At 39.4% G+C, this 72,089-nt stretch overlaps 1 non-coding gene across 1 annotated transcript; it reads right to left on the reverse strand.

The window, feature by feature from the left end:
• Positions 1-29,831: 29,831 nt before the first annotated feature.
• LOC112310284 (U6 spliceosomal RNA) lies at positions 29,832-29,935 on the reverse strand. Its single transcript, XR_002975370.1, has one exon. It is a non-coding gene; the product is annotated as a U6 spliceosomal RNA (small nuclear RNA).
• Positions 29,936-72,089: the final 42,154 nt, after the last annotated feature.

A 72,089-nucleotide genomic window follows, 5' to 3' on the forward strand; every position in this document is an offset into this window, starting at 1 on the left:
CTTAATTGGCAAAAGTCTGACTGTAATGAACAATAATTTTTTCCACCAGGGCTGGCTTGATGAGCAGCATATTATCAGTGCAGCTGTACAGGTTTTTACGCTCAGAAAGATGTGGGGGTCAAAGCTCTAAGGTGATAATGTTGAAATTCTTAATAATTTTAGTCTTCAAATTGTGTTTTGTATATTAATGCAGATTGGAGAGTGGAGCCTCAACTTACATATGGTCTCACCATTCCACCTGGCTGAGATGATTTCTTAGCCACAGGATCAGGGTCCAGAGTAATGATGTAACCAGCACTAGATATATTGTATTAGGATGCAGAGGAAAGGAGATATGAGGCCCGTCCAGGAGTTGTACAGCCATGTAATATGAAAAATAGAGACATTTATTCAAGAAGATACAAGATACACAAAATATTTTACACAGGACAATGACACCTCAGTCCCCTTCAAAGTAGGCACCTTGGGATCTCACACAGTTCTCCCAATGGCCATCACCTGCCCCATTGTGTTTTCCTGAATCTTATAAAGTGTCTGAAATCTCTTCCCTTTCAGTTTTGGGAAAAGCCAGAAGTCTCAGGGTGCCATATCTGAGCTGTACAGGTCTGAGCCACCTGGGGGATTTGATGTTTCATCAAAAAACTCTTCATGAGACGTGATGTGTGAGTGAACGCATTCTCATGATGAAGCTGCCATTCACCAGTTGTCCATAGCTGCAGCCTTCTGAATCATCTGAATAGTTTCCATGGAGGAACATTTAATCTTCATGCAAAATTTGATGCAGATTCGTTGTTCTACTCACTCTGTCATTTTGAATATGACAGCTACACAGTACATATGCTCACTCAAGAGTGTCTACCACCCCCACTGACTAGTGCAGTGAAGTCATCATTGTTCACAAATGCACATTTCCAGTCCACTCTCCTTGGCTGCCAGGTTACATCAGTGTTGCGAAAACTATTCTTGTTATGTTTACAATGGCTGGACTTTTTTTGGACAGACCTCATATATATTGTTTCAGTTCAAACAGAAAAGCCCTGGAATTGTGCAAAATAACTGTTGCTACCTTTTGCTTGTGATGGGAGAAATGAAATTAGCCTAAGATGGCACATTTGACAATGAAGAATATAAAGAAATGCCTCCTGGGTATGACACTAGCTTTTGCTGGCTGTTTGTCTATTTTTATTTGCCCCCTGCAAAGAATCATCAGCTTTTGCTTTTATTAATATTCCCTATATTTTTTTGTGTTAGTTTATTCATTTTTGCTATAGTCCTTCTATAAATTTTTTTCTGTCATTTTATTTTATTTTGTTTTTTTCCATACTATTTGGATCAAATTTTTGATCTGTATAAAATCAGGTGCCTTATTAACAAGAACAGTTCTCTAAGTTGCCTAGCCTGACACTACACTTAACCAATTTTCTGGGAAAGGTAGAAAGAGTTCCACAACTATACAACTATAGCTGAACTTTAATTTAAAAACAGATTTATGTAGAGTAAAACAGTTAAATCCAAAATATGGAGTTCCTGTTTACACCAATCACATGCTGTTACAAGGCAACATGTGAATCCATGAAAACCGTGCTTTGCGGGTAGGTCTTGTTATATCTTTGTTGTTTTCAAACACACCATGTTCCTGCTCACTGTCAGAAAGTAAAGCAGTGCTGGTGGTTAGGTGTCATGGACAGAACACATATAAACCTAAACAATCAGCTAAGGGAAACTCACAGATACCTGCTGCTCAATCTGGTGCTCAGTACAGGGTAGTATTTGAGAGTATAGGATATAGTATTGCACAGACCTGTTATGATTATCTTCTGATTACTAGCTGAATCATCTGCTGGCACTTTCCTTACTCACTATAAGTCTCCCTTCTCTTGTTTATAAAATAAGGATAATAATAACACCTTCCCCTTGCAGTTATTTTGAATCTTACATGAAATTAGTCACTTTTGCTGAGCAGCTTTCTCTAACACAAAATCAGCTGTAAGTTTCCCTCTTATTTTCCCTTATTACATGTAATTATTTTCCTTTGGAGCACTTATCTCAATTTGTATGTATTTATTCATATATTTATAGATTAGTTTGTTTAATATTTGCCCATCATAGTAGGCTGTTAAATGGATGAGTATAGGGGCCATATCTATTTTGTTCATCACTTTATATGTGCACTGAACAAAATATTTGCTGCATAATAGTTGCTCAATAAATATTTGTAGAATGAACAAGTAAAATGCTTATTACAATGCTATGTGTTTAAAATAATCACGCAGCCAACTCAAGAACCAAAAGAAATACAAAAAAGCAATGGTCATTTATTTTTTAACTTACTTAATGTAGGCAGCCTTGAACTTCTCCCTCAGGCAATTCTTGGTCAGTTTAAGCACTCTAAGTCTCAGTAGGGTTTAGTGTCGTGCTTACTTTATTTCATTGCTCATTCATTTACTGAGAGCCTCCTTTTGCTCTTATTTCCCCTGACACTTTCCTATTATTGGGAGAAGCACAACTTTAGGTCTCTGGGGGTAGTCTCTCTTGAGGTAGAGGATTAGCCCTTGCACAGACCCAATATTATTCCATTTTTTCCTGGCTCTTGCCACTTTTATATATTGCAGGGCTGTCTGTCGTAAAGGGTGTCTGACTCATTCATTTCTGAGTGTAGAATTCTTTTTTTGAAGAAAAGTCAGGATATATTGAAATATGTCCAAACCATTTAATCCATACCACAAGTTAAACATAGAACACTGAGTTTTATTTTTTATCACTCACCTTCACCTCCCACGCCTCCACCCAAAACAAACCTCTGTGTCACAAAAGTTATCAAGCACAGATTCTGGCTCATGCATTTTAAGCAATATCAAGTGCATTCAAATTTTTGTACAAGAAAGGTTGTGGCCAATTTCCTAGAGGGCATTGTATCAGCACCGACCAGAACCAGCTTAATATTAACCAATGGTCCAGAGACCAATAGACCCTTTATATAAGTAGCATTTCCTGTAGAATGAATAGATGTCTCATTTATATTTATTTTGCCCCAACATCTCAGAGTCAAATTAATATCAGTATCTTTCTCATGCTTTCTAAATCTAGTACCTGATTGAGGAAAACAAATCAGTAAAAATGACTCTAAATTTCTCTCCACATATTTGATGTTCTTTAAATGTCATTTCATTGCATTTTATCATTTTGTGAGTCAGACTAGACTTTGTAAATGTTATATGACTATGTTGTCTCTGTCTAATGACATAGTGTATAAAACTTTCTAAAGGAAAATAGAATTGATTGGTATAGCTATTATGCATAGCAAAATATATGCTTGTTAATATGGATTATTATATTTAGTAAATTCATACTTGTAACATTTTAATTTTTATTTTCCTCAAACTCCTCACATATAAAATTTCACATATTCATACCTTATAAAATGGAGGTAAACAAGTAGTTCAACATATAAATCTTAGTATCTGCTTGTCGACTCACTCCCTCAATGGGCCTGTGAAAGTGTTAAGGCACAATGACTGAAATATGAGCAGAAAACCATACCATTATTTTGCACTTACTGAAAATCACATTTTTTCAAATTTCTCAGCAAGGACATCTGTGTTTGGTTCATATATTTCAAGTAAGTTCTTTCTTTAGTGTTTCAGCTATAGAAAGAATTCTCAAGCTCTGAGTAGTGAATCACTGTGTGGTTTGTCAGACAATGTCACTTTAGAAACTATGATTTCTACATGACAATATGTAGCTCATACCTGGATTCCTGACAGTCATGTCCTTTTGGAATTATTTTGTGGTAAAATGTAACCTTTACAGGGAAGGGTTACTGCAAAACCTGATGTATACATGAAGATAAGTTCAAACAGTAAATGCCCCAAAGCCTAGTTGTAATACTGATCACAGGGTTAGCACCATCTCATGTGTACTATTATAATGGCTGCCAAAGTGGTACCCTTGACTTTAACCCCACACCAATATGTCTTTCTTAAATATTTTATTGTTTTTCTTATATTACCATTGTTCTCAAAAACTTTCAGAAGTAATAAGAGTTACCATGCTTTAGGGCTTTGGCTTTGTTATGTTTTATATATCATTGCTAATCATTATGGTAACACTGCAAAGGGACAATGAGGACATCTGTTTTATTTTTATTCAAATAATGGCATTAATTAACAGTGATTATGTTAAAATGTCAGATCATATTCACTCATCTGCTCCTTCTCACTCACTTAGAGAAAAAACCGAAGTCCATTTTATAAGGCTTTTTATGATCCAACCCTAATCACTTTTCAGACCTTGTCTTCTATACCTTCACTTTTTGGTGAGAGCTGCCCTGCCACCCAACCTCCACAACATGTCATAACTTCTTCCCTGATTTATGTTTTATACTTATCACTATCATTCTCTAAAATACAATTTTATACACTAATCTTATGTATTGTTTATCATTCCTCACTAGAATGTAAGCACCAATAGAAAAGAGATTTTTGTCCTTTTGATCAACTGTATCCTCAACACCTAGAATATGGCAGGCATTTATTAATATTTGGTACTCTGTGACTTCCGGCTTTTCCAAAAACTAAAATCACCTTTGAAAGGGAAGAGATTTCAGATAGTTGATAAAATTCAGGAAAATATGACAGGGCAGCTGATGGAGATTCCAAAAAAACATGTTACAGAGTGTTTTGAACAGTGGAAGAGACGCTGGGAGATCTGTATGAGGTCCCAAGGTGCCTACTTTGAAGGGGGCTGAGGCATCATTGTTCTATGTACAATGTTTCTTGTATCTTCTTGAATAAATGTCTCTATTTTTCATATTGCATGGATGGATACTTTTAGGACATACCACATATATATTCTTGTGTAATTTGATTTTTCACTCAACAGATTTCATCCATTGATGGACATTTAGGATGTTTCCATGTCTTGGCTATTGAAAATAATGCTTCAGTGAACATAAGTGTACAAAACCTCCTCAAGATAATGATTTCATATCCTTTGGATATATACACACAAGTGGAATTGCTTTATCATATAGTAGTTTTATTTTTAATTTTGTGAGAAATCTCTGTACTGTTTTCCATAGTGTATGTACCATTTCACATTCTTACCAACAGTACATCAGGGTTCACTTTTTTCAACATCCTCACCAGCACTTGTTGTTGATTGAATTATTGATGATAGCCATTCTAATACATGTGAGGTGATATTTCATTGTGGTTTTGATTTGCATTTCTATGATATTAGTGACATTAAGCATATTTTTATATGTCTATTGGCCATCCGTATGTTCTCTTTGGATAAGTGTCTATTCAGGTCCTCTGCCCATTTTTAAAAATCTACTTTTTGCTTTTAAGCTATATGAAGAACACACACTTTTAATCTCTTTACTTCCTGAAGCATCATTTAACCCAGAATCACAAAGATAACTAGAAGAGGCTACTAGCAAAAATAGATTTCATCAAATTCCTAGAAGATGTTCTAGAGTGCATGGGAGAGTAGTGAATGATGAATGAAACGGAGGAAGCTATAGTCTACAACTGTGGAGAAGATGAATTTGACTTGTACAATCATTGACAAACTCTTTTTGTACTAAGGAGTCAGTAAAGAGAGATGTGATCCCCCAAACTGAAGCTTATATACATTTCCACCACCATCCAGCATATATTTATCACCTAGGGAACCAAATAAGCACATAAAATCATAAAGGCACTTCCCAAAGAAGTTAATGATGTGTATTTGGGTTACTAGGGCAGATAGTGTAGCAGTTAGCACCTCTAGGATGATTTTGGCTTCTGTGAGTAACTTTATAAAAGTTACTCCTTAAAGCAAAAGTTTCTCCTTAAAGCAAAATCTGTGAGGGAACAAGTTTCTTGCATATACAAAGATTCTGGCCATTTTTTCTATTGCTGTATCTCCAAATATAAATGGCAAATAATAAGTGCATATTTGAGGACAGTCAGGAACATGAAAAAGCATGTCCAGGAAAAGCAAAAATAATCAAAGGACTAAAAAAGACCTCTTATGGAACAGTCCGGTCCAGGGCTTTTCTGTGCTGGTATTTTTTTTGATTACTGCTTCAGTTTTGTCAGCTATTATTGGCCTGTTCAGGCTTTCTGCTTCTTCATTCAGTTTTGGCAGATTGTATGTATCTAGAAATTTCATCTAAGTTTTCAAATTTCTCGGCATACAGTTGTTCATAGTAATTTCTTACATTACTTTGTATTTCTGTGGTATTGATTGTAATCTCTCCTCTTTCATTTCTGATTGATTATTTAGGTCCTCTCTTTTTTTCTTGATGAGTCTGCTTAAAGGGTTGTTCATTTTGTTTATCTTTTTCAAAGAACAAGCTCCTGGATTTATTGATCCTTTGGATTGTTCTTTTAGTCTCTATGTCATTTAATTCTCCTGTGATCTTGGTTATTTCCTTCCTTCTACTTGATCTGGGCTTCTTTGTTGTTGTTCCTCCAGTTCTTGTAAGTATAAGGTTAGGTTGTTTATTTGAAATATTTCTATCTTTTTTAGGTAGGCTTGTATTGCTATGAACTTCCCTCTCAGGAGTGCCTTTGCTGTGTCCCATAGGTTTTGGGTTGTTGTGAGTTCATTTTCATTCTTTTCCAGAAATTTTTTGATTTCTTCCTTGATCTCATTCTTAACCCATTCATTTTTAATAGCATGCTATGCAATCTCCATGAGTTTAGGTGTTTTTGAGTTTTTTCCTTGAGATTGCTTTCCAGTTTTAGTCCCTTGTGGTCAGAGAAAATGCTTGATATGATTTAAATTTTCTTGAATTTGTTGAGGCTTCTTTTGTGTCCTATTTGATCTCCAAAATATATAAATAACTCACATGACTCTTCTCTAAGGACACAAGCAACCCAATTAAAAAATGAACAAAGCACTTGAACAGACACTTCTCCAAGGAGGACATACAGAGGGCCACAGACACATATGAAAAGATGATCAGCATCACTAGCCATCAGAGAGATATACATTAAAACCACAATGAGATACCACTTCACACTGGTGAGAATGACCATCATAACGAAATCAACAAACAAGTGTTGGAAATGATGTGGAGCAAAGGGAACCCTAGTGCACTCTTGGTGGGAATGCAGACTGGTGCAGCCACTGTGGAAAACAGTATGGAATTTCCTCAGAAAACTAAAAATGGAACTGCTTTTTGACCCATCAATTCCACTGCTGGGATTATATCCTAAGAGCCCTGAAACACCAATCCAAAAGAACCTATGCAGCCCAATGTTGATAGCAGCACAATTTACAATAGCCAAGTGCTGGAAGCAACCTAAGTGCCCATCAGTAAATGAGTGGATCAAAAATCCATGGTACATTTACATAATGGAATTCTATGCAGCAGAGAGAAAGAAGGAGCTCCTACCCTTTGTGACAGCATGGATAGAACTGGAGAGTATTATGCTAAGTGAAATAAACCAGGCAGTGAAAGACAAATACCATACGATCTCACCTATAAGTGGAACCTAATCAACAAAACAAAGAAGCAAGCAAAATGTAACCAGAGACATTGAAATTAAGAACAAACTGACAGTAACCAGAGGGGAGGTGGGAGGGGCAGTGGGGAGAAAAGAGGGAAGGGTTTTCAGAAACAACTATAAAGGACACAAAACCGAGAGTGGATGGGATGGGGAGGGAGGTGAGGATGGCTGGGGTGGAGGGGAGTGGGGAGGGGGAAATGGAGATAACTGTACTCAATTGAACAATGAAAAAAAAGAAAAAATAAAATAATATAAAAGACCTCTTAGGAGATGATAGAAGTAAAAGTTGTAGAGATTTCATACAATTTAGGGGAAGCAGAGAAATAAACAAATATATGAGAGAAATAACATGAAGAATTGATTCAAGATAGCTATTATTTGACTATTTGGAATTTTAAAAAGATTTTGAGAAATTATAGAGAAAAAACCCTGGAAAATTCAATAACGCAATACCTTCAAAACTCTAAGGGAAAAATAATTTTCATCCTAGAATTGTATACACAAATTAACAATCATATCTGAGGACAGAACAAAAACCATTTCAAATATCCATGTTCTTGAATATTCTCTCACTCACTCTTCCTTAAGAAATTATTTGTGTGATCCAGCAAAATAAGGTAGTACCCTAAGAAGGAAGAATATAGAGTCTAGATCATAGTGAAAGGGCATTCATTCAATGATGATATATATTCATCATTCAGTGCTCATTATGTTCAGTTACAGGATGGATGTGCAATGCTGAGCAATAGATGCATATAGACAAAAATACTGGTGAAAAGTCTGATACTTAATTTGATTCCTGTTTCTTGGTAATATAATTTTTTTCTTGCTTTTTCTTTTGGAAGTTCTGGATATTTTATTTTTGTGCTCTCATATTTTACTATTATGCATCTGGATGAGTTTTGTTGTTATTGTTATGGTGATGGTTGTTCATTGCTGGGCATCTGATAAATCATGTCCTTTAGTTCTTGGACTCTCCTTTTGGAGTCAGTTTGGAGGCCTTCAGGAAGCCAGCATTTTCTGCTCCTCCATGCTGTAAGGTTTACAGGGGCTGATCTGATTAAGCAGAAGCCTATGGCCTTCTAGTAGTACCTGGGGTTGGAGGCATAAATTCACTTTAGGGATGCAGTATTAACATGTCTATTTGACTAACTTGACTAACATGCTCTCCAACATAAAGCTGATCATTTTATTTGCATTTCTTTGACTCCTGTTTTTTCTCTCAGTTGGTTCTGATTTCAGGTGAGTTAGAGAGGTATTCTTTATTGACTTTGTTCAACTAACTCCAATATCTCTCAGAATTCCGATCACACATAATTTGAAAACCACAGGAATATGTTAATAAAATGTATAAAGCTCTAAGCTACAGCCTTGTCTCTTGATAATCTTCCTAACTTCTCACCTAAATCTTCTAGCCACAGTGAACTATTTGCCCTTCTTCAAATATCCCATGCCTTCATGCCTTATCTCAATGCTGAGTTTTGCACATTCTATTATCTCTGTCTGGAACACTCTTCCAATCTATCCTATCTGATACTCCTCTATCCTATCCAATCTATTCCTCACCTGTATGAAAACTTGCCCTCCAGGATGTCTTTCCTGATCTCTCTTAGATCCCTGTATGTTTCCCAACACAGTACTTACCGTATTGTAATGCAATTTGATGTCTGCTGTTTCGTTAAATAGTAAGCCTCTTTATATTGATAGTGCCATCAGCTACAGGGTGTAACTATGAATCTATCTTAAAGTGATTTCGTTATTAAACAGCATCTTTCCCCCTTCAATTTGTGAACCTACAGCTTATCAAAAATTTCCAATTATTTTTACATTCACAGCAACAGTTGGGATAACTGTGGCAAACTGCATATATGAATCATTTATGATTCAGATGCTGCTAAGTTAGGAATTGCTTATCTTTTTATTCAAGATTAACTTTTCTCTTTGAATATTGATTTAGAAGTGTTTGTTAGGAACGAAACTTCGATATTAAAATGTACATACTACACAAAGCAACCTATGGATTCAATGCAATCTCTATCAAAATAACAATGGCATTTTTCACAGAACTAGAACAAATAACCCAATAATTAATATAGAGACACAAAAGACCTCAAATAGCCACAGCAATCTTGAGAAAGAAGAACAAATTCAGAGGTTTCATGCTACCTGATATCAAACTATACTACAAGGCTAGAGTAGTCAAAACAGAATGGTACTGGCATAAAAACAGACACACAAATAAATCGAACAGAATAGAGAGCCTGGAAATAAACCCATGCCTATATGGCCAATTAATATATGACCAAAAAGGCAAGAATATACAATGTGGTGAAGACAGTCTATTCCATAAATGTTGTTGGAAAAAATGGTCAGCTACATGCAAACAATGATACTAGACCATCTTCTTATACCATATAGTATAAGATTAAACTCAAATTGGATTAAAGACTAAGTGTAGGTGGGAGAACCAAGATGGCGGCGTAGGTAGACAAACTGCGCCTCCTCGCACAACCAGAACTGACAGAAAATCGAACGGCAAGTAAGTCCAACATCAAAGAAATAAAAAATAAACATTCATCCAGACCGGTAGGAGGAGCGGAGATGGGCAGCCTGCGAGGAGAGGACTCGCGTTGCCGTGGCGGGACCTAGACTGGCGGAGTGTGGGATGAACGGGGCAGGCAGTCTGACCACTAGCAGACCCTGTGGCCCCACATTCGCGCACAGATAAACCGAGAGGGCCGGACTTAGAGTGGCGGAGAACAGGGCAGGCAGAGTGGTGGGTAGCACCGTGTGGCCCCACATTTGCGCACAGATAAACCGGACAAACAGCGGGGAGTGAAGCAGACCGCACAACCCAGGCAAACCTCTGATTGAAAACGCCCGTGGGGGTTGGGGCAGCAGCAGGAGAGACTCCCAGCCTCACAGGAGAGGTCATTGGACAGACTCACAGGGGCCTAGGGCGTGCACAAGCCCACCCACTCGGGAACCAGCACCAGAGGGGCCCAGTTTGATTGTGGGTAGTGGAGTGAAAGATTGAAATCTGGTGGAGTGGAGCAGGCACCATTGCTCCCTCTCGGCCCCTCCCCCACGTACAGCGTCACAGAGCAGCAACCAGCGTTACCATGCCCCAGGGAACACCTAAGGCTCTACCCCTTTAAGTAACAGACACGCCAAGACAAAAAAAAAAAAAAAAAAAAGGTCCAAATGACAGAACACATCAAAGCTCCAGAAAAAACAAGTAAGCGAGGAAGAGATAGCCAACCTATCGGATGCACAGTTCAAAACATTGGTTATCAAGGCGCTCACAGAATTGGTTGAATTTGTTCAAAAAGTAGATGAAAAAATGAAGCCTATGCTAAGAGAAACAAAGGAAAATGTACAGGGAACCAATAGTGATGCGAAGGAAACTGGGACTCAAATCAATGGTGTGGACCAGAAGGAAGAAAGAAACATCCAACCAGAAAAGAATGAAGAAACAAGAATTTGGAAAAATGAGGAGAGGCTTAGGAACCTCCAGGACATCTTGAAATGTTCCAACGTCTGAGTTATAGGGGTGCCAGAAGGAGAAGTGGAAGAACAAAAACTTGAAAACTTATTTGAACAAATAATGACGGAGAACTTCCCTAATCTGGCAAAGGAAATAGACTTCCAGGAAGTCCAGGAAGCTCAGAGAGTCCCAAAGAAGCTGGACCCAAGGAGGAACACCCCAAGGCACATCATGATTACATTCCCCAAGATTAAGCAGAAGGAGAGAATCTTAGAAGCAGCAAGAAAAAAGGAGACATTTACCTACAAAGGAGTTCCCATAAGACTGTCAGCTGATTTCTCCAAAGAGACCTTACAGACAAGAAGGGGCTGGCAAGAAGTATTCCAAGTCATGAAAGGCAAGGACCTACATCCAAGATTACTGTATCCAGCAAAGCTATCATTTAGAATGGAAGGGAAGATAACATGCTTCTCAGATAAGGTCAAGTTAAGGAAGTTCATCATCACCAAGCCCTTAGTATATGAAATGTTAAAGGGACTTACCTAAGAAAAAGAAGATAAAAAATATGAACAGTAACAATGACAGCAAACTCACAGTTATTAACGACCACACCTAAAACAAAAACAAGAGCAAACTAGGCAAACAACTAGAACAGGAACAGAACCATAGAGATGGAGATCACATGGAGGGTTATCAACAGGGGAGTGGGAGGGGGAGAGAGGGGGGAAAGGTACAGAGAATAAGTAGCATAAATGGTAGGTGGAAAATAGACAGGGGGAGGGTAAGAATAGTGTAGGAAATATAGAAGCCAAAGAACTTATAAGTATGACCCATGGACATGAACCATAGGGGGGGAATGTGGGAGGGAGGGGGTGGGCAGGATGGAGTGGAGTGAGGTGGGGGAATGGGACAACTGTAATAGCATAATCAATAATTATATTAAAAAAAAAGACTAAGTGTAACACTGAAAACCATAAAACTCTTAGAAGAAAACATAGAAAATAAACTTTCTGACATTTATCTTAGTAATATTTTTTTCTGATACATCTCTTCAGGTAAGGGAAATAAAAAAAATTAAACAAGTGGCACTATATCAAAGTAAAAAATTGTTGCACAGGAAAGGAAACCATCAACAAAATGAAAAGACAACCTACTGAATGGAAGAAAATATTCACCAATTTTACATCCATAAGGGTTTAATACCCACATTTTATTTTAAAATATTTTATTTATTTATTTATTTTTAGACAGAAGGAAAGGGAAAGAGAAAGAGAGGGAGAGAAACATGAGTGTGTGGTTGCCTCTTTCATGCCCCCTACTGGGGACTTGGTCCACAACCCAGGCATGTGCCCTGAGTAGGAATCGAACCAGCAACCCTTTGGTTCGCAGGCAGGTGCTCAATCCACTGAGCCATGCCAGCCAGGGGTAATATCCAAAGTTTTTAAAGAACTCATACAACCGAATACCACAAAAGCAAACAATCCAATTTAGAAATGGGCAGAAGCCCTGCCTGGGTGACTCAGCTGGTTGGAGCATCATCCCTTACACCAAAAAGTTGTGGGTTTTATCTCTGCTCAGGGCACATACCTAGGTTGTGGGCACATACAGGAGGCAACCGACCAGTGTTTCTCTCACATCAATGTTTCTCTCTCTCTCTAAATCAAGTCTAAAAAAGAATATGTCTTTGGGTAAGGATTTAAAAAAATTATAAATGGACAGAGGACCTTAATAGACACATCTCCAAAGAAGACATATGGATGGCTAATGCACACGTGAAAAGATGCTCAACATCACTAATTGTCAAAGAAATGCAAATCAAAACCACAGTGCGATATAACCTAAAACCTGTAACAGTGGCCATCATCAATAAATCAATAAACAAAGTCAAATCTCCTTCCATCACCACTTATTCCCCCTTTACCCTCTTCTACCTTCCCCCCACCCTCCTTTCCTTCTGGTACTCACCATACTGTTGTCTGTGTCTGTGAGGGTTTTTTTCCTTTGCTTATTCCCCTTACCTTTTCACCCAGCCCTCCAACACTCCTCCCCTCTGACAGCTGTCTGTCTGTTTTCCATGTCTATGAGTCTGTTTCTATTTTGTTTCTTTGTTTATATTGTTCATTAGATTTCACATATAAGTGAAATCATTGTATTTGTCTTTCTCTGACTGGCTTATATCACTTAGCATAATTAACTTTACAGGTCCATCCATGCTGCTGTAAAAGGTAAGATTTCCTTATTTAAAGCTGAGTAATATTCCATTGTGTAAATGTACCACAGGTTTTTTATCCACTCATTTACTGATGGGTGCTTGGAATGATTCCAACACCTGGCTATTGTAAATAACACTGCTATGAACATAGGTGTGTATATATACTTTCAAATTAGTGTTTCAGGTTTCTTCAGATATATTCCAAGAAGTGGAATGGCTGGGTCAAAAGGCATTTCCATTTTTATTTTTTTGAGGAAACTCCATATGCTTTCCGCAGTGGCTGCACCAGTCTGCATTCCCACCAACAGTGCATGAGGGTTCCCTTTACTCCACATCCTCACCAGTTGCTGGAGGCAGAGAATGCTGGGCCATATGCAAATGGATGAGTGAGCTGGGTCAATCAGCTGTGTCCAAGAGCAAGAGACCAAGTGAACTAGAAATAGAGATTGAATTAGAGATAGAGATAAAGTTTTGTTGGTCCGGGAGGGGGAAAAGAGTGTGTTAAAAGCATGGACAGGCGGTAAAATCTTCTACCTGGAAATGACATATCTGTGCACATTTCATTGGCTAAAACAGGCTATGTGACTACAGTGAACTACAAGATATCAGGATAGCACAATTTTCCCATGTGCCAAGAAGCAAAGAAAAGCTTTAATTCATGATCAGTACTAATGATTACAATGTTCAGGTACCATTCTATAAGTCCAAGGAAAATCAAAGGGAGGAATGGATAGCAAGTCTTAATGTAACTTTAATGTTGCATTTAGATCTAAGAGATGATTTTAACTACACAGTACAAGTCTGGTATAATTTAACTATGATAAATCTGGAGTTTAATTATACTTATAAAACTTCAAAAATCAATCAGAGGCAGGCTGATATATAAGCTATGGGATATGTATTTTTTTTCTTTGTTTCTGCTTTTATTATTGGTGTACAAAACAGAATAGGTGTACAAAGGCCAGAATAACTAAAGTTGTTCTGTTTCTACAGCTCCATGCTAAGAAAGAACTAGAAATTCTTTTAGCTAAATAATGCAGAGTGAAAGTGCTGAGAAGGGTTTGATCTTGGGTGTGTAAAATATATGATTGTCTTCTTGATATTCCATCCTGAAGGCAGACAAAGGTAACATCTTTCACACTTTCCCTTTTTATCACTTATAATCTAAAATTTCCCTTTTTCTAATATACCACGCAGTCCATCAAGTGCCCAAGGATCAGAATCCTTGATAAACCTTTTCATAGGGCAAGAGGAAAAACCAATGGGTCTAAGTGACCACAGAAGAGAGAAATGAGACAGTGTGGTTACAAAAGGAAGAAGTTTCTTTCTAATGGAAAATGGTTGGTCAAATGGGGGAAGCTCGAGGAGTAGAATGAAGACCCTATCTCCATTTTGAAATTTGGCATGAATTGAGTGATACAGAGGAGACAGTTTTATTCTGTGGACTTCAAATGATTTGAAACATATAACACAGAGAATAATTTTATGCTCATTTGGGCATTTGTGTATTATCTGACATTAAGACAATTTGATTAAGTTCTGCATCATGCTCTCTTTACACTTAGGGGTTAAATTCTGATTTTACATATATTTGACAAAATTATTTTTCCAAATAAGAATATTAAGTAATTATGATCCAGTTACCATATATTATCATCTTCACTCCATAAAAGAGGTAATTATATCACTATAAAAGTGGAAGGACATTATCTGAGATTACTAAACAACTATCCCCTATCTCCATTATAGATAGCACAAAGCAAAATATTTAAAAAATTCATATTTATATGGGGAATTGTGATTCTGTAAATTTGAAAAGCTGGGGACATAGAAATTATTCAGAGTAATGTGGTCATTTATTCAGAGGATATGGCCTCACTGATGCCAGGAGACCCCAGTATTTTATGAACACTAACTTAAATAGAGTAATACTGAAAATTGTAATTCTTCTAGACTGGTTATGCAAATCTCTAGTAAAAAAAACCCAATGTGGCATGTAAAAAAATTAAACTTCTTGGATATAATAGGGTCTTGCATACACAGCTAGTTACCTAATCAATATCTATGTTCCACTTCCACTTCTTTCTTACTTGCAGAACTCAGATTTTGTTTGGGTTGACAATTTGCCAAGTTATTCATAATAGTAAAAATATTAATCTTCCCAGCCTCTTCTGCAGCTATGGGTGAGTATAAGACCTAGTTCTAGAAAATTAGATGTAATCAAAAGTCATAACTCCTCGGTTAAGGTGGAGGTATATTAAAGGCCAGATAATAAACAAAGTCCTGGCCAAGATTTGGGTTACTGTAGGTCTACTGTGGTCATGAACTCTAGTCTCAAATATATAGTATTTGGTATACTTGGGAGTTGGAATAACCCACACACTGGGACCTTGGCCTGCATGGTAACAGCTGTACCCACCTCAGCCCTAGATGAAGATAGTAAATTCAAACCAGAATTACCTCCTGGGGGTGGCAGAAATCAGTACCACCATTAAAGATCTGGAAGATGCAGAGATTGTAGTTTCTGTTATATCTCCATTTAGTTCACTGGACTAGTCTGGTCCCTGTGGAAAAGGAAGTTACTAGACGGGGACTGGAGACTACCATGAACTCGAGCAAGTGGTAGTGTAATTCCCAGCCACAGTGCCAGGTATGCTTGTTAGGAGAGATTAACATGGTCTTGGGTACATGAAATGTGGGCAAATTTTCTTTTCTGTCCCAAAGATGATCAAAAAAGTTCACATTCTCAATGTTGAAAATCAGTATACATTTACAGTTTTGCCTTTGGATTATGTAAAATTTATGACCCTTTGAAGAGATGTGGACAACCTGTGGACAGTGCAGAATATCACATTGATCCTTTAAATCAGTGCTTTCATGCTAATTGGGCCATAGCAGCAAGAGACTGTTAGCATGCTAGAGACTTGGTAAAATGCATGCAGTCTATTCCAAGAGGTAGGAGATAAATACTAAAAGATTCAGGAACCTTAGATCATTATAGTTTTTAGTGGTCCAGCTGTCAGAAGTATGCTGGGACCCTTTCATCAAAGGAAAAGACAAATTTTTGCACTTGCTCTACCTACTTCGAAGAAAGAATCACTCTGCTTGGTAGAACTCTTTGGGTTCTGAAGGCAGCATATTTCACATCTTGCAGTAATGCTCAAGCCCATACACCATATGAAAAGTAAAGCTATCAGCTTTGAGAGTGGCATAGAGGAGAAAAGATCTCTGAAGCAGGTCAAGATGCAAGTAGCACTGCTGCTTGAGCTATATGACTTTGTATTCCCTATGGTTTTATCATCGAGGGAAAGATGTTATATGGAATCAGTGGAAAACTCAGTGGGAGAACCACAATATGAACCCCTGGAGTTGTGGAGTAAGGCCGTTCCATATACATTGGAAAATTAAAAGCTTTTTGAAAAACAACGCATTATTGTACTGGACACTGGTATAGACTGATTAACCCTAGGACACTAATTAACCATACAGCTGAAGTTTCCTTTTATGAGTTGGATTTTGTCAGATCTAATATCTGGCAAGCCCAGAAACAACCACAGTAAAATGGAAGTGCTACATTTAATACCAAGTGCAAGGAAGACAAGAGGGTCAGCAAGCTATATGAAATAGTAGCCCAGATCCCGGTGTTATCTACCACACTTGCACCATCATTTGTCCCTCAGCCATGCCTCCATAGCCATATTGTGATTTCCATATTATCAACTGATGCTGGAGTCTTGAAAATGCTTGAGCTTGGCTTAAACATGGGTCAGCTTGGTAGATTAGTATAAACCAAAAATGAATGGCAGTTGCATTACAATCTCATTCAGGGCTGGCCAAGCAAGGGACAAATTCTCCCAGTGGGTAATGTTTCAGGCAGTACACCTGAATGTCCACTTTTTTTGGAAGAAGAAGTGGTCAGAGGTTAGAATATACATAAAGATTTCTTCTGGTCAAGATGGCAGTGTAGGCAGACATGGCTCATCTCCTTGCATAACCACATCAAATTTACAAATAAAATATACAGCCATCGCCACTCAAGAATGTCAGAAATCGAGTTGACTAAAGTCTGAAAACTATGGAAACAAAGAAACCACATCCATCCATACTGGTAGGAGGGGTGCAGACTTGGAATGGGCTGGTTGCACACCCATGTGCAGTGGATAAAAATTCCAGCAGGATACCTTGGGAATAAGGAGTCCCAGCCCCACACCAGGCCCCCCAGTTCAGGGTTCCACTGCCAGGAAGATAAGTCCCCACAACTTCTGGATGAAAAAATCAAGAGGGATTGAGTTGGTGGAAGAAACTTCTGGGTCCCCAAGCAGTTACTCTTAAAGAACTGACACAGACTCACCTACTCAGACTCACTCCCTCTGAGCTCCAGCACCAGGGTAGCAGCTTGAAAGGCACCAGTGGTATACAGTGAGAAACTGAAGTGTCTGGCATCAAGGCGAGCGTAGGCCATTGTCCCTTTCTGAACACCCCCCCCTCCCCTACAGAGCCACAGAGCTGGCAAGCTGGTGCCATATCACTGGCTCAAACAATCTGGCTAATAGTGTTTGACCTGCCTTGGAGATCCTCAGAGGCTCTCCCCCACCCAACTTACAAGGTCACCCAAGGTGCTCTTCCATATGAATGGCTGGACTTGGCTCATGGTTCACAACTGCCTAAATCCTCTCAAACAAGCAGCAGCTGGCCTCAGTGAGCTCCAGGCCCAGCACTAGCAGCAGCCAGCCTAGATTCACAGCTTGGCTTTGCCTGGGAATCTCCAAGATCAGCACAAGCAACAGCTATCTCAGATTGCTTTATAGCTCAGGCAGGGTGGCCCTGGGCAAAACACAGGTGTGGGCTGACCTTGCCCTGCACCATCTGGGAAATCCCAGAGCCTGCACACCCAGTGGGCAGCTACAGATCATGTCAGAGCACCACCACCCTGCCTCCACACAGCTGATCCTCCACAGAGGGCAGAGGTTGGTGGCAAGTGGTCACAGCCAATCCTTGCAGCTGATTGGCCTGGGCAAATCCTTCCCATTGACCTGCCAACAGTAATCAAGGCTCAACTACAAGAAGAGGGTGTACTTAGCCCACATGAAGGGCGCACATCAAGTACCCAGCTTGGATGATGGGGAGGCTGTGCCAGTGGACCCTACAGAACACCTACAGCATTAGACCACACTACCAAGACGGAGTCAAAGCTGCCCTACCTAATACAAAGAAACAAACACAGGTTGGCTGCCAAAATGAGTAGACAAAGAAACATGGCCCAAATGAAAGAACAGATCAAGGCTCCAGAAAAAGAGCTAAACAGAATGGAGATAAGCAATCTATCAGAGACAGAGTTCAAAACACTGGTTATTGGGTGCTCAAGGAATTTAGTGAGGATCTCAACATCATAAGAAAAATCAGGTCAGAAATGAAGGATACACTAACTGAAATAAAAAACAATTTACAGGGAAACAACAGTAGAGTGGATGAAGCCAAGAATCAAATCAGTGATTTGGAACATAGGTAGCAAAAACAACCAATCAGAACAAGAAGAAAAAAGAATCCAAAGAAATCAGGATAGTATAAGCAGCCTCTTGCACAACTTCAAGAGGTCCGACATTCACATCATTAGGGATGCTAGAAGGAGAAGAGAAAGAGCAAGAAATTGAAAATGCATTTGAAAAAATATAATAAAAGAAAACTTGTCTAATTTGGTGAAGGAAATAGACATGCAAGTCCAGAAAGCACAGAGAGTCCCAAACAAGGATGCAAAGAGGCCCACACCGAGACACATCATAATTAAAATGCCAAAGTTTAAAGATAAAGAGAGAATCTTAAAGGCAGCAAGAGAAAAAAGTTAGTTACCTATAGGGGAATTCCCATAAGACTGTCACCTGGTTTCTCAAAATAAACTTTGCAGTCTAAAAGGGACTGGCAAGAAATATTCAAAGTCATGAAAAGCATGGACCTAGAGCTGAGATTGTTCTACCCAGCAAAACTATCATTTAGAATCGAAGGGCAGATAAAGATCTTCCCAGACAAGAAAAAAACTAAAGGAGTTCATCATCACAAAACCATTATTATACAAAATGTTAAAGGCACTTATTTAAGAAAAATAAGATCAAAACTATGAACAATAAAATGGCAATAAATACATATCTATTAACAATTGAATCTAAGAAACAAACTAAGCAAAGAAGAATAGAGTCAGAATCATGGATACAGGTAGCATTTTGATGGTTGCCAGATGGGAGGGGGTGTGAGGGAATGGGTGAATAGATGAGAGGATTAAGAAGTACAAATAGGTACTTATAGAATTGCCATGGGGATATGAAGTATAGTATAGGAAATGGAATAGCCAAAGAACTTATATGTATGACCCATGAACATGAACAATGGTGCGGGGACTGCCTGAGGGAGTGAGGTGTGCTGGATGGATGGGGACAAAGAGGGAAATATCAGGACAACTGTAATAGCATAATCAATAAAATGTAGTTTTGAAAAGGATATACATACAGACTCATAAACAGTGGCAAATAGCTTGTCTGGCAGGTAGGGGCCTGAAAGAAAAAAGACTGAAAAGTCTGGGTGAAGGAACTGTGGAGTAGAACCATGTGGACAGACATATTTGAGTTGCACAATGTGTGAAGTTCTTTATATTTTCATATTTTAACATTCATATTTTCATATTTTAACATTCACCAGAGATCATCTACTATGGGAGAGGCACTGAATGACCAAATTGATAAAGTGATCGATCAGTAGATATTAGCTAGCATATGACATCAGCACCCCTAAAACTGATGTGATGGACACATAGAGGCAGAAATTGAGGTTACACACAGATGCAGGAGCATTGGTTCCCATTCATTAAGGCTGATCTGGCACACAGATGCAGGAGCATTGGTTCCCATTCATTAAGGCTGATCGGGCTTATTCTGGTATCAAATGTCCAACTAGCCCTCAATAAAGGCCAATATTAAGCTTCCAATATGGAGCCATTGCTTGAGGATGCTAATTGACCATGAGTGTGGCAAATTGGTCCCTTTTCATCCTTATAGCCAGTGGTTTGTTTTCAGCAGTAGATACGCATCCCAGGCATGAGTTTAGCCTTCTTGCCTGCAGGACCTCAGCCAGCATCCTACCAGAAGGCTTATAAAGTGGTCTATCAAAATGAGATCCCACGTGATTAACTACTATGCTGTACACCTGAAGCTAATATAATATTGAATGTCAACTGTAATTGATTTTTTTTTTATTTTAGAAAATGGATCCCACATAACATATCAGAAAAGGAGCCCTGTTAGCTCTAGTACAAGCACAGCAGAGTTAGAAAGGAAGAAGTGTCCACTCCTGTGGGTTAGCTCTGGGTAGCATATTGGGAAGTTCATGTGTAAATTAGAACTGAAGGCCCTGGGGACTGATGGTGCCTGGCTAGTCTTTCTTTTGCAATATTGTGGAAAAAGCCACATAAAAATTAATACTAAATTCCAACAGATATACAAGAATTTCAGCAGTTTTTTTGTCAAAGCTGGCCCACAGTTATTAAAAGGCTGTTTTTTCACTTTTTCTCACTCTCTGAGTGCTATACTTTAATTTAGAACATCTCAGAATTTTCTTCTTGCCATTATCTCCAGGTAGATAGTGTAAGAATTGAGTTGGATACCCTCTGATGTTTGAGAATTGCTTGCTGGTGGGGATGTGGGAGCCTCCACACATTGGAATTGGTGTCGGAACCCTTTTAAAGGTGGTAGTTATAGGGAAGAAATGCAAGAGAGAAAAGTTTGGACATTTCTTACATAAACACTTACTTGATGTAGTTTGTAGGATTCCAAAGAAGGCACTGAGGACCACCCTGCAGACCCTGACCAGGGCTAATTACAAGCAAGAACCCCTCATGACACACTGGCTCCTCACTTCACACTAGGTGAACTTAACTCCAAAAGAGAAAAAACACTTGCTTCCCCTACCTCAAAAAGCTAATGTGATGATGATAGTTCTTCATATCTGAAATGATGACAATAGGTGCTGGGAGTCATCCAGTTCAGTAGCACAGCCAATCCTGGAGAAGCCTGTGGGAGCCCTGGGGAGAAGGGCAGGACATCCTGGAATTGAACACCCCAAGAAATAGAGGCCTAAGACAGGAGCCCATGACTTGGAAAGTGTTCCCATTCTGGCTGTGTCAGGTAAGCTCTTGCTGTCCCCTGATCAAGTATTCTTTTTTTGTTTGTTTGTTTTTGTTTTTGTTTTTTTTTAATTTTTATTGTTATTCAATTACAGTTGTGTGCTTTTTCTCCCCTTCCCTCCACCCCACCCCAGCTGAACCCACCTCCCTCGCCCACCTCCACCATCCCCCCCGATCTTGTCCATGTGTCCTTTATAATAGTTCCTGCAATCCCCTCTTCCCACTGTCCCCACCCCACTCCCCCCTGGCCACTGCTAGACTGTTCCCAACCTCAGTGTCTCTGGTTGTATTTTGTTTGCTTCTTTCTTCTTTTGATTATGTTCCAGTTAAGGGTGAGATCATATGGTATTTGTCCCTCACCGCCTGGCTTATTTCACTTAGCATAATGCTCTCCAGTTCCATCCATGCTGTTGCAAAGGGTATAAGCTCCTTCTTTCTCTCTGCTGCGTAGAATTCCATTGTGTAAATATACCACAGTTTTTGGATCCACTCGTTTGCTGATGGGGACTTAGGTTGCTTCCAGTACTTGGCTATTGTAAATTGTGCTGCTATGAACATTGGGGTGCATAGGTTCTTTTGGATTGGTGTTTCAGGGTTCTTAGGGTATAATCCCAGCAGTGGAATTGCTGGGTCAAAGGGCAGTTCCATTTTTAGTTTTCTGAGGAAATTCCATACTGTTTTCCACAGTGGCCTCCCCAGTCTGCATTCCCACCAACAGTGCACTAGGGTTCCCTTTTCTCCGCATCCTTTCCAACATTTGTTTGTGGATTTGTTTATGTTGGCCACTCTGACTGGTGTGAGATGGTACCTCATTGTGGTTTTAATTTGCATCTCTCTGATGGCTAGTGATGCTGAGCATCTTTTCATATGTCTCTGGGCCCTCTGTATGTCTTCCTTGGAGAAGTGTCTGTTCAAGTCTTTTGCCCATTTTTTAATTGGGTTGTTTGTCTTCCTGGAGTGGAGTCGTGTGAGTTCTTTATATATTTTGGAGATCAGGCCCTTGTGTGAGGTATCATTGGCAAATATGTTTTCCCATACTGTTGGTTCTCTTTGTAATTTGGTGCTGTTTTCTTAGGTGACTAAGAATCTTTGTGGGTTGCCTAAGGAAAAATTTCCTGTAGGGCATAAAGCAGTCCTATAGGGATATCCACTGTGTTTGGCACATCCAGAGACATACATGTAAGGGCTGGTTTTCCATAGAAGTTTGTTCAGACTCTATAGACCTCAAAATTAACATGAGAAATTGTGCTTATAAGGCTCACAAGCCCCAGGGTATTCAAATTCCCAAGATGGCTGAAATGAGGGTCCTTTGATACTTCTAAATTGAGTTTTGCATGTACAATTTAAAAAACTGATTATAAAATTAGAATGAATAAAATATATGTTTAATTGGTCTCTTGAAACTTCAAAAACAGGATTTAGATAAATAAAACAACCTATATGTTATTTAGGTGTCAACTCAATTCTTTGAGGTATTAAAAATGGCTGTCCTTATTTTAAAAGGGGAAAGTCACTGGAACATGACTTGTCTAGGACAGATATAAATTGTAAATATCTCCAGGGCAAAATTAGGTACACACACACACACACACACAAAAATATCTGTCCAGAAAGTATCCAGCCATGCAATATGAAAAAATAGAGACATTTATTGAAGAAGACACAAGATACAAGAAACATTGTACACAGGACAATGATGCCTGAGTCCCCTTCAAAGTAGGCACCTTGGGACCTCACACAGTTGTCACAATTGCCATCAACTTTCCTGTCATATTTTCCTGACTTTCATTGATGGTCTGAAATCTTTTCCCTTTCATAGATGATTTTAGTTTTGGGAAAAGCCAGAAATTGCTGGGCACCAAATCTGGGCTGTAGAGGGACTGAGTTACCTGGGTGATTTGATGTTTCACCAAAAAACTCTGCATGAGACGTGATGTATGAACAGGCACGTTGTTGTGATGAAGCTGCCAGTCACCAGTTGCCCATAGTTGCAGCCTTCTGAATCATCTGAATAGTTTCTGTTGAGAAATGTTGAAGCATAATGCAGAATTTGATGTAGATTTGTTGCTCTACTTGCTCAGTCATTTTGAATGATTGCCACATAGTACACATGCTCACCCAATGGCATCTACTGCCCCCACTGACTAGTACAGTGAAGTCATCATTGTTCACACATGCACATTCCAGTCCACTCTCCTTGGCTGCCATGTTACATCAATGTCACACAAACTGTTCTCATAATATTAACAATGGCTAGACTTTTTCCAGGCAGACTACATATATATATATATATATATATATATGTGTGTGTGTGTGTGTGTGTGTGTGTGTATATGCCCAACATTGATGTAATGGAAACCCTTCTTATATAAAAATGGCTGAAGAAAAAAACATGGCTGGGGACTGAGGAAAGATGGCAGAGTAGTGAATGGAAGTCACACTGACCTCCTTCCAAGGCCAATCTGGAATTCCAACTCAACTGTGGAGAAACAACCTTGAAAAAAATAACTGAGCAGTAGCCAGAGAGAGGCTGAATAACTTTGGACAGACAAAAGGACGAGCTTTGGCACAACCTGTCTGGTAAAGAGCGTGGTAGAGACTTGAGGGGGCTGGCTGGGTACCCACAGGTAGCAGCACCAGAGGAAAAATTAAGCAGCCGGTTTGATCCCCCTGAGAAGAATGGGGTCTAAACCCTAAGCTACGATTCCCAGCCTAGAACACCAGAGCCCAAAAAGTACGCAGATAACAACCAGCGGCGAAAAGTGGCAGGGTTGCTTTACCAGAGATGAATGGCTGGAGACACAAAAGCTTTTTAAAGGGTCAACACACAAATTTTCATTTGCAGCCACTTACCCTAGGCTCTGGCAAAGGTGGGGGCAGGGTGGGCTGGTGACGCCTGGGGATGGGAGCTTTGGGGGAGAGAACTGAGAGAGAAGACTGGGTCTGGGTGCTGAGTCATCCCCCATATGTCAGCAGCCATTCTGCTCAGACAGACCACTCCCCTCTGAGTGGCAGCAGCCTCAGGGGAAACAACAACCCGGACCCCAGGAGGGTCTCTGCCCTGCCAAAGGGCTTAAGTCTGAGTGCTGAGTGCAGAGTGACTAGATTAACAATTGAAGGAGACAGCCACAGACGGTAGATCCTTGGCACAGGGGGAGCAGAGTGGACTAGAGGCACTTGAGGAAAGACTGGGGATGGAGGCCTTGGGGAGAGAGGTGAGAGAGCAGCCGCTGGGATCCCAGTGCTGAGTCATCACCCATACAGCAGCAATCATCCTGCTTAGGCAGACCACTCCCCTCCACGAAGCAATAGCCTGAGGGGAAACAATAGCACCCACCCCAGGAGGGATTCGGCCCTGTCCTATGGTGCTTAAAAACCTGACTGCTGAGTGCAGAGTGACCAGATTAACAATTGAAGGAGACAGCCAGGGACAGCAGATCCCTGAAAGTATCAAACAGACTGCCTAAGGTCCTGGACTTATATGTCTATTTCCTTCACCAAATTAGGAAAATTTTCTTTCATTATTTTTTCAAATAAGTTTTCGATTTCTTGCTCTTCCTCTTCTCTTTCTGGCACCCTTATGATTTGGATGTTGGTACATTTAAAGTTGTCTCAGAAGTTCCTAAGCCTATCCTCAGTTTTTCATTTTTTAAGTATTTTTATTGATTATGCTATTACAGTTTTCCCAATTTCTTCCCCTTTATCCCCCATCCACCCTGCCCCCCAACCCTCCAGCATTCCCCACTTTAGTTCATGCCCGTGGGTTGTAAATGTAAGTTCTTTGAGTCCTCTGTGTCTTATATCATTTTTATCTTTTCCCATCTATTTTATGCCTACTAATTAAGCTTCTTCTTCCCTGTACCTTTCCCCCCCTATTCCTCCCTTCCCTTCCCCACTGAAATCCCTCTGTGTGATGTCCATTTCTCTGATTCTGTTCCTATTCTGGTTGTTTGCTTAGTTTTTGTTTTCATTGTTTTTCTTTTCTTTTAGGTTCATTTGTTGATAGTCATAAGTTGTCATTTTACTGTTCATATTTTTGATCTTCTTTTTCTTAGATAAGTCCCTTTAATGTTTCATATAATAATGTCGTGGTGATAATGAACTGATGAACTCCTTTAACTTGACCTTATCTAGGAAGCACTTTATCTGCCCTTCCATTTTAAATGAAAGCTTTGCTGGATAGAGAAATCTTGGATGTAGGTCCTTTCCTTTCATGACTTGGAATACTTCTTTCCATCCCTTTCTTGCCTGCAAGGTTTCTTTTGAGAAATCAGCTGATAGTTTAATGGGAACTCATTTGTAGGTAACTGTCTCCTTTTCTCTGGCTTCTTTTAGGATTCTCTCCTTATCTTTAATCTTGGGGTAACTTAGTGATGATGTTCCTTGGTGTGTGCTTCCTTGGGTCCAACTTCTTCGGGATTCTCTGGGCTTCCTGGACTTCTTGGAAGGCTATTTCCTTCATCAGATTTGGGAAGTTCACCTTCATTGTTTTTTTCAAATAAGTTTTCAACTTCTTGCTTTTGTTCTCCTTCTGGCACCCATATAATTTGGATATCGGAACATTTCAAGTTGGCCCAGAGGTTCCTAAGCTTCTCCTCATTTTTTTTGAATTCTTGTTTCTTCCTTTTCTTCTGGATGGATGTTTATTTTTTTTCTTTTGTTCCAAATCATTGTTTTGAGTCCTGGCTTCCTTCCTGTCACTGTTGGTTCCCTGAATATTTTGCTTTATTTCATTTTGGGTATCCTTCATTTGTTTTTTCATTTTTCGGCCAAGCTCAATCAGATCTGTGAACATTTTGATTACCAGGGCTTTAAATTCTCCATCAGATAGGTTGGCGATCTCCTCATCACTGAGTCCTCTTTCTGAGGCTTTGCTGTGTTCTTTCATTTGGGCCATATATATATGTAAAAAAGTCAAGTAAAAAATATATGCCTTTGATTGGGGTCGCCTCATCCATGCATGGGGCTAGCCCCAAAGCCAAAAAGTATGAACATTCCTAAATATTTGAGGCTCATAGTGTTACGATCCTAAGAGATCACCAAGTCTCTATCCAATGTGATGTTTTATCATTTGATTCTGAAATATTTTCATATATATAATTACTCATGCTTCCATCCCACTATTTTTTTTGTAAGTCCTACAAGACTGTGTTCTACATTGCCTATGCATTGTCAATACACATAGTTCACTTCGATTGTTTTGGGAAACACTTGAGATAGGGTTCTGCACTAGAAAGATTACCTCAAGGAATCAGGGGTACTGGGTTCAAGTTCTCAGGCTACCATTAACTAGCAATGTAATCTTGAACAAATCACATTATTTGTTGAATCTGAGTCTCCCATCTCTAAAATTGGTATGATCACTGCTTCTCTGCTTGTCTCTCAGAGTCATTGCAAGGATTTCACAGTATCCTACAGCTGTACCTCTCATAACATTTGTTACATTGTACTTCAATTTCCTTTTTACTTACCTGTGTTCTCAACTAGAGTAGCAGTTTCCTGAGGGTAGGATCCTCTGTATTCTCAGGACCTGGACAAAAGCCAGGCACATAGTAGGTTCTTAATGATATTTTTGGGAAAAAATGAGCATATGAATATATAAGGTTATGATTGTGAAAGTACACTGTAGATATAAACACTTATTCAAAATTATTTCAATATATTCTAGTGAGTCAATTATTGTAAGTATCCGTATACCCATTTTACAGATGGAGATATATACTTCAAGGAATAAAGTACAATGCTTTCTCCAAAGTTATACAATGAGTTGTTCAAGGAGAAAAGAACAGAGCTTTCTGTCTCTTGACACCTTGTCCAGCTGATTTTCCACTGTAGCCCACTGTCTCTAATTTTGCTATCAGTATTGTTATTCTTATTGGTTGGAGTTTTTAGGTATCTTACCATGGGCCATGTGGGATAAGGTTGTGGTAGAGCCCAGTTGGCCTGAGTGTTTCAAAGACGTTAGAATTTTAAAAAGTGAAAAAAGTGACTGTGCATGAGTCCTATTCTGTATCTTTTTGAATTAGTTGATTGTAATGTAGTCCATTAGGCTCCTAAATTCAGTGGACAAGGACACAACTTTTTAAAAAATTTTTTGTTGTTATTCAATTACAGTTGTATGCCTTTTCTCCCCCTCCCTCCACCCCACCCCAGCTGAACCCACCTCCCTCCCCCACCTCCACCATCCCCCCCGATTTTGTCCATGAAGGACACAACTTTTTAGCAGAGTCCAGTTCAGTAAGAAACTGGTACCAAAGGATTGAAGTTAGAAGTATTTGCTGGAGTAACTGTTTGCAGATAATCAGACAATTCATAGAAAGCCAGGCTTTTCTAAAGCTCTTTAAACCACTTTTTCTCTCAGGAAACCAAATAACTTGCCTTTATTTTATTAAGAAACTGTTACCCTAGGATTTTTACAGCTAGAATGAATGATAAAGAAGCAGTAATCACCTTTATGGAACAAGTGTAGGACAGCTTTCAGGAGCCCTGCATTTGCAATGTGGTGTCTCAATCAATTACATTGAAATGCCAGCAGCTGCAGAGACGTTGTTACCATAGAAACACATAAGGATAGCTTATAGAAGTGGACAACAGGACCTAAGCACCCCACACACTTCTATGTGAAGATGGTTCAGAGCATAATTTGCCAACTCATGCCATAGACAAATACCTGTTTTAATATACATAACACAATCCCTGAAATCTTTTCTAAAATTCCCTTTGGAGACTGTATTTATAGCAAATACACTAAGTAACCAAACCTAACTGGGCTTCAAGAAAGCCCTGTGTGGGATTCAGTTCCGTGTGAGAACAGATCATCCTTTCTCCTCTACTCTCACCCTCCTGCTGTAAGCAAGCTCCCATCTTTTCTCATCGAGGCTCTTAAAATAACCCATTAGGTGGTCCCCTTGCCCTATTTTTGGATCACCTACAACTCTTCCTTTACATTGTTCCCAGACTAATCTTTCTAAAATTCAAATATATTATTATGTAACTATCTTATGAAAACTATGTCCAGTGGTTTCCCATAACCTCAGCTGTATTTCCAAAGATGTATTCTGGGGTTCCATTGTCAGGTAAGTTTGAGAAGTGCTTCCTAAAATATTCCCACTTCTGGGCATTCATTCTGCATTTCAGTATATAGAGTGCTGTGAAAAGAATACTATAAGAAACTGATCTGATTTTACCCTGGCTGGGTGGCTCAGTGGATTGAGCACCAGACTGTGAACCAAAGGGTCACAGGTTTGATTCCCAGTGTAGGGCACATGCCTGGGTTGCAGGCCAGGTCCTCAGCAGGGTGAGCACAAGAGGCAACCACACATTGATGTTTCTCTCCCTCTCCTTCTCCTTTCCTCCCCCTCTCTCTAAAAATAAATAAATAAAAATCTTTTAAAAAACTTGTTTGGCTTGTTTAAACCCAGTGCTTCCATACTTATATGACCACAGAACCCTTTTTCATACTACCTTTATCATGTTCAAAGCCTGATATACCAATTTATCAGTTTCTTCCAGAAAATCATTGAGTAAGATGTTAATAGCTTATTCATTACTTAGACCCATGTTCTTTTTTACTTACAATTTACTGATAAAAATTGAGTTTTTTAGCTCACTGACCTGAATTTTTATTAATTAATAAATTTCATTTTATAGATAAGTTTATGATTCAGAACTGAGTGGAAAGTACAGGAAGTTCCCACAAACTTCTGCCTGCCCACAAGCACAACCTCCCTCACTCACTATGAACATTGTGCACCAGTGTGGTACATTTCTTACAATCGATGAACTTACACTGACAAGTCATTATCATCCAAAGTCCATGATTTACATTAGAGTTCACTCTTGGGTATATCTCAAGTTTTCACCATGAATTGAACTTCCTCATCAATTTTGAACCTCTACTGGTATTAGTCTTTTATTTAAATAGAGGTACTAGTAATGCATTTTTAAGACTCAGGTTTTCAAGACTCATTAAGGTCCTTTATAAAGAACTACTACAGCCTGAACTTGGTTATGCTGGGTTGGCCAAAAAGTTCATTTAGATTTTTCCATAAAATAAAATATAACCAGAGACATTGAAGTTAAGAACAATCTAACAATGGTCAGGGGGGAGTGGGGAGGGGACAGTGAGGAGAGGGGATTACAGGAACTACTATAAAGGACACATGGATAAAATCAAGGAGGACGGTGGAGGTGGGGGAGGGAGGGTGGTTCGGCTGGGGTGGGGTGGAGGGATGGGGAGAAAAGGCACACAACTGTAATTGAATAACAATAAAAATTTTTTAAAAAAGAAATTAAAAAATAATAAATAAAATAAACATTTTTCTTTTTTATTGTTGTTCAAGTACAGTTGTCTCCATTTCCACCCGACCACCCCCACCCCAGCCCTATCAATCCCCGCCTCCCCCCTCAAACCTACCCCCTTTGGCTTTGTCCATGTGTCCTTTATACATGTTCCTTGATAAAAATATGGAACACTTCACCAATTTGCATGTCATCCTTGCATAGGGGCCATGCTAATCTCTGGATTGTTCCAATTTTAGTATATGTGCTGTCGAAGCAAGCACAAGACACATTTTTCCTTTTCACCAATAACTTTATTGATTTGGATATTTTGAGTATGTTGACTATCTCCTGTGTGGTAGAATGTTGATTGTTCTCAATTAATGTCTCAATTTGATTGGTATCAACTTCAACTGTTCTACCTGACCATTGAGCATTGTTCAGTGAGAAATCTCCAGCATGAAACTTCATAAACCACTTTTGACGTGTTCAGGCACAGCACCTTCTCCACACACTGCACAAATCTTTTTTTTTTTTTTTTTGCGTTTCAGTTGTATTTTTACCTTTCTTGAAATAATAAAACATACTATGCCGAACATGCTGTGTATTTTCTTCCACCCTCAAAATTAAAATGGCTACACAAAAATTCACCAATTTTAATAAGGTTTAAATGCATGCTGATATAACAGCTGTCACAATACAATCTAACAAAGTTTTTTGAATAAAAGTTAAAGACAACTAAGTGCTACTATAGCCATGTTACGGAAATAAACAAATGAACTTTTTCACCAACCCAATACATCAACACCTTAGGGTATTAGTAATTTTCATTAGCAACATTTCCCACAGAACTGAAGGCTAATCCTTTCCTACCATCATGGAAACCACACCAAGGAACAGTATAGAAACAGAAAAGATGTGTGCTGAATTTCAAAGGGAGTATATACAAGTTTATCAATTGAGAAGTAGAGAAAGGGCATCTGTTATGGGTTGAATTGTTTTTCTCCCAAATTCATATGTTGAAGTCCTAACCCCATGTGACACTATTGGAGGTAAGGTCTTTAAGGATGTGATTAAGGTTAAGTAAAGCCAAAGAATGGATCTCTAATCCCATAGAACTTGTACCCTCTTCTTATAGAAGAGGAAAGGCCCCAGCACTTTCTTTCTCCCACATGAGAAGGTGGCTGTCTGCAAGACACTAAGGGATTCCTCACCAGAACTCAAACATGCTGGCACACTAATCTCAAACTTCCAGCCTTCAGAACGGGAAAAATGTATTTATGCTTTTTAAGTAACCCAGTCTATATTTTGTATGGCAGCCCAATCAGTCAAATACAGCATCCAAGCAGAGAGCATAGCCTGTGCAAAGGCTATGTAAATATATGTACATATATATGTAAAAAAGTCAAGTAAATATATAGGGGGAAGTGAGAAGCAAAAGGAAGTGGTAGGGAAAGAGAAAGACATTGGGGAGAGTGAACCATGATCCCTCCTCCTTCTGTTAAAGAAGTGGGAGGTGCCTGAAAGTAGGAAAGGGGAGGGCTTGGCAAAGTAAGGTAAAATAGTTGTCTCCAGCTGGAAAGAATGACTCTGAGATTAATGGGAACTTTGATGACAAATCACTGGTAATTGTGGCTGAGGTTAAAGGAGGTAGGCAGGGGACAGTAGTATCCTAAGATGGCAGGGAGGCCTAGGCACAATCATGTTATAAAAAATGTACACTGAAATTCTCCTTTTTCTACAGTCCATTTTCATTTTTGCCATTATCATCATCATCTTAATATTTGAGGGCTCTAGTCATTTACAAAGCACTTTCTAATTAATATTTTTATATAATACAGCAATTTTGTCAAGTAGTTAGGATCCTTTACCATTTTTCAGATGAAGACAGTGGTTTTCAAAGAGGTCAAAAAATTTTCCCAATGTCACTCAGCAAGTAAGATCCCAGCTCTTATTGACTACCAATGTAATTAACAATTCTGAGATTATGGCAGATCCTAAATGCATGACATTTTGATTGGCATCTTCCTGAGGAAATTTTAGGGACTTGCTTTCATTCCATTAGCAACACATTTTCAAGTCATCTCTTAGGGTTGGTTGCTTCTGAAAAGATTTCCACAGATGGCTAACCCCATCTATTTTGTTTTCAATTCTTATTATCCCAATCAGAGTGACACTGCCTGACCTTTTCCCCCAATTCTGGATACTCATCCTATATGGAGGCGTGTAGCTTTCTATCCCTGACTGACTGGCCTACAAATATAAGGTAGTAAAATTATTTTAATGATGAGTCTTGAGAATGCCCTCTGGTTCACCTTTTGTTACATGCTGTTTTCATTAATGATGTAGCTAAGCTTGACACTTGGAAAAACACAATTTAAGCTCTGTAATCTCTTTCTTGCCCCACTGACCATGCTGAATAATTTTCAGCTCTTCCTTTTATGGTTTCTTCTCAGATATTTAGAGACAAATACCCTGCACAGTGACCAACTTTCTTCTCAGCTGCACAGATCAAACGCAGTCCTGGAGGCAGGAGATTGATGGCAGGGACCAAGTGTCTTACAAATGGCCCTTTAGGTCCTGATTACTGGAGTTATATCTTGCATTGCATGAAGTCAGCACATATCATTTTATAAGTGCTTATGATATGTTTGTTTTATTATCAGCTTATAGGATGTTCAGTGCTGTGCTACCCAGAGTCTGACCTAAAGCCTTGTTCTTAAAGATCATCTCTATCAGCCTAACTGGGTAGAGGACTGGAGACAGAGGAATCTGAAATACCTCTGGTTTTTGCTAGAGCTCTGTTGTTTAGATGAATGCTACTCAGAAGTCAAGCAACAATCCAAACTAATCACTGCATTCTAGTCAGGTTTTCCAGGTGAAGATAAATTCCCACGTGTGGGATTTTTTGTCTTGGGATTCCGGCTGATGAGGAGATAAATTCCTGCTTCCACCCCCCATTTCTCCTTTTATTGAAAAAAAGCATGTAACATTTGATCAGGAAGCAACATGGCTACCTAGGGACAAACACAAGAGATTTCATCCCAGTTTACTAGAACAAGCTGTGGGAACACTGTGTATTGTTAAGAGAGCCACAGTATGGTCTGAAGAGAGGACACAAGCAGGAGTTTGATTTTGGAGGCTTTTGCAGCTGGCGACAATTTGAAGCATATTTTGATCCATTTTGAGGAGAGGTATAAAATGATAAAAGGCTAAAAGGAAAGGTTGCAGACAAGGGGACATTAGGGCTATATGAAAAAAGGCTTGCTAATTGTTTTCACATTTGGGATGGAGTGGAGCAGCACCAGGTATTTGCTGCAGACTAGATAAGAACTGGGGACTACAAGAGGAAGAACTTGGGGAATTCAGTGTTTGGAGCCTTTGGGACACACTCATGACAGGTGTCATTCTTGAGCTCTGTTGTATATTGGTTTGTTATGATTTCAAATCCACTTTTTTATGACTTAAGTGAAGTTGTTTTGATATAAGGGTGTATTTGTTCACACTGAGGAAGCTGTGCCAGGATGTTGTCATGGACATCTGTTGTCAAGAAGCACTCAGATTTTAACTGGTTATTGTGATGTTGGCTGTACAATAACCAGTTAAAATCTAAAAACTTTCCCACTAAGATGAAGAACAAAACAAGGATGTCTGCTACACCACTTCCCTTCAACATAGTACTGGAAGTCCTTGCCACAGTGATCATACAATAAAGAGAAATACAAGGCAAAAAAAAAAAAAAAAAAAAAAAAAAGAAGCACTCAGTAGCTCAGCTGTTGACTGGCACCACTGGGGACTTATGGATAAGATCATATGGAAGAGTGGCTATGATGTAATGGGCATTTACATTTTAAATACCAAAAGTCAATGAGGACTTAGAGTTTTGGACTGGGCAAGGCTAATCTTTGCTGATCTAAATAGCTCTTTGAAGATCTTGAGACAGTTGCTCCTGCCATGCAGCCTCTTGGTCAGCAGTGGTGTTTAACCATGCAGCAGTCACAGGAAGAGAAAGGACATCTGTTTTTGCTTTGGTGAGGCTACTCCTTATAGGCAGTGGCACAAGCTGTGTAATGGTCTCTGGACCAATAACTTCTGGAGCACCTCACCTTGCCTGCCAACACCACTTCCATTGCCCACTAGCTATGTTGTCTATTAGCAAGGGAACCAAGCCAGCAACTGATATCCAGATTTTAGTTGGAAGAATTGGCTCTTCCAAGAACGAACCCTTAGAAAGAGACATCCCAACAAAATGTAAACTTTCTTTCTTTTATCTTCTTTTTGCCCAGAATCATAGTGTAATTAGTCTATCATTGGTTTGGGTTATGTTATTTTTATTGGCTTTTTAAGAGACATTATTCCATATGCTATTGACTTGTATGAGGAGGACCCCCCCAAAAAAGCAACTGGAATTATCTTCTGGAGGGCGGGCCCCTTGTAGCACAAGCTTCTCCTGCTAGGTGAGTGTTCATGGAACCCATCTGTATCAGTGTGCCAGCTGGAACTGTTGTGAGAGGCTGCATTCTGCTTCGGTTAGTTTTTTTGAAGATTCTTTCAATGCATTTGCCCATTATATGGTGGGTGATTTACCAGTGTACCTACTCACACCATCCTGAATGTTCAGCAGTTTTTGACCTAAAATGGCATGATCCCAGTGCCCCCTTCCCTGTTCACCTGATCTCACCCCAAGCTACTTGTTTTTATGTCCCAGGATGAAAGTGTCCTCAAAGGGAAACTTTTTGCTGATGTGGAAGAGGTGAAACAAAAAAATGGCAGAAGCACCAAAATGCTTCAAAATCAAAGAGTTCAAAAACTGTTTTGAGCAGTGGAAAAAAGTGTCTTGATAGGTGTATTGCATAAAATGGAGAGTACTTGGAAGGTGGCTGAAGTTTAAACATATAAGAATGAATACAGGAGAACCAAGATGGTGGCGTAGGTAGACACACTGTGCCTCCTTGCACAACCAGAACTGACAGAAAATCGAACAGCAAGGAAGTCTGACACCAAGGAAATAAAAAAGAAACATTCATCCAGACCGGTAGGAGGGGCAGAGACGGGCAGCTGGGGCGGAGAGGACTCGTGTTGCTGTGGCGAGACCGAGAATGGCGGAGTGTGGGACAAACGGGGCAGGCAATCTGACCACTAGCGGACCCTGCGAACCCACATTCGCGCACAGATAAACCGGACAAATGGCGGGGAGTGAAGCAGACCGCACAACACACGCAAACCTCTGATTGAAAACGCCCGTGGGGGTTGGGGCAGCAGCAGGAGAGACTCCCAGCCTCACAGGAGAGGTTGTTGAACAGACCCACAGGGGCCTATGGCGTGCACAAGCCCACCCACTCGGGAACCAGCACTAGAGAGGCCCAGTTTGATTGTGGGTGGCGGAGTGAAAGATTGAAATCCGGTGGAGTGGAGCGGGCGCCATTGCTCCCTCTCGGCCCTTCCCCAATGTAAAGTGTCACAGCACAGCGACCAGCATTACCCCTCCCCGGGGAACACCTAAGGCTCCGCCCCTTTAAGTAACAGATGCGCCAAGACCAAAAAAAAAAAAAAAAAATGGCCCAAATGACAGAACACTTCAAAGCTCCAGAAAAAATACAACTAAGCGAGGAAGAGATAGCCAACCTATCAGATGCACAGTTCAAAACACTGGTTATCAAGATGCTCACAGAATTGGTTGAATTTGAAAACCAGGTGAAAAAATGAAGCCTATGCTAAGAGAAACAAAGGAAAATGTACAGGGAACCAACAGTGATGCGAAGGAAACTGGGACTCAAATCAACAGTGTGGACCAGAAGGAAGAAAGCAACATCCAACCAGAAAAGAATGAAGAAACAAGAATTTGGAAAAATGAGGAGAGGCTTAGGAACCTCCAGGACATCTTGAAACATTCCAACATCTGAATTATAGGGGTGCCAGAAGGAGAAGAGGAAGAACAAAAAATTGAAAACTTATTTGAACAAATAATGAAGGAGAACTTCCCTCATCTGGCAAAGGAAATAGACTTGCAGGAAGTCCAGGAAGCTCAGAGAGTCCCAAAGAAGCTGGACCCAAGGAGCAGCACACCAAGGCACATCATAATTACATTACCTAAGATTAAAGAGAAGGAGAGAATCTTAGAAGCAGCAAGAGAAAAGGAGACAGTTACCTACAAAGGAGTTCCCATAAGACTGTCAGCTGCTTTCTCCAAAGAGACCTTACAGGCAAGAAGGGGCTGGCAAGAAGTATTCCAAGTCATGAAAGGCAAGGACCTACATCCGAGATTACTGTATCCAGCAAAGCTATCATTTAGAATGGAAGGGAAGATAAAGTACTTCTCAGATACGGTCAAGTTAAAGGAGTTCATCATCACCAAACCCTTATTATATGAAATGTTAAAGGGAGTTACCTAAGAAAAAGAAGATAAAAAATATGAACAGTAACAATGACAGCAAACTCACAGTTATTAATGATCACACCTAAAACAAAAACAAGAGCAAACTAGTCAAACAACTAGAACAGGAACAGAACCATAGAGATGGAGATCACATGGAGGGTTGTCAATAGGGGAGTGGGAGGGGGAGAGGGATGGAAAGGTACAGAGAATAAGTAGCATAGATGATAGGTGGAAAATAGACAGGGGGAGGGTAAGAATAGTGTAGGAAATATAGAAGCCAAAGAACTTATAAGTATGACCCATGGACATGAACCATAGGGGGGGAATGTGGGAGGGAGGGGGTGGGCAGGATGGAGTGGAGTGAAAGGGGGGGAATGGGACAACTGTAATAGCATAATCAATAAATATATTTAAAAAAAAGAAAATTAACATAATAAATGAACATCCTGCCCAGTTTTGTAAAACTCCACAGACCATCTGTGTGTAAGTCACCTGGTGTGCTTTTGGGAAAATGTAGATTCTGAGGTACGCCCCAGACCTCCTGAATTAAAATCTGTCAATCCCAGCCAGGAAATTTTTATCTACCTGGAGGCACACAAAAGTTTGGGAAATACTGATCCAGCGTAACCCAGTCATTTTGCAGGAAGGCCAAGGCTACAGAGCTAGTTTGCAGAAAAAAAACACTATTACTACCATTCCATGTTATTTTCTTTTTTCTTTTTTTAAAAAAATTTTTATTGTTATTCAATTACAGTTGTATGCCTTTTCTCCCCTTCCCTCCCCCCCACCCCAGCTGAACCCACCTCCCTCCCCCTGCCCATCATACCCCCCGATTTTGTCCATGTGTCCTTTATAATAGTTCCTGCAATCCCCTCTTCCCACTGTCCCCACCCCACTCCCCCCTGGCCACTGCTAGACTGTTCCCAACCTCAGTGTCTCTGGTTATATTTTGTTTGCTTTTTTCTTCTATTGATTATGTTCCAGTTAAGGGTGAGATCATATGGTATTTGTCCCTCACCGCCTGGCTTATTTCACTTAGCATAATGCTCTCCAGTTCCATCCATGCTGTTGCAAAGGGTATAAGCTCCTTCATTCTCTCTGCTGCATAGAATTCCATTGTGTAAATATACCACAGTTTTTGGATCCACTCGTTTGCTGATGGGGACTTAGGTTGCTTCCAGTACTTGGCTATTGTAAATTGTGCTGCTATGAACATTGGGGTGCACAGGTTCTTTTGGATTGGTGTTTCAGGGTTCTTAGGGTATAATCCCAGCAGCGGAATTGCTGGGTCAAAGGGCAGTTCCATTTTTAGTTTTCTGAGGAAAGTCCATACTGTTTTCCACAGTGGCCTCACCAGTCTGCATTCCCACCAACAGTGCACTAGGGTTCCCTTTTCTCCGCATCCTCTCCAACATTTGTTTGTGGATTTGTTTATGTTGGCCACTCTGACTGGTGTGAGATGGGACCTCATTGTGGTTTTAATTTGCATCTCTCTAATGGCTAGTGATGCTGAGCATCTTTTCATGTCTCTGGGCCCTCTGTATGTCTTCCTTGGAGAAGTGTCTGTTCAAGTCCTTTGCCCATTTTTTCATTGGGTTGTTTGTCTTCCTGGAGTGGAGTCGTGTGAGTTCTTTATATATTTTTGAGATCGGGCCCTTGTCTGAGGTATCATTGGCAAATATGTTTTCCATACTGTTGGTTCTCTTTGTAATTTAGTGCTGTTTTCTTTAGCCATGCAGAAGCTTTTTATTGTGATGAGGTCCCATTTGTTTATTCTTTCCTTTATGTCCCTTGCTTTAGGGGACATGTCTGTGGGGATGTTGCTGTGTGGAATGTCTGAGATTTTCCTGCCAATGTATTCCTCGAGGACTTTTATGGTGTTACATCTTATAGTTAAGTCTTTTATCCATCTTGAGTTTATTTTTGTGTATGGCGTAAGTTGGTGATCGAGTTTCATTTTTTTGCACGTAGCTGTCCAGATCTCCCAACACCATCTGTTGAAGAGGCTGTTTTTGCTCCATTTTATGTTCCTGCCTCCTTTGTCAAATATTAATTGACCATAAAGACTTGAGTTTATTTCTGGGCTCTCTGTTCTGTTCCATTGGTCTATGTGCCTGTTTTTATGCCAGTACCAGGCTGTTTTGATTACAGTGGCCTTGTAATACAGTTTGATATCAGGTATAGTGATCCCTGCTGCTTTGTTCTTCTTTCTCAAAATTGCTGCAGCTATTCGGGGTCATTTATGGTTCCATATGAATTTCTGAAATGTTTGTTCTATATCTGTGAAATATGTCATGGGTACTCTAATAGGGATTGCATTGAATCTATAAATCGCTTTGGCTACTATGGCCATTTTGATGATGTTAATTCTTCCAATCCATGAGCATGGTACATGCTTCCATTTGTTTGTGTCTTCCTTAATTTCTTTCTTCAGTGTTGTGTTGTTTTCTGAGTACAGGTCTTTTACCTCCTTGGTTAGGTGTATTCCAAGGTACTTTATTTTTCTTGTTGCTATATCAAATGGGATATTTTCCCTGATTTCTCTTTCTGCAGTTTCATTGTTGGTATACAGGAATGCCTTTGATTTCTGAGTGTTGACTTTGTATCCAGCTGTTTTGCCAAATTCATTTATTATGTTGAGAAGTTTTTTGGTGGAGTCTATAGGATTTTCCATGTACACTATCATGTCATCTGAAAACAGTGACAGTTTCATTTCCTCCTTTCTAATTTGGATGCCTTTCATTTTTTTTTTTATCTGATTGCTGTGGCTAGGACTTCCAATAGTATGTTGAATAGGAGTGGTGAGAGAGGGCATCCTTGTCTTGTTCCTGATCTTAGTGGGAAAGCTCTAAGATTTTTCCATTGAGTATGATGTTGGCTCTAGGTCTGTCATATATGGCCTTTATTATGTTGAGGAATGCTCCCTCTATTCCCACTTTGCTGAGTGTTTTTATCAGAAATGGGTGCTGTATCTTATCAAATGCCTTTTCTGCATCTATTGATATGATAATGTGATTTTTGTCTTTGCTGTTGTTGATCTGATGTATTATATTTATTGATTTATGAATATTGTACCATCCTTGCATCCCTGGGATGAATCCCACTTGGTCATGGTGTGTGATCTTTCTAATGTGTGGCTGGATGTGGTTTGCCAATAGTTTGTTGAGAATTTTAGTGTCTATGTTCATTAGCGATATTGGCCTGAAGTATTCTTTCTTTGTTTTGTCTTTATCTGGTTTTGAGTTTAGGATGATGCTGGCTTCATAAAAACAGTTTGGGAGTCTGCCATCAGTTTGGACTTTTTCTTATACTCTGTGAAGGATAGGGGTTAGCTCTTCCTTAAATGCTGTGTAGAATTCTCCTCTGAAACCATCTGGTCCCGGTCTTTTGTGCATTGGGAGTTTTTTGATGACTGCTTCAATTTCCTCTGCTGTTATTGGTCTCTTCAGGTTTTCTGCTTCTTCTTCATTCAGTTTTGGAAGGTTATATTTTTCTACAAATGTGTCCATTTCACCTACATTTTCAAATTTCTTGGCATACAGTTCTTTGTAGTAATTTCTTACAATCCTTTGTGTTTCTGTGGTATCAGTTGTAATCTCTCCTCTTTCATTTCTAATTGTGTTTATTTGGATCCTCTCTGTGTTTTTCTTGATGAGCCTACTTAAAGGCTTGTCGCTTTTGTTTACTTTTCAAAGAACCAGCTCCTGGATTCATTGATCCTTAGAATAGTGCTTTTAGTCTCTATGTCATTTAACTCTGCTCTGATCTTGCTTATTTCCTTCCTTCTGCTTGCTGTGGGCTTTGTTGTTGTTCCTCGAGTTCTTGTAGGCGTAGGGTTAGGTTGTTTGTTTGAAATGTTTCTATCTTTTTCAGGTAGTCCTCTATTGCTATGAACTTCCCTCTCAGGACTGCCTTTGCTGCGTCCCATAGGTTTTGGGTTGTTGTGAGTTCATTTTTGTTTGTTTCCAGAAAGTTTTTGATTTCTTCCCTAATCTCGTTCTTGAGCCATTCATTGCTTAATAGCATGCTATTCAGTCTCCATGATTTGGAGTGTTTGGCATTTTTTCCTTTGGGGTTGGTTTCTAGTTTCAGTCCCTTGTGGTCAGAAAAAATGCTTGGTATGATTTCAACTTTCTTGAATTTGTTGAGGTTTGCTTTGTGTCCTATCATGTGGTCTATCTTTGAAAAAGTTCCATGGACACTTGAAAAGAATGTGTATTTTGCTTCTTTGTGATGAAAAGCTCTATAAATATCAGTTAATTCCATTTCACCTAGGGTATTGTTCAGTAACACAATATCCTTGTTGATATTTTGTTGAGAAGACCTCTCCATTTTTGACAGTGGGGTGTTAAAGTCCCCTACTCTAATTGTGTTGCTGTCAATATCTTGAAGTCCTCCAAGATTTTCTTTATGTATTTGGATGCTCCTATATTGGGTGCATATATATTTACAATGTTTATGTCTTCTTGGTGTATTCCTCCTTTGAGTATTATGAAGTGACCTTCTGGGTCTCTCTTTATGGCCCTTCTTTGGAAGTCTATTTTGTCTGATATGAGTATTGCTACCCCTGCTTTTTTTTCCTGTCTGTTTGCTTGGAAAATTTGTTTCCAGCCCTTCACTTTCAGTCTGTGTAAGTCTTTTGTCCTGGGGTGGGTCTCTGGTAAGCAGCATATGTGTGGTTCATGTTTTCTTATCCATTCACCTCTTCTATGTCTTTTGATTGGAGCATTGAATCCATTTACATTTAAGGTTATTATAGATAGGTAGTTATTCATTGCCATTTTTTCCTGCCTGTGTTCCTCTCTGTTTCTCTTTTCCTTCCTTTCCTTAAAGCAGTCCCTTTAGCATCTCTTGCAGAGCTGGTTTCGTGGAGGTGTATTCTTTTAGAGTTCTTTTGTCTGGGAAGCTCTTTATTTAGCCTTCTATCTTTTTTTTGGATATATTTATTGATTATGCTATTACAGTTGTCCCGTTTCCTCCTCTTACATCAACTCCTTCCTGCCCACCCCTCTGTCCCACATTCTCAGTCACTGCCTCCGCTACCCACAATCAAATTGGGCCCCTCTGGTGATGGTTGCCGAGTGGGTGGGCTTGTGCACACTTTAGACCCCCGAGTCTCTCCAATGACTTCTCCTGTGAGGCTGGAAGTTTCTCCTGCTGCCACCCAACCCCCACGGGCGTTTTCACTCAGAGGTTTGAGGCTTTATTTCCCCGCACTGGAGCCTTGGGTTAAATGGTCTGTTTCGCTCCCCTCCGTTCATCCTGGTTTATCTATGCGCGAATGTGGGTCCGTGGGGTGCTACCTGCCACTCTGCCTGCCCCATTCTCCACCACTCTGAGTCCGGCCCTCTCGGTGTATCTGTGTGCGAATGTGGGTCCGCAGGGTCTGCTAGTGGTCAGACTGACTGCCCCGTTCATCCCACACTCCGCCAGTCTCGGTCCCACCACAGCCACTGGAGTCCTCTCCACCCTGGTGCCCGTCTCCGCCCCTCCTACTGGTCTGGATGTATGTTTCTTTTTTATCTCCTTGGTGTCGGACTTCCTTGCCGTTGGATTTTCTGTCAGTTCTGGTTTTGTGAGGAGGCGCACTGTGTCTACCTACGCTGCCATCTTGGTTTTCCTGGCCTTCTGTCTTGATTGAGAGCCTTGCTGGGTAAAGTAGCCTTGGTTGCCGGTCTCTGGTTCTCATTACTTGGAATATTTTTTGCCATTCTCTTCTGGCTTGGAGGGTTTTCTTTGATAATTCAGTTGCTAACCTTATTGGGGCTCCCTTGTATGTTACTTCCTTTTTCTCCCTTGCTGCCTTTAAGATCCTCCCTTTGTCTTGGAATTTTGCCATTTTAATTATGAGGTGTCTTGCAGTGGGCCTCTTTGGGTTCCTCTTGCTTGGGACTCTCTGTGTTTCGTGGATTTGTGTGACTTTTTCTCTCATCCGATGAGGGAAATTTTCCATCATTACTTTTTCAAACACGTTTTCTATCCCTTGCTCTTTTTCTTCTCCTTCTGGTGTTCCTATTATATGGATATTGTTACATTTCATGTTGTCCTGCATTTCCCTTAATCCCTCTTCATTCTTTCTGAGCCTCTTCCTTTTCTTGCTCTTTCTGGGTGTTTCTTTCTATTTGTCCTCCAGGTTGCTGATCCGATCCTCTGCTTCATCAAGTCTGCTTTTCATTCCTTCTACTGTGTTCTTCAGTTCAGAAATTGTATTCTTCATTTCCTCTTGGCCCTTGTTGATAGTTTCTATTTCCTCTTTCATGTTGATATAGTTTGCAGTGAGTTCATTGTAGTTTCCCTGTAGTTTCTGGTAGTTCTCTGTGAGCTCAGTGAACTCAGTGAGCTTCCTGATAACCATTGCTTTGAACTCAGTATCTGATAGTTGACTTGCCTCTTTTTCAGTTAGCATTCTTTCTGAGGCTTCCTCCTTTCCTTTAATGTGGGGATTTTTTCTTTGTCTTCCCATTGTTTGTGAGACTCTTCCTGTTAGCCTCTGCTTCTTAAATTGTTCTGTTCTGGCTTCCTGGGTTTATGGTATGAACTTCTATTGTAGAATGCCAGTGGTATTCAGTGGTGCTGTCTCCTTAATCTCCTGAGCTACTTGGTTTTGAGCTGACATTTATGGGTCTAACAGGGTCTAACTCTGGTGTTTTCAGAGCTCCAGGTTTTATTGTCTCACTTGTGGGAAAAGGAGAAAGAAGGGAAAAAAAGGAGAAGGGAAGTAGGGAAAAAGGGAATAGAAAAGGAATGGAAGTAAGGAAGGGAGGGAGGAAGGAAGGAAGGAAGGAGGGAAGAAGGAATAAAGAAAGATCAGAGGAAAGATAAGAAGAAGGAATTTTAAGAAATATTAAAATAAATAAATAAAGAAGGCAGGAAGAAGGAATAAAAAGTAAAGGATGGAAGGAAGTAGGAATAAAAAAAGAAAGAAGGACAGAAAGGAAGAAGGAATTTAGGGGGAAAGGAGAAAAAAGAGAAAGAGACAGAAACGGAAAAAAAAAAGTCTTCTGCTGGCTTTAAACTGGTCACATCAGTTCTGCTGGTCTTCCTGTCTGTGAAATGGGAGGGGGTGGGTGGAGGGAGTGGTTTCACTCTTCCGCCTTCGTGAGCCACACTTTTGGCTGTTGTCCAGCCTCCAGTCCAGTTTCTGAGGATCCTTCTGCTCCCCCCCAAACCTTTAGTTCACCAGTTGTGCTGTCCCTGAGGTACACCAATCAGGGGCAACTCATACTCCACCTTTCTGCTCTTTGCTGTCTTAGATGCTAGGGGCTCTCGGTGCTCCTTCAGGGTAGTTCAGCCCCCTACTGGGTCAAGTCTTTCCGGGGACTGCAGTCTCCCCTAGCCCTGCAGCTCCCCTCTGCTGGCCATTCTGACTTCCTCCTAGGGAGCAAGTAGGCCCTGGAAAGCTTTGTGCGCAGGGGCTAGGTGGGAGTTGTTCAGAACTGGTACTTCAGTTGTGGTCATCTGCGGGCACCCAGGCTATTAATTGGGTTGCGTGGCCGATCCTCGGCTTTGGGTCTGTGGGCCAGGGCAGCCAGTCGCTGATCCTGGTGCGCACCCACCCGAGGTTTTATGTGTGGGCGCCCACTTGCGGTTTCAGGTTGGGGTCCCAGGCCACTGATCCAGGTGTGCACCCACCCAGGCCCCTTGGGTCTGTGCGCCCAGGCAGCCAAGCTGTTGATCTGATGCACACTGATCCCTGGCTTTGGGCCTGTGCGGCAAGGGCAGCCGGGCTGCTGATCAGGTTGCGCACCCACCCTGGGTTTCAGGTGTGGGCCCCAGGCCACTGATTGGGGTACACTCCCACTGGGGTACTTTGGGTCTGTGCGCCCAGGCAGCCGGGCCGCTTATCAGGGTGCGCACCCACCTGAGGTTTCAGTTGTGGGCACCCAGTCCCCTGATCTTGGTGTGCGCCAGCCGGGCTTCAGGTGTGTGCTGGGGCTGCTTATCCCGCCTTCACAGTCCAGAGGCTGAGGGGGTAGGGACGCAAGAGGCCATGGCTGCTGTGGAGAGTTCTCTAACTAGCTACTGAGTGCCTCTATTTTCTCTTTCTCTTTTTGAGAAATTCTTCCTACTCAAGCCCCCCTGGTCCAAACAAGCACCTGGCCTCTCACACAGCCCACCCTGGCTCTCTCCCAAGAATCCTGCAGCAGACCCTGCACCCTGGCCGCGCTGGTCCCAGGGACCTTATTGTCCTTAAGCACTCTTCTTTTTTTTTTTAAATATATTTATTGATTATGCTATTACAGTTGTCCCATTTCCCCCCCACACTCTACTCCATCCTGCCCACCTCCTCCCTCCCACATCCCCCCCCTATAGTTCATGTCCATGGGTCATACTTATAAGTTCTTTGGCTTCTACATTTCCTACACTATTTTTACCCTCCCCCTGTCTATTTAAGCACTCTTCTTACTGTCTGATCTTTCAATGTCCTCTATCTTTGGTCTCCGATCTTCATATATGCTGGAATACTGTTGGCTGTTCGCTCTGTTCCTCAGATCAGCTAGGCGTTTCACTGGTGCTGAGGGGAAGTGGACTCCTCTCCCACCTATCTCGCTGCCATCCACAAGTTTAGGAGATGCCATTTCAATGGAAGAGGACAATGCAGTGTTAGAAAAAAAAAAAAAAGAGAAAGTAATTAAAATGGGTATAAGACCTAGGTAGGACCAGGCCACTTTTGCCCCTAAAGAAGGTTGACTATATTCTCCTTTCACTGATTACCCTTATTCCCATCCTACCACACAGCCTTACCCCAGGAGACTTTTTGCAAAATAACATTTATTTCTGCCAAATAAAACTTATTTCAGAAAAAAGTGATTGAACCTGCATGTGTATGGTATGGGAGAGGGGCAGGTGTTGAATTTGGCCCATAATGCAAGATTTATTTAGGGTGATCAGGAAAGGCTTCTTAGAGCAGTGATATTGGAGTACAGACCAAAAGTTTTTATTTTGACATTTGGCAGAAGAGCATTCCAGGCTGAAATAAAGCAAGTACAAAAGCACGAAGATAAAAGTATACTCAATGCATTTGTGAAACAACAAGGAGGCCACTGTGGCTAGAGTAGTAGTAGTGAGGGTAAGAATGGAGTAAGATCAGAAAAATAGCAGCCAGGGGATATAGGTCCTATAGGCTTTTCTGCATCACAACTAGGGCTTTGGCTTTTGCTCAGAGTGAAATGGAGTCTTGGCTGGTGTAGCTCAGTGAATTGAGTGCTGGCCTGTGAACCACAGGGTCACCAGTTCAATTCCTAGTCAGGGCACATGCCTTGGTTTCAGACCAGGTCCCCAGTAGGGGGCATGCGAGAGGCAACCACACACTGATGTTTCTCTCCCTCTTTTTCTCCTTCCCTTACCCTCTCTCTAAAAATAAATAAATAAAATATGTAAAAGAAACAAAAAGTGAAATGGAGAGCCATGGATGGTTTTGAGCAGAGCACTAACATATTCTTATTTACATTTAAAAAGGATCCACTGTACTTCGTAAGTTATATAGATGTCTAACCATTATGATGTACAGTTGAAACTAATGTAGTATTAAATGTCAACTGGAATTGAAAAATTAAAAAAAAATTTAAATAAGTAAATAAAAACAATCTGCAGGTTTCTGTATGGATAAAATTGCGGGAGAACAACTTAGGATGGTACTGTGGGCATCCACTTGGCCTTACCTAAGTCAAATAATCTGCTAGGACTCTGGAGACAATGTGAAAACCTTGGAATCTAGTGCCAAAAGTTCCACATATTATTATTTTAATGTAAAAGTCTAAAGGAGATTCAGGAGTTTTTGTTGTTACTAGTGTATGTGCAGCTGCAATGTTTCATTCTAGATTGCATTCATAATGAATCCAGGGAGGAGGGCTGACAATCATTGGATCACAGAAACATTAGGAGGAATTCACAGCAAATGTACTCTCCTGATGTAGAGAAAAAGGCAGACCAGTCATGGTGGTAAAAAACACCTTTCACTGCTTTAGAAATGATAGGGTTATATGCTTGTCTGTTCCATTGCCACTCTAGCTGAATCTCATAGTATGTCAAATTCAACATGTACAAAATGAACCCTTCATCACTTTTTTAAAACTTCACCCCTTATTCTTTTATCTCAGCAAATTAAATCTCTGTCTACCCAGGGCCTCAACCAGTAAACTGACAGTCATCCCAGACTCTTTCTCCTTCCCTTACACATAGAATCCATAAACAATTTTGGGGACTTCTGCCTCCAAATTATCTCTAGATTACAATAACTTATCCCCATCTCTACCACCATCTCCTTAGTCCAGGCTACCATCATCTCTTGCTTAAACCACAGTATTTTTCTCCTCTCTGGTTTTCCTGTTGCTAGTTCTCCAGGGTCTACCCTCCCAGTTAACTTCCTACCTTGCAGTTAGAATTATTTTTAAATGAAAAACCTGGCTCTTCCATAGGTATTCACTGCCCTAAGGATGAAGTCCTCAGTTTCTTGCTTGACTTATATTGGGTTGGCCAAAAAGTCCATTATGTTTGTTTTGTACAATGGCTCTAGTGGTGCTCATCTGTTTTTAACTTTATTCAGAACAATGTTGTTAGATTGTATCAAGACAGCTGTCATCAAAACTGGTGAATTTTTGTGAAGCCATCTTAATATTGAAGATAGAAGAAAATACACAACGTTTTTGGTGTATTATGCTTTATTATTTCAAGAAAGGTAAAAACAAAACTGAAACACAAAAAAAGATTTGTGCAGTGTATGGAGAAGTTGCTGTGACTGATTGAACATGTCAAAACTGGTTTGTAGGATTTCCGGCCAAGATGTAGGTGTAGGCAGATACACTTTGCCTCCTTGCACAACCACAAGTAGGACAACAACAAATTTAAAAACAAAGAATAACCAGAACTGCCAGAAAATCAAATTATATGGAAGTCTGACAACCAAGAAATTAAAGAAGAAACATTCATCCAGACTGGTACAAGGGGCAGAGACGGGCAGCTGGGGTGGAGAGGACTCACATCAAGGTTGCAGCTGGAGGGCTGGGGCCATCAAGGCATGGGCTGGTGGACTGGGTGAGGTGGCAGCTGGCAGAGTGGGCAGTTCCACATTTGCATGTGGATAAACTGGGAGTGAAAAGACCACACAACCCAGGGTTCCAGTGCAGGGAAATAAAGCCTCAAAACCTCTGACTAAAAGAACCTGTGGGGGTTGAGGCCTCAGAAGAAACTCCCAGCCTTACAGGAGAGTTCATTGGAGAGACCCATAGGGTCCTAGAATGTACACAAAACCACCGACCCTGGAATCAGCACCAGAAGGGGCCAATTTGCTTGTGGGTAGTGGGGGAAGTGACTGAAAGCCAGCTGAGAGCTGAGCAAGCGACATTGTTCCCTCTTGGACCTCTCCCTCACATACAGTGTCATGTGGGTTGCCCCACCCTGGCAAATACCTAAGGCTCTGCCCCTTACTATGTAATAAGCATGCCAAGACAAAAAAGAAAAAAGACCGAAATGAAAGAACAGATCAGAGCCCCAGAAAAAATACAACTAAGTGACGAAGAAATAGCCAACCTATCAGATGCACAGTTCAAAACACTGGTAATCAGAATGCTCACAGAAATGGTTGAGTATGGACACAAAATAGAGGAAAAAGTGAAGGCTATGAAAAGTGAAATGAAGGAAAATGTACAGGGAACCAACAGTGACAGGAAGGAAAGTGGGACTCAAATCAATGGTTTGGAACAGAAAGAAGAAATAAACATTCAGCAGATCAGAATGAAGAAACAAGAATTCAAAAAAGTGAGGAGAAGCTGAGAAATCTCTGGGACAACCTTAAATGTTCCAACATCCAAATCCTAGGACTACCAGAAGGGGAAGAGGAAGAGCAAAAAATTGAAAACTTAGTTGAAAACATAATGAAGGAAAACTTCCCTAATCTAGCAAAGGAAATAGACTTCCAGGAAGTCCAGGAAGCTCAGAGAGTCTCAAAGAAGTTGGACCCAAGGAAGCACACAGCAAGGAACATCATAATTACATTACCCAAGATGAACGATAAGAACAGAATCTTAAAAGCAGCAAGAGAAAAGGAGACAGTTACCTACAAAGGAGTTCCTATAAGGCTATCAGCTGATTTCTCAAACCTTACAGGCAAGAAGGGGCTGAAAAGAAGTATTCCAAGTCATGAAAGGCAAGGACCTACATCCAAGATTTCTCTATCTAGCAAAGTTATCATTTAGAATGGAAGGGCAGGGAAAGTGCTTCTCAGATAAGGTCAAGTTAAAGGAGTTCATCATCACCAAACCCTTATTATATGAAATGTTAAAGGGACTTATCTAAGAAAAAGATTTTAAAAAATACGAACAGTAAAGTGAGAACAAACTCACAACTATCAACAACTGAACCTAAAAGAACAAAAACAAAAGGGAACTAAGCAAACAACTAGAACAGGAACAGATTCTCAGAAATAGAGATCAGAGGCGGAAAACTTGGAAAGAAAAGAGCAGTGATCCCTTCCACCGAGAACGTGCTTTTTTCCGAGGAACCACAGTTGTGTGGATGTGGGTAGACCTTTTACACGGGGACAAGTTCTTCCAGCATTTTTACCTGCAGGTTCTGAGACAGTCAGGCACTTCAGTCCTTTCAGCAGAACTTGCTTTAGGCACTTAACCTTTCGTGGCTCAGGCACCCCAAGACAAAAAAAAAAAAAATGGTCCAAATGAAAGAACAGCTCAAAGCTCCATAAAAAATACAACTAAGTGATGAAGAGATAGCCAACCTATCAGATGCACAGTTCAAAACACTGGTAATCAGGATGCTCACAGAATTGGTTGAATTCGGTCACAAATTACATGAAAAAATGAAGGCTATGCTGAGTGAAATGAAGGAAAATGTACAGGGAACCAACAGTGACGGGAAGGAAACTGGGACTCAAATCAACGGTGTGGACCAGAAGGAAGAAAGAAACATCCAACCAGAAAAAGATGAGGAAACAAGAATTCAAAAAAATGAGAAGAGGCTTAGGAACCTCCAGGACATCTTGAAACGTTCCAACATCCTCATCATAGGGGTACCAGAAGGAGAAGAGGAAGAGGAACAAATTGAAAACTTATTTGAACAAATAATGAAGGAGAACTTCCCCAATCTGGAGAAGGAAATAGACTTGCAGGAAGTCCAGGAAGCTCAGAGAGTCCCAAAGAAGCTGGACCCAAGGAGCAACACACCAAGGCACATCATAATTACATTAGCCAAGGTTAAAGATAAGGAGAGAATCTTAAAAGCCACAAGAGACAAGGACACAGTTACCTACAAAGGAGTTCCCATAGGACTCTCAGCTGCTTTCTTAAAAGAAACTTTGCAGGCAAGAAGGGGCTGGCAAGAAGTATTCCAAGTCATGAAAGGCAAGGACCTACATCCAAGATTGCTCTATCCAGCAAAGCTTTCATTTAGAATGAAAAGGCAGATAAAGTGCTTCCCAGATAAGGTCAAGTTCAAGGAGTTCATCATCACCAAGCCCTTATTATATGGAATGTTGAAGGAACTTATCTAAGAAAAAGAAGTTCAAAAATATGAACAGTAAAAATGACAGCAAACTCACAGTTATTAACAACCACACCTAAAACAAAAACAAAAGCAAACTAAGCAAACAACTAGAGCAGGAAAGAATCACAGAAATGGAGATCACATGGAGGGTTGTCAGTAGGGGAGTGGGAGGGGGAGAGAGGGGGGAAAGGTACAGAGAATAAGTAGCATAAATGGTAGGTAGAAAATAGACAGGGTGAGGTTAGGAATAGTATAGGAAATGTAGAAGCCAAAGAACTTATCTGTATGACCCATGGACATGAACTAAAGGGGGGGAATGTGGGTGGGAGGGGATGTGCAGGGCAGAGGGGAATAGAGGGGGGAAAATGGGACAACTAATAGCATAATAAAATATATTATTAAAAAAAGAAATAGAGATGACATCGAGGATTATCAGCGGGGAAGGGGAGGGGGAAGAATGGAGGAAAGGTACAGGGAATAAGAAGCATAAATATTAGGTAGGGACACAATGGACAGGGGGGTGGTTAAGAGTATTATAGGAAATGGTGAAGCCAAAGAACTTATATGTATGAACATGAACATGAACAAAGGTGGGGAAATTATAGTGGAGGTGTACAGGGCAGAAGGGGATAAAGGGGAGAAAAAATGGGACAACTGTAGTAGCATAATCAATAAAATATATTTTAAAAAAGAAAAAAAAGTGGTTTGCAAACTTTCTTGGTACTTTTGACACTGTGGCCAAATAGTTCTTTGCTGTGGGGCTGTCTTATGCATTGGAAGATGCTTAGCAGCACCTCTGGCCTCTACCCACTAGAAACCAATAGCAGGAGATAGCTGACATACTCAAAATACCCAAATCAGTAAAGTTATTGGTGAAAAGGAAAAAATGTGCCTTTTACTTTATGGGAAAATGTAAATACACTTTTTGGCCAACGCAGTAAGATCCTCATGTATTTGGATCCTATTTGCCTCTATAGTTTCAACTCTTGCAAAATCTCCCTCTTCACAGGAGTTGTACTCTCTAGGCATACTCAACTGTTTGACAACTGTGATGGTTAGTTTTGTGTGTCAGCTGGCTAAGCTATGATACACAGATATTTGATCAAACATTGTTCTACATGTTTCTTTTCAGGTATTTTGAATATAAGAATAACATTGAATCTGCAGGCTTTGAGTAATGCAGATTACCCTCCATCATGTGGGTGGGCCTCATCCAATCAGTTGAAGTTCTTAATAGAAAAGACTGACATCCATTGACCAAGAAATAATTCTGCTAGCAGATTTCCTTTTGATTTAAACTGCAACACCATCTCTTCAGCCTGCTGGCCTAACCTGCAGACGGACTTGCCAGCCTCCACAGTTGTATGAGCCAATTCCTTAAAGTGTCCTCTTCCTTTCCCTTCCCTTCCCTTCCCTCCACTCCCATCCCCTCCTCTCCCCTCCCCTTCCCTTCCTTTCCCTCCTCTTTTGCTAGATTTCACTATCCATCTCACCCTAAAGACCTCAGTCACCATGTTGTGAGGATGGCCAGGCTACACAGTTGTATTCTGGCTGAGTATCCCAGCTTGGCTGTCAACTTATAGCCAGCATCAAACACCAGATGTGTGGGTGAAAGAGCAAGGCTTCATATAATTCCAGTCACCAGTCTTCCAGTCTTCTAGTCTTTCAGATGAAGCCCCAGGCACTGTGGCTCCTCAATAATGAAAGACACTGAATTAGAACAGTGTCTCTCCAAAAGGGTAAAGCCTGATGCCAAGGCACAGACTTGGTGATTGTAGCAGACTAAATTTTAGCTGCCATTTGCACACTCAGTTAGGCACCCTCATGCAATGAACAACTATATAAAACCACCCTTACTGTGCTCATTTAAGCCCATGGGGTCATACCTAGATTATGACAATAGCTTTTCAGTGTATTACCTGACCCTGCCTCTACTTGTACTCCTCTTCAACTCACCCTGTATGCTTCTGCCAAAATACAAATGTCACAATATTATTCTCATGCCTGAAATCTTATGATGTCTCTCTATTTCGTAGAGAATAAATTCCAGATTCCTTAGCTTAATGCAAGCAATCCTCCATGAGGTGAGCCTGATCCTCTAGTCTTGTCTCTGTGCCTCACACTCCAAGCTCTTGTAACATGAAAACTCATACATAGTTCTCCACCTGTTCCCTGCTGTTTTATGCTTTTGAGCCTTTGTTCCTTCTGATTCCTCTGCATAGACTACCTCATAGGTTCATACCTCTTCTCTCCTTTAACTAAATCCTACTTATCTTTAGGTTCAGTTTGGTGTTACTTCCTCCCAAAACCTTCCCCTTGACAACCCAGCTTGTGTTGAGGAAGGCATGAGGATGCAGTGCTGCTCTGCTGTGTTCCCTAGCTCCAGTGCCTTGCTCTACCTTTCTACCACCATTATGAAATTAACTACATAGAATGTCAATGTCCTACTTATGTGTCTCTCTTCCCTACTAAATGGTCAGTGAAGATAAGGACCGTTTCTTATTTAATGTTGTATTCCCAGCAAGTATCAGAGTGCCTGCCACATATTATGGGTTCAACATGTGTTTATTGAATGAAGTAATGAATGGAGTAATGAAGTAATGAATGAAGTAAATGAATGGAGATTCATAGAATGCTAGCACTGAAAGGGATTTAATAAATTATACAGTCCAATTTCCTTATTAAACCCATGAGAAAACGTGCCCAGACATGGTAAATAACTGAGAAAAGTCACATAGCTAGTTAAAAATTGAACTAGGTTTAGGATCAAAATTCTTTCTCTCTTTGTCTTTCCATTTATCTATACCATCCCTAGGCTTATATCTCTTAAATATCCAACCAAATAGACAGGTACTTCTCTTAAGAGAACTTTCAATTTATAAACCTTGGTTCAAATGCTTTTCTTCCCTATTTTCTGGTAAATACCATCTGTCAACTGGTATTTTATGTGAATGGAATAACAGAAGGTTTGTGCTCTTTGGAAAGTGTTAGAAGTTAATACTTCCCGCTGTGATCCTTATTTGGTTGCTTAAAGAGAAAAAGTCTTTTTCAGCATGAATAAGGAAAAATCAACTTGAAGCTTAACTAATTCTTTTACAAACTGGTTGAGTTCAAAGTTGTTTTGAATTTTATGAAACTTTTGGAAGTATGACAGGTCTTTTTTAAAAAATAACTCTATCCCCCCAAAAGATATCAGAACAAGAGATTGAAAATATTACTAGCTCTCAAGCTATTGGTGAATTTGCAAGGGAGAAATGGATGATTTAGACTTCATAGAAACTAAACCTCTACATTTACATAAAATTGTCAATATAATAAAACAAACAACAGATAAGAAAAAATTACCAGTAAATGTGACAAAGGCTTAATATCTATATAATGTAAGAAGCTCATGCAAATTTCTAAGAAAAATATAAAGGTGTTCACTTGATAAGTGGGCAATGAAGATGAACAAGTTATGAAAAGAAGTGCTATTATCAAACAAGCATATAGGAAAATATTTAAAGCCTCTAACAATCAAAGAAATAAAAAAGAAAACATTAATGGGGTGTTTTATAGCCGTTAAATTAGGCAAAACCAAAATATTATTGATCATCTATGATATTCACAAGGTTGTGGGAAAACTGGCACATGTTCGTATTACTGGTGGCAGTTTAAGTTGGGATAAACATTTTGGGTTTGGATATGTGTGGCATTTGGCATGGTAACCTTCCTTCTGAGAATTCAACCTCAGGATATAATCCAAAAGGAGAAAATAAAGTATAGCCATAAAAATGTCCATTTAAGTATTATCTATGATAGAAATGTAAGAAACCATTTAAATATTTAATAAAGTAAATTATCTGGTGAAGCAGTAATCATGTAAATGATGACACATTATTTTGGAAGACAACGCAAATGACACAAGAATGTTTATAATGTAAAAAGTGAAAAAATATAAAGAACACATATAACTATAAGATAATCGTGGTTATGAAAAAATATTTTGCTGGTGTGGGCCCTATTTCCTTGTCCTCATGCTCCCATGAGAGAGCTTTTGCTCCACTCCCCAGTAGCAAGTAGTATCAGAGAGATATTTTAAGGCCTTCTTTTTATCTTCCACTCTTTTCCTCTCCTAGGGAGGATTTATATGATTAACAAGATAGGGAAAAGATCACTGGGTACATGCATACATATGTTTATTGCTTGCTGTCTTTGGGGGAACTTGTTTTCCTCTCTACCCCTGCTTCCATATATGGTAAGAACTGTTGGATCAGGGCTCAGAACCTAGCTTCTATAGGCAAGAGTGGAAATAACCTTTTTGTCCCTCTGACTCCTGCTTATCCCAGGTATATGTCAAACCATGATCTTCTATGTGGCTGACTGGGTAAAGACCTGGTCTACAAACCCAGGTCTCCAAATATATAAGTCCCATGATATCAACTTGAGAGGAATAATACAGAACCTCCACTTTGGCAACCAGTCCAAACTACTTTTTCTAATCCACTTTTACCAAGTGTAAACAAACAATTTTCCTCTGGTCCCTATGTCTACTCCTAGACTGCTTTCAAAAAGAAGGGGAAAGAAGTTGAATAATGAGCTCCCCTCAACCCTAAAACAGAATCTTGTGGGCCTAGAAGGAAATACAATAAAATTAAAACTATTTCATTTACTCAGAGTATAAATATTGTTTTTAATTCTTTCTTTCTCTTTCATTTGGCTTTCCATTAATTTTGTTTGAGATATGAATAGCTCCAAACTTCAGGCAGGTAGTAACTAATTCTCCGGGACTTAGTCCAGGTAATGCAATGTGGTTGGCATAAACCCAGAATCTACCTTTTCTAGGACTTCTGCAAGCTTTGTGTGTGCATGGATAGTCTTGTAGCTCTGAAGGGACCATTCATTAGTATAAGAGTGGTAACCCTACCCAAGCTGGACCAATACTAATGAAGATCTCTTCATTAGTATTTTAAAACCTAATGTGACAGAATAAAACTGATGTAGAAACTGATTGGCAGTGGAGAAAAAATATATAATTAGGGGGTGGTGAAATTCCTGGTTTCTGTCACTGCTGACAAATAGCTATACACCTTCTTTTCTACTTGGTAATATAAACCAATAAATTCTCATTTTTGCATAGGCTGGCTTGAGTTGGAATCTAGCCATAGTGTGACTACTACAGATGGAAAATGTCTGTGAAACTGTATACCATCAAGGGGTGCTTTTGTGGCAGTAATGAAGCTGCCCTGATTGTCGTCCCAGGCCTACTTAGGAAGGTTGTATCAAGTTATATGATTAAACTTAATCTCTGTCAGAGAAAAACTTCTGCATACAATCCATAATAAGAAATCATATTTTAAATAATCTCAACACCAAGTGTTTTTTCAGGAGATTAAGTCAAAATTGTTCAAAATCATTCACTGTTGTATTTCATCAACTCTGTTAGAATCACAGCAGGTATAAATGAGCACCAAATTCATGCATTGTGCATTAGTTTATATCTTTTCCCCAAGGCTAATTGTTGTCTTATTGTTTCTTCCATTAAAGCTGTCAGCACACAGTGATATGTGGTGAACCTTGCAACCTGATGAGAAACAAAAAGAATTTTTTAACTGTGGGTATAATTACACAATGCCACAGAGTTTGTTTGTCTTTCTTCCCCAATAGCTCTCATCAAGGAAAGAGTTTTTGCAAATTAACATAATCAGCTAATAAAATAAATATGTCAACAAACAGTATTTATGCATCTGCTGACTGCTCTCCCATGAAGAACATTATGCAAGGTTGGTCTTTAGCTATTAGATGGCACAAATGTTTTATGTGTGCATGTGTATGTATGTATGTATGTATGTATGTGTATGTTGGCTGAAATCTACACTGCAGGCTATTTTCCAAGCTTAGAGTTCCCGTTCATGATCTAAATGGCTGTGGGTGATTATAGATTCTGCACCTGAAGACAGGGTCCCTGCATTTCTTTAGCGCACTGGGGATTCTTTGCTTTTTACAAAGCCTGCTAGATAAATGCTTCAGATGGCAGTCAATGTTTTCTTTGCCTTATGTAAAATCTGTTTCTCTTTTACTTTAAGTATCATTTGAGAATATAGAGAATATTGACCATGACCAGAGCCTCCAGAAGTAGTTAATACTGTCAGCCACTTGTTGACATCACCTTCTTTTTCTCCATGTTCATTTAATATTTCTCAGTAACTCCCATGTGGCTATGTCTGTTGGCCACCTCTCAGTTGTCATTTTACTTAATGTCTCAGCAAAATTTTTATTTTGTTACTTCTCTCCAATCTTGAAACACTTCCTTCTGAAGTATTACTTTCACTTCCTTCTCCTACTAGCTCACTAGCTGTTCCTTCTCAGTCTTCTGTTGATTCCACCTAATCTACTTAATCTCTTAATGTAGGAGTAATCCAGATTCAATCCTTGGATTTATTCCCTTCTTCAACTACACTTTCTCTTTAGGAGGTGATTTTCCTTTTCCTTGGCTTCAAAAATTGTCTATATACTGAAAATTTCCAAATCCATCTTTCTATATCTAAGAAACAAATTCCAAACACATTTTTTCAACTGCTGACTGCACATTTCCAATAGCTAATAAGAATGTCAAACTTTACATGTCTGCAAGAATTTAAGATTATTCCTCCACTAAATTATGTCCTCTCAGTCTTCCCTATCTCAGTTGATGTCAATTTGAACCTTTCACTTAATCAGGCCTAAAACCTCAGAATCATCTTTGCTACCTCTCTTTCTCTCATACACCATACCTAATCCAGGAAGAAATGAAGAATACAATTTATGAAATAAAAAACACACTAGAAGGAATTACAAGCAGGCTGGATGAAGCAGAGGACCAAATTAATGAGCTGGAAGACAAGGTAGAAGAAACACCCAGGTAGAGCAGCTGCATAAAAAAGCACTAAAAAAATATGAAGAGATCTTAAGGGAACTTCAAGACAACATGAAACACAGCAACATTTGAATCATAAGAACTCCAGAAGGAGAAGAAAAGGCACAAGGGATAGAAACCATGTTTGAAAATACAATGACAAAAAACTTCCTAAAACCTGGAGAGGGGAAAACTACACAAGTTCAGAAAGCACGGAGGGTCCCAATAGAGATGAACCCAAGAAGGCCCACTGTAAGACACATCATAATTAAAATGCCAAGTTTTAAAGACAAAGAGAGAATCTTAAAGCCAGCAAGGAAGAAACAAGTAACATGCCAGGGACCTCCAAGAAGGCTAGCAGCTGATTGCTCAACAGAAACACAGCAAACCAGGAGAGAATGGCTATAAATATTCCAAGTAATGAAAAGCAAAGGCTTGCAACCAAGACTACTCTACCCAGTGAGGCCCTCAATTAAAATGGAAAGCAAAATACAGTTTCCCAGACCAAAGAAGGCTGAAAGAACATACCTCCACCAAACCAGCCCTGCAAGAGATGCTAAAGGGAATGCTTTAAAAAGAGGAAGAAAAAGAGTGAGAGAGAGAGAGGAACACATATTCAAAGGGGGTGGATGAGTAAGTACCAAGCAATAATAACCTTACATGTTAATAGATTAAATGCTCCAATCAAAAGACATACGGTAGCTGAATGTATAAGAAAACATGACCCGTACATATGCTGCCTACAAGAGACCCACCTCAGAAAAAAAGACCTACACAGAATGAAATTGAAGGACTGGAAAAAATATTCCAAGCAAATGGACAGGAAAAAAAAGCCAGGGTAGCAATATTTATAGCAGACAAAATAGACTTCAAAACAAAGGCCATAAAAAGAGACCCAGAAGGACACTTCATAATACTCAAGGGAAGAATCCATCAAGAAGACATAAACACTGTAAACATATATACACTCAACATAGGAGCACCCAAATATATAAGGATAATCTTGGAGGACTACAAGAAAAATATAGACATCAACACATTATATTATGGGATTTTAACACTCCACTGTCAAAAATGGATGGATCTTCCAAACAAAATATCAACAAGGATATTGCAGCATTGAATAATGCCCTAGATCATATGGACTTAACTGATATATAAAGAACATTTCGTCCCAAAGAAGCAAAATACACATTCTTTTCAAATGTACATGAAACATTTTCAAAGATAGAACACATGATAAGACACAAAACAAGCCTCAACAAATTCAAGAAAATTGAAATCATATCAAACATTTCTTGGACCACAAGGGCCTGAAAGTAGAAACCAAACTCCAGATAAAAACTCAAAACCACTCAAACTCATGGAGATTGAATAGCATGCTATTAAACAATGAATGGGTTAAGAATGAGATCAAAGAAGAAATAAAAACTTTTCTGGAAACAAATGAAAATGAGCTCACAACAGTTCAAAACTTATGGGACACAGTGAAGGCAGTCCTGAGAGGGAAGTTCATAGCGATACAGAACTACCTAAAAATGATAGAAACATTTCAGATAAACAACCTAACCTCACATCTACAAGAACTGGAGGAACAACAACAAACAAAGCCCACAGTGAGTAGAGGGAAGCAAATAGCCAAGATCAGAGCAGAATTAAATGACATAGAGACTGAAAGAACAATCGAAAGGATCAATAAATCCAGGACCTTGTTCTTTGAAAAGATAAACAAAATGAACAACCCTTTAAGCAGACTTATCAAGAAAAAAAAAGAGAGAGGGCAAAATAAATAAAATCAGAACTGAAGGGAAGAGATTACAGTTGATCCCACAGAAATACAAAGAATTGTAAGAAATTACTATGAACAACTATATGCCTAGAAATTTGAAAACCTGGGTGAAATGGACAAATTTCTAGAAAAATATAATCTCCCAAAACTGAATGAAGAAGCAGCAGAAAGCCTGAACAGAATGATAACAGCTGGTGAAATTGAAGCAGTCATCAAAAATCTCCTGTCACACAAAAGCCCAGGGGTGGTTGGTTTCACAGGAGAATTTTACAAAATACTTGAGAAAGAGCTAACCCCTGTCCTTCTCAGACTATTTCAAAAAATCCAAGAAGAGGGAAGACTCCCAAACTCTTTTTTATGAACCCGGTATCATTCTAATCCCAAAACCAGATAAAGACACAACAAAGAAACAAAACTAAAGTTCAATATCGCTGATGAACATAGACGCTAAAATCCTCAACAGAATATTGGCAAACCGCATCCAGCAATACATTAAAAAGATCGTACAGCATGATGAAGTGGGATTCATCCCAGGGTTGCAAAAATGCTACAATATTCACAAATCAATAAATGTAATGTATCACATAAAAGGATAGTCAAAAATCGCATGATCATATCAATAGATGTGGAAAAAGCATTTGATAAGGTACAGCACCCGTTCATGATAAAACACTCAGCAAAATGTGAGTAGAGGGAGTGTTCCTCAATATAATAAAGGCCGTCTACAAGAAACTTACAGTCACCATCATACTCAATGGGCAAAATTTGAAAGTTTTCCCACTAAGATCAGGAACAAGACAAGAGTGTCTGCTTTCACCACTTCTATTCAACATAGTATTGGAAGTCCTAGCCACAGTAATCAGACAAGAAGAAGAAAAAAGGCATCCAAATTGGAAAGGAGGAAGTAAAAGTGTCATTGTTTGCAGATGATATGATAGTGTACATAGAAAACTCTATAGATCCCACCAAAAACCTCCTCAGGCTAATAAGTGAATTTGGCAAAACAGCGGGATACAAAGTCAATATTCAGAAATCGAAGGCATTTTTATATACCAACAATGAAATATCAGAATCAGGAATCAAGAAAAAATCCCATTTGTTATGCCAACAAGAAAAATAGAGTACCTAGGAATAACTCTTACCAAGGAGTTAAAGGGTCTGTACTCAGAACACCATACAACATTGAAGAAAGAAATTAAGGAAGATATAAATAAATGGAAGCATGTACCATGTTCATAGATTGGAAGAATTAACATCATCAAAATGGCCATACTACCCAAAGCAATTTATAGATTCAATACAATCCCTATTAAAATACCAATGACATATTTCACAGATTTAGAGCAAACATTTCAAAAATTTATATGGAACCATAAACAACCCTGAATAGCTGCAGCAATTTTGAGAAAAAAGAACAAAGCAGGAGTGATCCCAATACCTGATATCAGATTATATTAAAAGGCCAGTGATATCAAAGCAGTCTGGTACTGGCATAAGAACAGACACATAGACCAATGGAACAAAATAGAGAGCCCAGTAATAAACCCAAATCTCTATGGTCAATTAATATTCAAAGAAAGGGGGTAAAAGCATAAAATGGAGTAAAAATAGCCTATTCTACAAATGGTGTTGGGAGATATGGACAACTACATGCAAAAAAAATGAAACTTGATCACCAACTTATACCATACACAAAAATAAATTCAGGGTGGGTAAAAGACTTAAATATAAGTTGTGATACAATCAAAGTCCTAGAGGAGAACATAGGCAAGAAAATCTCAGATGTTCCAAGCAGCAATATTTTTATTGATATATCCTCTAGAGCAAAGGACATAAAGGAAAGAATAAATAACTGGGACTACATCAAAATATAAAGCTTCTGTACGGCTAGAGAAAACAGCATTAAAATGAAAAGCAAACCAACTATATGGGAAAACATTTGCAAATGATACCTTGGACAAGGGTTTGATCTCCAAAATATATAAAGAACTTCCATTACTCCATGGCAGGAAAACCAACAACCCAATTAAAAATGGGTAAAGGACCTGAACAGATAGTTCTCCAGGGAGGACATACAGAGAGCCCAGAGACACATGAAAAGATACTCAGCATCACTAGCCATCAGAGAAATGCAAATTAAAACCACAATGAGATACCACATGACACTGGTCATAATGGCCATCATAACCAAATCATCAAACAACAAGTGCTGGCAAGGTTGTGGAGAAAAGGGAACCCTAGTACACTGTTGGTGGGAGTGAATACTGGTGCAGCCACTGTGGAAAACAGTATGGAATTTCCTCAGAAAACTAAAAATGGAACTCCCTTGGACCCAGCAATTCCACAGCTGGGAGTATACCCTAAGAATCCTGAACCACCATTCCAAAAGAACCTATGCACCCCGATGTTCATAGCAACACAATTTACAATAACTGAGTCCTGGAAGTAGCCTAGGTGCCCATCAGTAAATGAGTGGATTAAATAATGGTGGTACATGTATATAATAGAATACTACACAGCAGAAAGAAAGAAGGAGCTCCTACCCTTCGGGAGAGCATGGATGGAACTGGAGAGCATTATGCTAAGTGAAATAAGCAAGGGGTAAAAGACAAATACCATATTATGTCACATATAAATGGAACCCTATCAACAAAACAAACAAGGAAGCAAAATACAACCAGATACAATGAAACAAAGAACAAACTGACAGTAACCAGAGGGGAGATGGAAAAGGGATAATGGGGGAAAATAGGGGAAGGGCCATCAAGGAATATGTATAAAGGACATACAGACAAAGCCAAAGGGGGTAGTTTGGAGGGTGGGAGGCAGGGAGGGGTGGGGCAGGGAGTTGTGGTGGGGTGAAATCGAGACAACTGTACTTGAAAAACAAAATATTTTAAAAAGATAATCAGCAAATAAACAAACAAACAGACAAACAAAAGACATTGGAGCCTCTACCTTCAAAATATATCCCTTCTCTGACTGTTTTTTAACCTAGAATGTCCTGTATGATTTTGCCATGTCTCCCACTGGTCTTGATTTTCTTTTTTTTTTAATGGTATAAATTTTTAATCTATTTTTCCATATTGTTTGATAAAATGAAAACACTTAAGTTTCATTAATTTTCCTAAAGCATATCTATGTTGCTTTCCCCTTCTAATATTACCTTTTTTCCTAAATTAGTTTCAGGTGTACATATTGTGGTTAGACAATCAAATATTGTACTTTACAAAGTGATCCCGATATTTTAAGTACCTACTTGGCACCATACATGGTTATTATAATATTATTGACTATATTCCCTATGGTGTACTTTGTATCCCTGTGACTCTTCTGTAAATGCCAATTTGTACTTGTTAATCCGTTCACCTCTTGCACTCAGTCCCCCAAACACTCTCCCCTCTGGCAACCATCAGCCCGTTATCTACATCTATGAGCGTGTTTCAGTTTTGTTTATGTTGTTCTTTAGATTCCACGTATAAGTGAAATCATATGGTATTTGTCTTTGTCTGTCTGACTTATTTCACTTAGCATAATACTGTCTAGGTCCATTAATGCTGTCACAAATGGTAAGATTTCATTCTTTTTTTGTTGTTGTTCAAGTACAGTTGTCTCCATTTTTACCCCACCATGCCCCACCACCCCACCCATCCTCACTTCCCACCCTGAAACCTACCCTGTTTGGCTTTGTCCATGTGTCCTTTATACGTGCTCCTGGATGGCCCTTTCCCTATTATCCCTCTCCCCCCTCCTCTCTGGTAACTGTTCTTTATTCAGTTTGTTCTTTATTTCAATGTCTCTAGTTGTATTTTCATTCTTTTTTATGGCTAGGTAATATCGCATTGTATGTATGTATCACCACTTTTATATCCACTTGTTTATTGATGGGCACTTGGGTTGTTACCATATCTTGTTGTTGTAAACAATGCTTCAATTAAAATAGGGTGCCTATATTCTTTTGAATTAGTGTTTTTGGTTTCTTCAGATATATACCCAGAAGTGGAATCACGGAGACATAAAGCAGTTTCTGTTTTAATTTTTTGAGGAGCCTCCATACTGTTTTCCTTAGTGGCTACACCAATCTGCATTCCCACCTACAGTGCACAGGGGTCCTTTGTTTCACTTCCTCGCCAACACTTGTCATTTTTTGATTTATTGATGATAGCCATTGTGACAGGTGTGAGCTGATATCTCACTGTTGTTTTAATTTGTATTTCTGTGATGATTAGTGATGTTGACCATCTTTTCACATGTCTATTTGCCATCTGTATATTCTAACCTGTACCTCCAACATATTAAGCACACTAACTTTAGAGTCTTTGTGCTCTCTACTTCTGCCTGGAAAGCTCTTCCCCTAAGTCTTTCAATGGCTGGATTCTTTATTTCATTTTGGGTTCTGCTCAGAAGTTCCCACCTTAAGGAAGACTTTGTGGAACATTCTATAAAAAAGACAGTCCATCCATCCTATCCATACCTCTCTTTTTTTATTCTGCTTTATTTTTTTCACAGAATATACTACTTTCTGAAATTATACATTATAGTTTTGTTTGTATATTTATTTGTCATCTCTCCACTTAGACTATAAGTGACATGAATGCAAAGGCTTTGTCTTGTTCACCATGACAACCTTAGTGCTGAGCATATAATAGGTAGCCCAAAACACCTGTGGGATGAATGAATCAAACATCCTATTTTACATAAGAGAAAACTGAAGCATGAGAGGTTAAGTAACTTGTCCAAGGTCACAGAGACAGTGCTTTGACTTGAAGTAATATCTCCATAGTATTTACTCTGGTTGAAATTACCCATACTTATGCACAATGCTTGAACAGAAAACCTGTGGTAAGACCATATCACAAAGCTCTTTCATTATATATATTCAATGACATACTTCATAGCACAAGGCAAAGCCCAGCAGACTAGCATGCTGTAAATTTCTAATACACTAATAGATGAGATTTCTTTTTCTGGGAAGTCAATACAGATTGCTTATTTATAAGATGGAATAGTCCCTTACATAGATACTATAATTCTTTTTTTTCTTCTTTTTTATTGTTGTTCAAGTACACTTGTCTCCATTTCCTCCACCACCACTCCTTCCCACCACAGACATCCTCACCTCCCACCCTCGATCCTACCCCCCTTTTGCTTTGTCCATGTGTCCTTTATACATGAGATTTAATACATTGCTTTCCAAAGACAAGCCTGCCACTGAACCCAAACTTCAGCTGCTGATGATTGGATTTTTCCTTAGATGTGTCCTTTTTTAATGGATGATTTGATTACAAATAACTCATCTTTTAATACTATTCATTACTTAGTAAAGAAATAAAGAGATTAAGCCAACATCCTTGCTACTGCCTTCTGGAAATGGAAATGAGGCTCACATATCCAGGACTGCACATTAATTTGACTTTTTAAAAATAGGGACTGGCAACTTTAATAATTCAAGGCATAGATATATCTATCTTTGACATGATCTTTTTTAAACTTTGGAGACTAAGATAGAAATCATTTCCTTGGTACAAAGTACAAGGAAATTTTCTTTAATTGTGGTCTTTTGTAGATAGCTCTGCTTCATGGTGCATTAATGCCAAAAAGCTTCTTCTTTTTTTTTTTTTTTTTTTTTTTTTTGGAGAGAAAGAATGCTGTATAGTCCTAGGTCTGTACTATCATCCATAAAATGTCTTTCAATGTGTATAAAGTTCTAAAATGTTTGGTTCATTTCTTTGGATCTCTTAGATCATAGTGTTCAATAATTTGCCCCTTTGAATGAAAATACAGAAGGCCAGAGTCCCCTCCCTCCTGAAGCAGCACCATTGTTTGAAGGAAAAATACATGAGTTTGTGTGTGGAGAGAGCCTTGAGATCTACTTTAGAAGGGGAGCTACCAACCAGAAGCACAAAGTCAAATTTCACATTTTTAGACAACTCTAGGATTATTTGAACATGCTTTCATGAGAAAGGTCATCCTTGGAGCCCACATTCAGTTCTGTCTTCTATTTTAGAGCAGCACAGTTAATAGTTTGGGAGTCAAAAGAAACCTGGGTTTGAATTCCAGATTACTGGCTGTGTGACCTTATGCAGGTTACATAACTTTTGTGTCTCCATTTGCTTACCTGCAAAATGGAGATAATATTAGCCCCCACTTTATAGAGTTTGTGAGGATTAAATGAACTGATGCTTGTAAAATGCTTAGTGTGGTGCCTGACACATAATGCAATTCAGTAAATGGGAATTATTGTTGGTGGTGATGCTTTCTTTAAGTGGAATTTTGTTGTATCTGTGGCACTTACCAGCTGTGTGACTTTAGGCAGATCAGTTCACATCTCTGAGTATGAGTTTCCTCATTTTTTCAAATAGGAATAATAACAGTCTACCTGAAATTGTTGTTGTGATAATTACATAGGATAATCAGTGTAAAGCTCATAGCAAAATACCTGTTGTAAATAAACAAATAAATGTGAACATTCTTCTTTTTAAAAAAAAATTTATTTATTTATTTTTAGACAGAGGGGAAGGGAGGGAGAAAGAGAGGGAGAGAAACATAAATATGTGGTTGCCTCTCATGTGCCCCCCACTGGGGACCTGGCCTGAAACTCAAGCATGTGACCCAACTGAGAATCAAACCAGTGACCTCCTGGTTTGCAGGCCAGCGCTCAATCTACTGAGCTACACCAGCCAGCACTGTATATTATCCTTGTTGCTTCCTTCTCTTCTTGACCAATCCACATTTTTTTCTGGAATAAGAAATCTCTTAGCAAGAAGGGAAAATAGAAGTATGGGGGACAGAATATGATTGTGTTACAGGAATACCTATATACAGAGAAAGCTGAGGAATTCATGAAACATAACATATCATGACACAACTATGCAATTTTTACATAGGAAAATAATATAAATTCAATTAAAACATTAAATATACATTTTTATTTTCATGCTGTAAGGAATGACAACATAATTTATCAGATATGATTAAGAATGACATTGAGTCCTGGCTGGGTGGTTCAGTTGGTTGGAGTATCATCCTCTACACCAAAAGGTTAAGGGTTCAATCCCTGGTCAGGGAACATACCAAGGTTGTGGGTTTGATCCCTGGTTGGGGAGCATACAGGAGGCAACTAATGGATGTTTCTCTCTCCCATTGATCTTTCTTCCTCTCTCTCTCTCTCTCCTCTCTTTCTCTCTCTTTCCTTCTCTCTTTCTCCCCCTGTCCCTGTCCCTCTCTCTTTTTCTCCTCCTCTCTCTCTAAAATCAATGAACATATCAATGGGTGAGGATTTAAAAGGAAAACAACAAAATTGAGAATAGAACTTATTCCACAAAGTGATGAAATGGGAAGATTTCTTAGGGGAGATTATAATAATTAAATTAATTCCCTAGCCCTTTTCAGGAAATAAAACTCATCTGACTACATAATCTTCACATGTACTCTTTAAATCCTGTTCATAGATCAATTTTCCCCAAACTAAGTACTCTGTCTAGACATATCAAGGAAGTGTTTGCTGTTTGTGCCACATATGAGAAAATATTCAGTACTCTCCACTATTACCACAATTTCTGACTTAAAATGACATATAAAAGAAGTAAAAAGGTCAGATCTAAAATATTAAAATGCCCACAATCAGTCAGAACTGCCAATCTGATAACTATTCTATTAAACATATTTTTAGAAATTGAAATCTGGTAATATTTTGGTATGTGACAGATATTGATGCTCTAAATACCCTTTAATTATTTTCAGATAACTTTTAAAACCCATACAACAAACACTGTAGACAGACTGTGTGCTGATTCTAATCAGTAACCTAAGTATCTAAATAACATAAAAAAATATTTCCAAATACTCAAATGGCTTAGTTCTATGGATGGTGGGCCTTTAGACATCTTGTATAACGTCATTCATGGTTTAAAGTAACATTTTCCTATGAGTGACAGAAAGTTTGATCTGCCAAACTTTCTCTAAAGACAAATGTAAAGCACTCAATTACTCTTTTTTTTAATTTATTTTTTTAGGTAGGCATTTTTACTCTAAAATCAAAATATTAAAATCCAAGCTTGCATTTTCAAATTAAGTAAAGTGTTATATTTTTGTTTTAATTATAACCCATTTTTCTATCTCTTCTTAAAATAATACTCTTTAAACTATTTTCCTAAGAACACCTATTCCAAACACTCATTCCTGAGTGCTCAGATATATTTATGATATTGAGTTATACTAAGAATAGTTTTATAGGAAATTGGTGACCAAACAGATTCTAGTTTTTAAATGATTTTGCTTCTGCTGTTATTGGATTTCGATTTCCCAGACTGGTTAGAAATAGAAAATCAAAAGTAAAACTGAACAGATTCAGGTAGCTTAACTGAAATTTATTTGGACCATAACCCAAGCAGCAAGTTGCAGATGCTCAAAATAATCTTGGGAGTAACCAAAAGGGTTTGATTATAAATAGTTACTTTTTTAGTAGTAATAATCAGTTTCTAAGATGCTGTGTATCTGTATTCAACTCTGAGCTATTTTTATTTCTATTTTCTAAATTGCTTTTTTTTTAACACAGAAACAGAGGTTCTGACTTTGGGGAGTCTCATGATTTATTTTTAAGTTGATTTTCATCTGTATTTGGGAAGGAGGTAAATGTTTTACCAGAAAATGAGTGATTAGTGAAAGGGATGCATATGGATTTCCAGAGTTGCAATAAACTCACAGGTGGTAGTAAATTGTGGTTCCTAGCTTTGATTTTGGGGTGGGGGCATGTTTATTGTTTACAGGGGAACACCACACTTTAGTGAATGCTTTTTAGTGCCTATCACTAATGCAGAATTTAGAAAGGGCAGAAATATTTGTTACATATTTTTATTTACATATTTCATTTTTTATTGTTAAATGATACATGGTGCAGTGAATACATAATGGATGTTATACTGCCACCTCTTGGTTATGTAAATGAGGATCTCTGCAGTCATAATTCTCCATATTCAAATAGAAAAATACAAGTGCTTAAAAGTCAACTAAGTCTTTTCTATTTTGGTTTAGCAAAAACAGTTTTAAATAAATATCTATGCATGTGCGAATGCTTTAAGAGCCCCCTAAAAGGTATATTATCTATGCATCTATTATCTATTATCAGTGCTTATGAAATGACAGTAACATTTTGTACTGCAGCATTCCAGAAAGCAATGTTCAGACTTGGAATAAGTTTAGAATTGTTTACAGTATCTTTCATTCAATCAAGATCAAGGTAATCCAATATATGATTAAGTATAATCTAAAACATAGAAATCTAATTATTTTCTTTTCCTTCCTTTTTTTAAAAAAGCATTTGCTCCTCATTTTAATACATTTTAATCACTTTAGCAAGGTATTAGATAACCAGATGACAAGCCAGAAAGGCTGGTATTTTCTTATTAAAGAATGTCTAAAACCTTGACTGAACTGAATTTTGTGCCCCAGGACAAAAAAGCTAGATGGCTAGTTTTTTTTTTTTCCTTCACTAATGTAGGGAGGAGCTTATAAAGAAAATATGCAGGGTAATATTCCTGTGGTTCAGTGGGTACTAAAATCAGTTACTTATTTCCACAAAAATGGAAAGAACTAAGCCCAGTGTTATATCAGTACCACCATTTGAATAAATGTTTTACTATTTTAATAACAGCTTTGTTTCTACCATGCCTCATATTTTACCCAGCCTCTCCACATTTATTAATACACATGATCACATAGTCAGTTTCCTTGACAGCTGGAGCACATAATGCAGTCAGGAAGGATCCACCGCCTTTTTCTGTCACATAATCAATGGTGCTCTTATTCAAGTCAAGTAATAATATTAATATGCTATTGTCCAGACATAAAGGTGACTGCTGACCCTGTCAGCAGAATGGATGCACACTTGGTGACTGGTGAGGGCAGTAACGATGGTCAGACATATCTGCTTGCCTGTTTCCCCTGGCAACTAAACACTGGCCCAGAATTGGGGACAGCATATGTGACTCTAGAATAGGTTCTATTCTATGCAAAAGTGTTAGTGAGGAAAAAAAAATCAAAACCAGAAAAGACCTTTGAGACCATCTAGTCCAACTGTTCTTGAAAATGTGAAAACAAGAGCCTTGAGAAGACATGTGAATGGTTCACCTAGAAAATGGGTGGCAAAGCAGGACCAGAAGTCTGGTCCTCTAACCACAAGGCCAGTGTCCTTTTACCCCACTGTTCTCTGTGCTATTTAGTTCTTCTTTAAGCCTTCATGTGTGTTCAGTTGAGATCTGATTCCTTCAGAGTAGCTTTCCAGTTATAAGTGGTAAAGGCATTTAAACCGCAGTCCCTTACTCAATGCCCTGATCAGTGAATCCTGTTGCTTTTAGCAAGTGATTATAAGTACAGGGGCAGCGCCTAGGTCAGGGGTCCTTTTCAAATACAGGATATAACCTATTTTGATTTTAGAAATAAGTGGGTACACCTCAAATGATAATCTCAGGCAATTAACCAAAGAGGAAGTTAAAAAACAGACTTGTAAGCTTCACATACCTAATGGAAAAACTACCACCCAGAGAAGTGAAGTGCCTTGCACAGGTCTCACAGCAGGATGGTGCTCTAGTGGTGGCTGGTGCTTTTTCTGCAGCACATTGATACCTGCATTATTGCTCTAGTACATTAACTGATAAAGCATTGGAAGAGTTTTTAAACTGTTAAAGAAAATTTGAGACTAGAGGTGCTTCGTAGAGGTTCATTGACCCTGAAGGGATGCCCATTGTGTAAGATGGTAGCTAGAAGAAGTGGTACTGATTTTCTTAAATTGAATTTCCATCAAATAGCAGGTTTCCCTGCTTCCCACTGTCCTCATGACTGACCTCAGACCTGAACGAGTGTTGCGGAGAATTTAAGATATCCAAATAAGTTAGAGATCCAGCTGCGCTATGTTTTTCTGGCCTCATAATTAGCACCTGGACCCCAAACTATGGAATAACATAGTATGTTTGTTAGAATGACTCAGTTTACACCGGCCACAGAAGCAACAAAGAGGCTCAGACAAGGGACTATAGATTACTCATGTTTCATGCTATAATTTTGCATTGGCTTCTGAAGAAGCAATTATTGCAGTGATTGTGATGCAGGAAGGGATTCTTTCAGTTATTTGGCAATCACACAGAGTTGGAAAGAGAAGAGCTTTGAACTTCAGGTAATGAAGGTCTCACTGAGTCAGTTAATGTGCGTCATTCTCATTTGCTTGGCAACCAGCTGGACAGGGGCCATGCAAGGCCAGTCAGAGCACATTGCTTCCATTAAGAGAGGTGAGACACATAGATAGTGCTGTGGAGGAAGTGGCCTTTGGGGGCTGCTGGGTCCCTATGCTAAACCTGCATGTTAAAAATGCCATTATGGCATTTAATTACTGGAACAAGAGAGAGAAAGAGAGAGACTTTGTACGTGTGGGAGATATATGTGAGAGTGTATTTTGAATGATGTATGGAAGTGTGATGTTGTGGGCCTGTGCTGTGTGTGTGTCACTGTCTTTGTCATTTGGGTAAAGCATTGTGAAGGGATATGCACTATAGGATGTGTGTGACATATATGTTGAGGGGGGCAGGGAGGGGGACATTCCATATACCAATAGTTCAGCTAGGTGAAGAGGATGGTAATTCAGTATTCAGTAGTGAGATAGCTGAGGGGCATTGAGGGGCCTGATATTTTGGGCTTTCTGGGACTTTAGGACCAGACATCATCTTAATGAGAAATTCTGGACCTCTATTATCTTGCAGACCACCAATAATAATAGTTACAATTTATTGAGCATTTTCCATGTACCAAGTACTGTGCTAAACTCTTTCCAAGTATGAGTTCTTTTTATTCTTATAACAATGCTGTGAGGTAGGCAATATTATTGCCAGGTTTCTGAGGATGAGGAAATTGAAAAACAGGGTGTCTAGGTAACTTCCCCAAGGCCACTCAACTAGTAAATGGCAGAGCCAGAATTTGAACCCAGGCAACCTGGCTACATAGCCCATGCTTTTTTGCCACTAGCCTCTACCATCTTTTATCTATCACCTCCCTATCAAAATCCACTTGTTCTGAGGACCACAACCCTCTCCTTTCACAAACGAGAAAATGGAAGCCAGGAGAGGAGAAACAGCTTGCATGGGGTTCAAATGGCCGTTGGTAGGGCCTGCTGTTCCTACCCACCCTGCTCTTTCTTTGATGTCGGGAAACCAGTTTCCTGGGTGTGGCACCTCCTCCATTAGCACCATACATAATCCTGGTCTTAATGTCATCAGCAGCCTTTATTGCAGGGACTTGAGCACAGTTGTTCAGGAACAGAGTCTTTTTGCTGGTTTGAAGGCAAATGGAATAATTCCATTTTTTCCCTTCATTATTAATGTAGTGAATGTCAGTATATTTTGGTCAAGGCTGTGCATATATGCACCTTTCAAAGTACCCCAATCTACCAGCCTTGGAGTATTAGGTGTAAAGAGAGTTTGAGAAATCTAGTGAAACACCCCAGGGAAGGTTATTGCCCTTTTTTAAATAGTCAAAGTACTAAGGCAGGATCTGTGATAAGACCAGAGGCTAAGCTATAGGAATATGAAGATTCACTGATAAATGGTTCTTGGTGATATGACAAAATGAAATGAAGTATAAGGAACTGCAAAATTGGCTTTTAACTTGGAATTTTATGCTGAATAGCCATGTATATGTGATAAGCAAAATAGGAACACAAATTGTTGATCAATGTTTTTGACCTTCTTAGTTGCCAAATTGTGTGGACTGCTTAGATGCTGGATTAGTCAAGGTTGCCCACATCAAAATTGAGCTGCCTAGGGGTGAAGTAGCCCTAGAAGTGGTTGTGAGATATTTCCTCCCTAAATTTCTGGACAGCATATAGCCTATCTAGTTGTCTACTACCTTGGAAATATGATATTTTTAACCAAGAAGCATTCCAGACTTGGAAGAAATAGATACAAAGCCCAACTTGTGAATCAGCAATGTGCATTATGAATTTTACTCTGCAAATGTGGCAAATGAGCCACAAAATGAATTCACTATATAAATCAGTGGATGAACTAACTTTCCAGAAGACTATCAGAACAGCCATGGAAGATAAGAAGAGGCTTATTTAAGAGTACAACCTTCAACCCTGGCTGGTGTGGCTCAGTGGATTGAGTGCCAGCCTATGAACTAAAAGGTCACAGGTTCAATTCCCAGTCAGGGCATATGCCTGGGTTGCAGGCCAAATTCCCTAGCTGGGGGTGTGCAAGAGGCAACCAATTGATGTATGTCCCACACATTGATTTTGTCTCCCTCTCTTTCTCCTTCCCTTCCCCTCTCTCTAATAAATAAATTTTAAAAAGAGTACAACCTTCAAGAATGGTTAGACTCCTCACCTCAAACCAGCAAACAGGACAGAAGACTGGCGGTTCTGGTAGGTGCAGGCTCCTCTGGTTAAAAAAAAACAAAAACAAAACTTTCAATAAAAGTTATACCATATGGTTCTTGACTTTTTAAATTTTACTTATATGTGGGATATAAAATTAAAAGCAACAAATGAACAGACAAGACAAACAAAAACTCAGAGAGAGGCCACAGTATGGTGGTTGCCAGAGCAGAAGGGGAGAGGAGGAAGTAAAAAAGGATAAAGGGGAGATAAATGGTAACAGAAGATTTGGCTTTGGGTGAGAAACACACAATACAATATAGAATTGTACACTTGAAACATGTATAATTTTTTTAACCGATGTATTCCCAATAAATGTAATTTAAAATAATTCTACCAGGGTAACTGCCCATAGCTGGCTGGAAATGGAGGGGATGAGTGGGAGGGAGATTGACCTACAGGAGAAATACAATTTTAAATACTTCTTTATTTCTTCTTTAAAAACAACAATAAAAATAATTTAATATCAGCTGTCAACAAAT

Source organism: Desmodus rotundus, chromosome X (assembly GCF_022682495.2).
Source record: "Desmodus rotundus isolate HL8 chromosome X, HLdesRot8A.1, whole genome shotgun sequence".
Taxonomy (NCBI): domain Eukaryota; kingdom Metazoa; phylum Chordata; class Mammalia; order Chiroptera; family Phyllostomidae; genus Desmodus; species Desmodus rotundus.